The sequence below is a fragment of the Ricinus communis genome, chromosome 3, assembly GCF_019578655.1.
Source record: "Ricinus communis isolate WT05 ecotype wild-type chromosome 3, ASM1957865v1, whole genome shotgun sequence".
NCBI classification, from domain to species: Eukaryota; Viridiplantae; Streptophyta; class Magnoliopsida; order Malpighiales; family Euphorbiaceae; genus Ricinus; species Ricinus communis.
Window position 1 is genome coordinate 4,851,676 of NC_063258.1, and position 72,089 is coordinate 4,923,764.

The 72,089-nt window shown below is 28.9% G+C and overlaps 4 protein-coding genes across 11 annotated transcripts in view; 2 read left to right on the forward strand and 2 right to left on the reverse strand.

Annotated features, from left to right (window-relative positions):
• Positions 1–3,711, forward strand: part of LOC8289104 — a 14,259-nt gene extending 10,548 nt beyond the window's left edge. For 2 of the 4 annotated variants that reach the window (XM_015724477.3, XM_015724479.3), the window contains exons 10-11: positions 3,016–3,162; positions 3,375–3,711. In XM_015724477.3, coding sequence (XP_015579963.1) covers positions 3,016–3,057 — 42 coding nt within the window. In that variant the 3' untranslated portion in view covers positions 3,058–3,162; positions 3,375–3,711. The remainder of the gene's footprint in view (positions 1–3,015; positions 3,163–3,374) is intronic. The other 2 variants (XM_015724478.3, XM_002527639.4) reach the window with 1 other exon arrangement.
• Positions 3,712–8,067: 4,356 nt separating this feature from the next.
• LOC8289101 (Werner Syndrome-like exonuclease) lies at positions 8,068–8,970 on the reverse strand. Its single transcript, XM_002527636.4, has one exon. The coding sequence runs from the start codon at positions 8,835–8,837 to the stop codon at positions 8,202–8,204; it is 636 nt and encodes a 211-aa protein (XP_002527682.1). The 5' UTR covers positions 8,838–8,970; the 3' UTR covers positions 8,068–8,201.
• A 9,869-nt stretch (positions 8,971–18,839) lies between these two features.
• On the forward strand, positions 18,840–34,014 carry LOC8289100 (nuclear exosome regulator NRDE2). Of its 4 annotated transcripts, none has more exons than XM_048371768.1 (11): positions 18,853–19,736; positions 19,984–20,743; positions 21,226–21,853; positions 21,970–22,162; positions 23,882–24,194; positions 29,905–30,015; positions 30,689–31,040; positions 31,968–32,193; positions 32,315–32,536; positions 33,312–33,533; positions 33,630–34,014. In XM_048371768.1, the coding sequence occupies exons 1-10, from the start codon at positions 19,252–19,254 to the stop codon at positions 33,460–33,462; spliced, it is 3,441 nt and encodes a 1,146-aa protein (XP_048227725.1). In that variant the 5' UTR covers positions 18,853–19,251; the 3' UTR covers positions 33,463–33,533; positions 33,630–34,014. The 4 variants fall into 4 exon arrangements, with proteins under 4 accessions (XP_048227726.1, XP_048227725.1, XP_048227724.1 ...); XM_048371767.1 differs by having other exon boundaries at positions 18,854–19,736; positions 33,312–33,537; XM_015724491.3 differs by having other exon boundaries at positions 18,858–19,736; positions 21,991–22,162; positions 33,312–33,537.
• Positions 34,015–35,451: 1,437 nt separating this feature from the next.
• Positions 35,452–43,437, reverse strand: LOC8289124 (glutamate decarboxylase 5). Of its 2 annotated transcripts, XM_002527634.4 has the most exons (6): positions 43,158–43,437; positions 41,246–41,450; positions 38,046–38,246; positions 37,154–37,622; positions 36,826–36,878; positions 35,452–36,138 (listed from the first exon to the last, which is right to left on the reverse strand). In XM_002527634.4, exons 1-6 carry the CDS (start codon positions 43,358–43,360, stop codon positions 35,653–35,655), a joined length of 1,617 nt encoding a protein of 538 aa, XP_002527680.2. In that variant the 5' UTR covers positions 43,361–43,437; the 3' UTR covers positions 35,452–35,652. The 2 variants fall into 2 exon arrangements, with proteins under 2 accessions (XP_002527680.2, XP_048228048.1); XM_048372091.1 differs by lacking the exon at positions 38,046–38,246 and having other exon boundaries at positions 43,158–43,432.
• Positions 43,438–72,089: the final 28,652 nt, after the last annotated feature.

Consider the following 72,089-nt stretch of genomic DNA (forward strand, 5'->3'; position numbering starts at 1 on the left):
CTCCTTACTAAACTCTTATAGATTGTTTATTTAGACCAGTCATTAAAGTCATTTTCTAATTGACTATTAAATTGAAGTAATTAATTAGTTAAAATATGATTCAATTGGAATACGGAAAGATTGATTTGATTAGAATAAGAAAAGAGTGATAATTTAAAATAGTTAATTATTTAAAGTACAATTTAATTTCAAGAAGAAAATAAAGTTAATTAGAAAAAATAAGAAATAAAATAAATTAATAGAGTTTTTAGGTAATTTCACTGGGAAATTAATTAAAAAGAACAAAAGTATTTAACTTTTTTATGTTCCTAATGCAAGTTTATACCCTCAATGATTGGTAAAAGAAGAAAAGTGTATAACACTTTTATGTGCCTAATAATATGTTTATATACTTACTGCAAACCTCCATTTCTTTGCCCTACTATAATAGAGAAATATCATCAACGTTATCTAACTTAACCTGGGGTATAGCAAGTTAAAATTTAATTTAAGAATTTTAATACCTAAAATTTGTGTTATGATATTAAGCAACTCATGATTGGAACAATTAGAGATGTATTTTGCTTAAAATTCCTACAACTTGGTGGATTTTTATTTGCCAAATCCAATTAAAATGACCAGATGAAGCTTTATTTAGTAATTTATTACTAAGAAGCATGTATTAAATTCTTGATAATTGTTTTCAAATTTTATGTCAATTTGGGCATTTACATTTTAATAATTTTATATTATTCTTTAAATTAATTCTTAATAAATTAACTTCTCATTATTGATTTGAGGCTTTATTTAATTAATGGCCACTTAACACTACTTCTAATTCTAATAAGATATTTATACTGGTTAGAGGGTAAAACTAATAAAACCCGCAAACTGCTTTTTCATGTTTGGGAGGGTTACATTTTTATTCCACTAATTGGGAATTGTATTATAATTAGGAATTGCAGCATCCTTTACAATTCCTTAAATTAATATTAATTTTCATATATGATTTAATGATAGCCTAATTAGTTTGGGTTTAGAATAGGCGCTGCTACTTGAGAAGATTGAGTTAAAATAAAATTCTGTAAACTAAAGGCTTTCATGATTGCTTATACAATAATGATACTACTGAAGTGTAAGAAACAATTAGAGGTGTATTTTGCTTATAATACCTAAAGTTATGTGCTTTTTTCTTTTTTTTTAATATGTTTTTGAAAGAAAAGCTTCATTCACTGAATAAATTAAAACACAGGCATATCAGTCCTTACAAATGGTGATAAACTTGGTGAGTGACAATCCAACCAAGTAGTTTCATAACCCTGATACAAAGAATCCTTAGCTAAACGATGTGCCAGCCTATTTTTATTTCTCTGGGGATATACATGAACTGAACCTCTTGAACAGAAGAGGTTTCTTGATGAATGTCAACACAAATTCCACCTAGAGTAGTCAAATTTGCTTGATTTACATTAAGCACATCAATAACACACTTAGAATCTGAACCAGAAAAGCATTAACCAGAAAAGCACCCTCCAAGAGATCCATTGCCTCTGCTTCAGTTGGAGACCATCTTGCATTAACCACTCTGCTCTAATGACCAATTACTGCCCCTGTTTCAGTCCTAACCACACAAGTCAAACCAGTCAAACTTTGACAATCATTAAGTGCAGCATCTGTTTGTCACTAAGAATTTGTTACTCAAAATATTAGGCGAAGGAGGATCCTTCCATTTTGTACAGAAGGAAAAATCTGGACACCTCAGAAGTCCATCCATAGAAACATTGACATAGAGTATAGTGGGAAAAGGATCATCACATGAACAAATCTTAAAAGAAAAACAAGAACAAGTTTCAAACAGGAAACTTGAATTCTCAAGTCTGAGAAAATCATAACGGCTTTATAATACTAAAATTGATGGGAAGTTAATATCCAAACCCTACAAACAAGTATTTATAGATTTCTAGCAAATAATGGCAAAAGAGTAAAATAGGATAAAATCAATCATTTAGTTCATGATTTAACGGTCATGACTAGCATCATAAGTTAATTCCTGCAAAGTAACATAATAACTTACGATTTGTGTTCACACCCGTGAGATACTGTGCCATGCTTGTGATGAAACCTCTCCTTATCGACCCTCGCTTGGCAGAAGGCTCCATGGGTTGCTGTCACGCCCATGCCATTCGTCACGGCTTGAACTCTGAACTTTGCGCCTGCGGCTGCTGGAAGATGCCTCATCAAACATCCCTTGGCCAAAGTCAATAGATCTGAAAGATATGAAGCTTGATTGAGAGGAATTAAATAAAAGAAGTTAAACAAAATCCAACGTTCCCTATCTACCTTGCGGAACATCTCTGTTTTATTTCCAATATTAACCACTCTTCCTCCTCCTGTTGGTTCCCTAGTAATGCTAGGTGTTGATGGTCTGAGTGGAGGGCGGGAGCGCGGTTGGAGACTTTGCTTCCAAGGTCTCTCATTTTTTATAAAATATAGCTGTTTTGATGATTTACATGTAGGCAGTTGCGTAATGGGTAATTATCTGTTCAGTATTGATGTTGGGATGGTGAATTTGAGGGCCAGGGTCTGACATTTTTCTTCTTTTATTTTTCTTTCAATTTTGTCTTATATTCCAGTCAGAAAATAAATTTCAAGGAAACCTCTGATACTGGTCAGAGCCCAGCTTAAGTTCATTTTCTATCATCTTTATCATATCAACTAGGTTGTTAGCTAAGCCACATGGTTACGATTGGAGAACTGCTTTTAAATTTTGTAGTCTTGATTATTAGCAGTTTTTGCTTTTGTTTGGTCAGATGAGACTACCTGAATAATGTAATAATTTATTACTTTTTTTGCTTGCTGTATTCGTTGCGCTTTTTTCTCCTCTGCAAAATTTTATGGCACATGAAACCAATCTTGGTGTCCAATCGATTACAGAAATTAAACATGTTCTGCATTTCTACTGAATGCCTTTCTAGTGAACATTAACATTGTAGTTGGTTTCTTTGTTTACCACTAAGCTTGCTGTGTTTGCCTCAGATTCGCATCACCCGTACGTATAGGCTATCTGACATTGATTGAAGTCAAAGACTGCATCAGTGTTTTGCAAGCTACATTGAAGCTCCAATTGGTTCGTTTCTCCACCAGACCAGATGTAGATTAAAATTAGGTGACAATCCCACTTCTGTGAGTATTTTGCTTCTGATTTGCTGTTTGCTAGTGTTCCTGTATATATAATGTTCTAGATTTGAGCTGCAGCCTGCAATCTATTCTTATTGATTTTAGAAAATGAGTAGCAGCAATTTGGAAATTGAACAACTTCTAACTTCTGCTTCTCTGAAAAGTAACTTTTGCTTCTTATTGTCCAAGAATTAACGGTTTTTACCTTTGGTTTTCAGAATTGCAAGAGACAAGAAAGCAAAAAATGCAAGCTAACTCGGTTTTCCTATTAGCTTGAGAGTGATGCAAAAAGAATGTTGGCTCTTGCATTGTATATCAACCAATTTTTCTTTTTCCTTTTTTTCTTTTTCTCTCATCAATCTTTAAATCATGCTGCACCTAGGCTTGGTTTTTGTAGTGCTGTATATTTTGATATTTTGTTGCCTATGTCTCTGGTTAATGAGCTACTTTTTGTTTTTGTTTTTTCAGAGAACTCTTCAAATTGTGTCACGTTTTTTGTACAGAAACTGTTTGTCAAATTTATAAGTGAAATCATATAGATCTCTTGATAATAAATTGGATTTCCTCAAGAATCTTAGAAAGCTTAGACTAGGGATTTCCTCTACCCAAACTTTGTTGAAAATCTAACCTAGCAGCAGCAGCAGCAGATGGGCTGCTCTGTTCCCTCCCCCAAGGAGGTGACTCCACAGCAGTCTGTAAGACAATTTCGAAGTTTATTTAAACAGGTTTCTTGTTTTCAAGAAGTGAAATAACATGTAGACAATCACTCTGTACAGTAACATTTGGAAAAGAAGCATCAGCCTCGTATCTAATGCAAAGAAAATATCATGAGATTCAGCAATATCTACCTGCCAGGGATTCTGAACAGATATATCTGCAAGCAGCATGGTTTCCCTTTATCATTCCTTTTGATTAGACCCGGCAGAAGTTTGACCAGCATCAGTGATTGATCCAACGTGTGCATGGTGGGTGATTCTATGCTGTTGTACTCCTTTACTGTTTTCTGGTATTAACTCCTTGGAGAAAACCTTGTTCGCCATGCCTATGATCTGTTAAGGTTCGACCACACAGTTATCCCAAATTGCTCCTCATTTTTGCTGCAGAATCAAAGGTCAAAAGGAAGCTGAAAGAAGCAAAAATAATAGGTTAACAACTGATTTTATTTGGTACGGGTTAAAGAATAAGATTAAAATAAAAATGACATAGTTAAATGTTAAATAGCTTCCAAATATATATTCATTTAAAAATTGGAATAATTGGTGCATCAAACTAATTATTTCTGAGCTCATTTGTTTAGCAATGATATTTTTCTTATGTTCTAATCATGGAGATGGACATTGAATTGGATTGATGACACAAAATGCATATGTAAGGTGAACCTCTATATATATATATATACTAAATATTTTTATTACATAAAGTTTGAAAAAGCTGAACCTTTTTATAAAGAGAAAAATAAAAAAAAATTTAAAAAGTTTCAAAATGACAATATTTTTTTTCTTTTAAATAAGAAAGATAATTGAAATGAAAGAGATGAGAGAAATAAAGAAAAGAAATGTTGAGATGTAAAGAAAAAGAATACTTCAAGGAAAAAATTGAACATACTTCTTAGATCCAAAAATCTCAAGTTCTTTTAAATCAAATCGAAAAACTGTTTTAAAAAATATCAGAATTGAAATAATTGAAATTAAAAGAATAGCATTGATCATAAAATGACTTAATAGTTAATAGTATCATGAATAATAAAATTAAATTTAATATTCATTAACAATTAATTCTAGTTATTTATAATTATCTTTTTTTTTTTGTCACAACACACAAAAATACCACTCTTTTCTTTTCTCGTAAGAAACAATGCTACTCTTTGTTGCAACTCTCTTCTTCAGGTGAGTTTTCTATATAATTGCAAACTTTTTTTTTTGTCTGTTCATAGTTATGCAACTGTTTTTATTGTTGGTTTTAAAAGTGAAAGTAACTATATAATGTGATTCTTAGTGTTCTTCTTTTGTGCTGATTAATTTATAACTTCTTATTGCTTTTGTTAGTTCTTCACTTTTAAATTTTTATTTTGCATCATTATTTATAGGACATTATAAAAATGTATGGTTAATCTTGTATTAACTAATTAAGGTCATAAAAGCACAAGATTACATGTATAATTATGTTTAGAAGTATTAATGTGTAAGTATCAAAATAACATTAACTAGTCGACTTGTATCGTATTGAAAAAAAAGATTAGTTCAATACAATCCAATGCTATTTATATTTGGTGTGATTTCGATCTCTTCCATTTTAAAAGAACTGAAATTTGGTACGGTACTGGTTCTTTAGTGATAACCGTACTGACCTGATATTTGCTCAGCTCTAATAATCACCGATGTCCATCATAAAAATCTAATACTTTTTATTATGAAATTATCAATTATATATGGATGAAATTCTTAATTTGTCAAATATATAAAAGAATTAGTTTCATTCACTAACAATGAAATATTTTAGTATATGAAAACTTTTTAAAAATTATATTATATTAATTTCAATAAATAATTTATTTTGTCATTTATTAAAAGTATATGAAGTTTTAATTTACTGGAGTATATGACTAATTGAAAAATAAAAAAATGGGTTAACAATTATATTAATTTTTAAATTTTATTTATCTATAATATAAATATATAATTCATTAGTATAATAGAGAATCTCTTCCTCCAGTCCAAGATTCTTACTTAACACATGAACTTGACCTAAGTCAGGAACCATCTCCCCACCAAATGAGACAGCATAGATAAAGGACTGGTATCATCTTGTGTAGAGACAGATGAATAGGACACATAGATATGGGCAGCTCTTCTTGTATCGGCCTCCAATCCTACGTCTTTTAGCAGCTCTTAGAATGAGAGGACTTTCCATACTTTCAGTAACAATCGTATCCATTCCACCTTCAGGCGATCTCAAAACTTCATTTTTGCTGCTTACTACGGATCCAGTCCTACTATCCATAAATACGCTTGAACATGGAACATCTACTCTTATTCCCATAGAGTCGAACTTAACCCGTTCCCAACCAGTTTTCACAAGATTCAAAAAAACTGCTTTCACCCTTCTATTATTATATATAATACAACTCCACCCGGAGGTTTTGGATAACCGGGGACTTCACATACTCACGAATTGAATTCGAACCAATCAAGCGACTTGCCCTTATACTAGTGGGTTGTTTCTTTTTCTCTCTCTATCTCTTTGCTTTATCATTTTTCTTGTATGGATAAATCACCGATTCAAGGTTGGAGGCACCAATTACTCCTCATATTGTTGTATTTAGTAAGGCATCACTTGTGCCGACAGTTCCTCTTTCTCTTCTACAGTAATTATGTTTGAGCTTTCAAATTAAAGATTGGGAGACATTCTTGGAAGAGAGAAACAGAAGAAGAAAAAAGATAGAACAAAGAGAGTATTGGAAAGAGAAAGGGCGGGATTCTACATTTTATTTATTTATCTAATAAATAATTTAATTACTAAAAGAATCTAAATGTTACATTTGTTATTAAATCTAGCACATAATTTATAAATTTTTGTGCTATATTTTAACATTGATTTTAATTTTAATATTCAGTAAAATTATCTGCCAAATTTACTAACATAGCGTGAACTCAGCGATAAAAAAATTGAATCGATATTAGAATTATTGACTCGTTCCATCATTAATACATTACTATTTAAGTACAGAAAATTAATATATTCTTTTGTTAACTTTTCATGCAACACTTTGATAATGAAAGTGTTGATTCAATTCTTTTTTTTTTATTGTCGCTATAATTTATGACACATCAATAATTTTGATTGATAATTTTACTGAAAATTAAAATTTAAATCAATGTTCAAATTTGATACAAACATTGAAAAAATTTAAAAAGTATATGCTAGATTTAACAACAAATACAAAATACAGGAGGTTTTTTTTTGCAATTAAGCTTTTAATAATAATAATAGTTTTATTTTATTTTTGTTTTGTAGTTAAATTTTTCTTTTTAATGACATATCCTCAAGCAATAAGACAAGGAGAAAGACCTTTTAAAAAAAATAAAAAATGAAATATTTTATTTAATAAATATAACATCACTATGTGATGCAAACTAGTAAAAATGGGATTATTTGAGGCAAAAACAAAAAGTCCTATGCTAAATTAGTCTTAAAAGCTAAAAATAGTCACATTGAGTCTCAATAATAAGTATGGTCACCAAAATGAACTTTATTTCTTGAGTTTCTATGTTAAATGTTAACTGAGGAGCTTGGATTACAAATTTTAGAAACTTGGACTGCTTATTTACATAAAAAATAGTTTAAGAACAAAAATCCACATTTCCCCTACATCAATCAATGCCTGGCTTTAGCCAATTCTGGCATCATAAATACACAAGTTCAAAGACCAATGCCTGAAGTCTTTAGCATATGGGCACACAGGGCAAAAGATAGACGAGCCAAAGGCCTATGCCTAACACTTGAGCAACAGATCCCCAAACTGGAGATACAGAAGTTGCCTTATTAGACTACAAATAAACTTCAAAATAAAAAGGCAATGCATGAAATCCTTCCCTTTCCCTTTAGAAATCTCAGTTACCAACTTACAATTTAACCCAATTAGTTTCAGACCATATTTTCACTTTCTTTGCAAGATAAAGGAATAACTTCTCTATTCCATCAATCAAATAGGCATTAGAGAAAGGCATATGCTAAGTGAAATACTAATTACCAGGCTGAATTTGGATCCGGATTAGCCCACAGTGGATGGATTAACAGAAAATATCTAAGAAAAAAAGTGAAAACTTTTTCTAAGGAAGAAAAGGGATGTTTTAAAATCTTATTTCAGTATTCAATACCATATTATTCAGCGATGATAAAGTAATAATGAGGAATTTCTAAATAAAACCTTCTTAGATTAAGACATACATGGAGGAGTTCCATACCAATAACCACACAATGGTGGGTAAATAAGACATCTCTAAATTCCAAAAAGAAAAAAGAGACATTACCCTTCATTAGAAAATTCAAGGTCCAGATTGAGTCAATATCCTGCCAATTTCAGAACACACAAAAGCATCAAGACATGCATACTGAACTTGATCATGAGATAACCACATACTATCCCACCTGCTCATTGTAACCCTTTTAGGCTTCTGAATCTCCTTCCCCAAAACTTGCTTCACCAGCTCCTTCAACCCAGCATTCTTCAACTCCTTAACCCCTAAACTCTCAGCTGCCACACGCCTCAATTCCATCACATTCCCTACACTCAACCCATAATCCTCCACCAGCTTCTCAACATCACTCTCAATCCCAACCCCAGCAAAGACATAACTTGAGTTCTTAAGAAAGTCGAAAAGAGATTGCGGGATTCTCGGGGAATGTATTAGCTGATAGATAAGGCATCTGCTTCCGATGCACAGTTGCAGAGTGGCTACTGGATTCTCAATATGACGGCTGAAATTGGGACGCCACTCCACGTCTAGGCCAACGATGGTGGGCTGAGTTTGGTTGTTTTGGCCTTGGGTCTCTATCAGCCATTGTTCTACGAGAGAAGGAGAGTGGGTTACAAGGGTGTGGATCTGGTCGGTGAAGAACGTGATGTCGTATAGATTGTGGGTGTCGTTGATCAGTTCGTAGTCTCTGATACCTAATGTCATTTTGTTGTGGTAAACAAGATTTCACAGCGGCTACGCAGATCTGGTATTAGGGTGGAATCCAATTTTCAAATTTCTAGGGATGGAAGGTTACAGAGGCCTTCCATACATATCATTCCATAATTAATGTACAACTCCAATTCTACCTCTATTATAATTTCAATAATTTAAAAAATCTATTGAAACTTTAGATAAATATTAAACAAAATAAATTTAATAACAATTAAAATATACACCATAATCATATAAAAATGCTATAATTAATTTTTATTTAAATATTTTTAATTTAACTTTAATAAAATATAAGATTAATATTAATTTAAATAATTCTATGTTTATAATATCATATAAACTAATTAAATTACTATATATTGAGTAAATAATACTTAATTAATTGTAAATTGATTTTTCTAACTTACAAAAGTAATATAAAATCTAAATCTAGCATTGACTTGATTCTTTTAGTAAAAACGGGAGCCAAGGCTCTACTCTCTTATAGGATAAAAGTCCTCAAAATAAATTATAACTTGAAGAATATATTTTTTTAATATTTAAAATGTTTATAATAAATTTTTATATTAATTAAATCTTATATAAATCAATTTATTTTTAAAAAATAAAATTTAGATCAATATTATAGTTGAAGGATTATACTAAATTTTTTTATAATGTTAAATTTTAACAATAATTATATTTTATTTTCTCAGAGATAATGAATTTCATTCATTAACTTAGTAAAGTAAAATTTCAGTTATATAGAAAAATTAGAAATATATTTATTATCTTTTGCTGGATCTTAAATCAAAATAAAATATAATACTATACTAGAATTAAGCTACTAAAATAATATATTAATGAGTTTAATTATTATTTATATATTTTTATTATTTTCTTTTACCTTTTACTTTATGAAACGTGTATACTTTTTTTATTTTTTATTCTCTTTTTCCTAAAAATCACTTTTCACTTTTCACTTTTCTAAAGTCACCTTTTATTTTGCCACTAATATCTCTATGTTGACTTTGTCATAATTCTTACCTTCTTTACCTCCTTCTTTCATACACCTTTATTATAGGCTTGTAGAACTTTAATCTTCTTTTTTTAATTATTAATTTTATATTAAATATATAGAAATAATCTTGTAATTACTAAATAAGTAGGTTATATCTACTCATCATTTGGTATATATTAATACCCTTTTTTTTTATTTCTTTATACCAATTCGTGAGATGGTATTAAAGATTCTTGTTTAGTTGAATTATCATTTTAGTTAAAGATTGCTAAAGTTTATTTTTTTTATTTCTTATCTATATATATATTAGAATGTTGATCCTTTAAAAAGTTGGGCAAATGGCTAATTAAGTTGACAAAGTTCGACATTAAATAGGTGATTAAGAAGATAGTAAAAGGGCGAGCCACAATTGAGCTCTTAGCATAGAATTCAATATCTTATAACTAGTTATATAATTTTCACTTTCCGGATGGAGGATTAGCTACAATTTCAGTAAAATGTTAGAGATTATACTTTGATGGAGCATTTAGTTGGAAGGGCATAGGAATTGAGATAGTATTGACAACTTCGACAGAAGAAGTAATTCCTCTGACAAAGAAATTGAACATTAAATACGAATAATATGGTAGAGTGCGAGGCTTGTGTTTTTGGGCTGAATAAACACTCTTAGCTATAGGAATTTAAGAAGTTGAGATTCTTGGAGATTCCATGCTTGTGGTATCACATGTGATAGGTGAATACAATTTGAAAGAAGAGAAGCTAAGACCTTACCACGACCACGTCTAAGAAATAGCTTAATAGTTCAAAATATGTCAATTTGTACACATAAGAAGAGATAAGAATCAAATGGCGGACGCCTTATTGTGGGAAGATCCAAAGAAATCCAAATTAAAGCAACAAATTATTACGCAGTCATATGAGTTATATTACAAAGAAATGAGGAGTGGGTAAAAACAATGACCAATGATGGGAACCCTGGTTTTATGATATTCAAAGATACCTAGAAGAGAGGGTGTATTTGGAAGAAGTTGAAAGTAAAGATAATGTGGTTATACAAAAGTTGTCATTGCACTTCATATGTCGTCAGGGCATGCTTATAAAAGAGGGCTGAATGGAATTCATTTGGAATTTGTGGATAAAAAGTAGCCCAAAAATCATGGATGAGATTCACTCAGGGATTGTGACACTTATAAGAGTGGCCCATATTTAGCTAAGAAGATCCTAAGGCATGGGTTTTTTTTGTTGATAATGGAAGGGAACTGCATTTAGTTCATTAAGAAGTCCATCAGTGCGATACATGCAAATCAGATCCATCTACCTCCATATGAGCTATATATAATGGAGAAATAAGGCCAACAGCTAGAAGGAGCACAAATATATAATGGTCATTATTGATTACTTCTCTAAATGGATTAAAGCTGAGTCTTTTATGAAAATTAGGGCTAAGCAAATGGCAAAATTTATGAAGAAGAGTATAATCTGCAGATGCATGATTTCTTCATCATATTGTCTCTAATAATGTTGTTCATTTTTAAGGCGAGTTCAAGATTATGATAGAAAAATATAGAATTTAGCATCATAAGTCTTCACCATATAGACTACAGGCTAATGTACAATAGAAGCAGCCGTGAGAATATAAAGAAGATATTAGCTAAAATTGCTCGAACTTATAAGGATTGGGCAGAAAAGTTGCCCTATGCACTATAGGTTTATCAAACAACAATTTGAATTTTGACAGAAGTAACTCCTTATTCGTTGGTCTACGGTTCTGAAGTTGTTTTGCTAGTTGAAGGTGAGATGAAGTTCATGAGAGTTATGAGATCTTTGAAGCAGGCTTTAATTAGAAAAAATGGATGAAGGCCATTTTCTATATGTAATTATATCATAAGAGAATTGCTAAGGTATTCAACAAAAGAGTAAAGGAGCAATCTTTGAAAGAAGACAACCCAGTTCTAAAAAATGCAAAGACAACTAATTATGATGCAAGAGGAAAATTTAGGTCAAATTGAGAAGGTCCTTATATTGTTACAAATTTATTTTTTAGAGAAGCGGTACAGATTATGGATTTAGAAGGCCACAAGTTTATTCAACTTATAAATTAAGATGGGCTAAAGCTCTAACATTATTTTTTGAATTAATTAAATTAGTAAAAGGCCAAATCAATTAATCTTAACAAAACTAATAATAAGACCTTTTTAGTAAATTTATATATTTTTTTTTCATTTTCCACTTTTATATATGTTATAATAATAATAAGACATAAGCACAAAAGAGTATCATATCATTTTATTGTTTTACAACTCTTAATATGCAATTTGTTTTCAGACAAGAGAGGTATATGTCTATAAATTGTGATAAAATAGATATCTTATAGTAAAGAAGTCTCAATTCACAAAGACTCGAGCACTTTCACTCTGATCAGCCATCATTATCATGTTGCCCGTGTTTGACGATGTGAATTAGAGCTTAACAACTCATAATTCTATCATTTGACCGTTAAATTACGGTTTAAGAAGATACTTATTCGATAAGATCGATTTGATACTCAAATAATGATGTTTTGAGTTGTCAAGTTCTAAACCCATATTATCAAATACGAAAATATGATAATAATAGTTGATTAGATTAGAGAGAATATGACTTTTATACTTTTTAACGGTGAGATACTTCTTTTGTCACGATTTTTAACCACTCTTTTTGTCCAAAAAAATCATATATTAAAAATTGTCAAACAGTAAAACCACATGGTATTTTTTGTACTTATTTTCTAATAATTTATTAATATATTGGAAATAATCACCTTTAGTTGAAATATTTTTTCATCTCTTAATAATAATTATAAGGTATTTTAAATTAAACTCTTTAGATAACATTTTAAAGAAAAGTCACAATTAGACATGTTAAGTAAAAGAAAAATCTAGTCAAATGGTTTAATAAGCAAAAGAAAAATCTAATTAATATATTATATATACAACAAATATAAGCGTATCATTCGACGTAAAGATAAATACTGAGTTTTATAATTAATAAATAAAATACAATAAGGAATATCTTGGCATCTTATGAGTCTGCATTGGGCCAGACAGTTAACTTGCAAAAGTTTGGCATCTTTTTCAATAATAATGTGGAATCGCCTATGCAGGATCATATGAAGTAAATACTTGGCGTTCATAATTCTTTGAACATTGGTCGGTATCTCAAGTTACCTTCTTTAATTGGGAGAAAGAAGAAAGTTATCTTTGTGTTTCTTAGAGATCGTCTTTGGAACAAGCTTTTTGTCTGGCATAACAAGCTTTTATCTCAAGTTGATAAAGAGGTTCTTATTAAGTTTGTTGCTTAGGCTATTCCTTCTTATTGTGTTGCTTGTATCTTTATGCGATGACCTCTAGAAAATGATGAACTCATTCTGGTGGGGCTTGAAAAGGGGTGGTAGGAAAAGAATTCATTGGGCATCTTGGGAGACTTTATGTTTGAGGAAAGAGTTAAAAGGAATGGGTTCTTGTTCTTTACATTCCTTTATTGTAGCCTTACTTAGAAAACAAGCTTGGAATTTGGTTATATAACCACATGCTCTAGCTAGTAGAATTATCAAAGCTAGATATTTAACAATTGGAAATTTTTGGTTGGCTCAGCTGGGTTCTAACCCAAGCTTAGTTTGTAGGAGCATTTGGAATGCTAAACCAGTCCTTATGGATGGGTGTAAGTGGTAGGTTGGGAATGGTTCTAATATTAATGTGTGGAGTGATGCTTATATACCTAATGATAATAATATTATACCGGTAACTCCTAAGATCAATAAGCTAGATGATTTACGAGTGCATAATTTGTTTCTTTCGGATACCTAATGATTTTTATTGCTAGGGATGTTGATAATATTTTTCTTTGCCGGCAGGGTGTGAGGATAGTGTAGATAGCCTTATGTGGCATTTTGATAAGATGAGTGTATTTATTTTGAGGTCACCTTATAGGTTAGCGTTTAATTGATGTATGAGACATGTTGCTGATGAGGTTAACCTTCCTTGGACTCAGTTGTGGGGCTTGAATATCCATCCCAAGGTTAAGCTTTTCATTTGTTGCAATTATCTTCTAACGAAAGGGAGATTGCTCCTTTGAGGTGTTCCAATTAAAAATAAGTGTGTGGTTTGTGGTGAGCTTGGTGATCATAATATGCATATCTTCTTGGATTGTCCTTTTGCTTTCATTGTTGGGATGAGGCAAATATTTCGTTGGTTGCTTTAAATGATGGAGAGATTGTCAAAGTTTTCTTTTTTCTTACATTGAAAAGTTGTTTTCTTACAATGTTTTCTATATTTTATATACAAAAAAAAATATCTCACTAGCTTTACACGTGTCTAGCTCCTATTGGTGTCAATATTCTATTAGCCCCCCCTCAAGTTGGAGCATACAGATTCTGGATGCCCAACTTGGAGATGGAAGCTTAGAACAGAGTTGTAGGAAGGGGCTTTGTAAAAGAATCAACCAATTATTTTGATGAAGGGACTGTCATAAGATTGATGACTCGATGTTGAATTTTCTCTCGGATGAGACGGCAATCAATTTCTATATGCTTGGTCCTCGCATGGTATACGGGATTCTTGACAATTCTGATGGCAGATAAGTTGTCACAATAAAGATTTACTGGAGAAAAGGGGAGCTGCAAATCCTAAAGGAGAAAGTGAAGCCATTGTATCTCACATGTCATTACAGCTATAGCTCTATACTCTGCTTCACTTGAAGAGTGTGAGACTGTTTGTTGTTTCTTAGACTTCCATGAGATCAATGCTGAACCTAGAAAAACACAGAACCTAGTAATGGAGTTTCTGGAATCAGGGCATGAAGCCCAATCAGAATCACTAAAAGCTTTAAGCCGGAGATCATTTGTTGTTGGGAAAAACAAGCCCTATCCCGGAGTCCCTTTCAAATATCGGAGAACTCTATGAGCTAAGGTCAAATGAACATCTGTAGGGGCTTGAAGAAGCTGAGATAACTGTTGTACTGCATATGCTATGTCAGGCCTAGTGTGGGTTAGGTACAACAGCTTGCCAACTAGACTTCTGTATGCTGTAATGTCTTGAAGAACCTGCCCCCCTGTTCTAGACAATTTCTTAGTAGATGCTATCGATGTCAGTACTGGTTTAGCTTGGAGAAAACCAGTTTCTTGTAAAAGGTCTAAAGTGTATTTTCTCTGGCATAGGTTAATACCAGTTTTGGACCTGGAAACCTCTAATCCAAGAAAAAATTTGAGTTCTCCAAGATCCTTAATATGGAAAGTATCATGAAGGAATCTTTTTACCTTTACAATTTCTGTCATGTCTGAACTTGCTAAGACAATGTCATTCGCATAAATAGCTAAAGCAATAAAGATCCAGTAACTTTGGTAAAGAGGGAGGAGTCTGAAGCAACTTGTTTAAACTTCTAAGTATGCATTGCAACAGTTAGCTTTGCATTCTATTGTCTATTTGTTTGTTTCAATCCATACAAGCTCTTCTTTAATTTGCAAACCTTATTGATCTGTTTAGGTTGAGAACCAAAGGGCAAATCCATGTAAATCTCCTCTTGTAAATCACCATGCAAAAAAACATTGTTGATATCAAGCCGACAAACCGTATTGTGGTGATCTTTGCTATAGGACTAAAAGTATCAAGAAAGTCAATGCCAGACCTTTGAGTATATCCCTTAGCCACGAGCCTTGCTTTGTATCTTTCTAGAGTCCCATCAGCTTTAAGCTTTATTTTATACACCAATTTACAACCAATAGTCTGCTTGCCCTTGGGTAAAGGAACTAATTCCCAGGTATTACTTTCTTCTAAAGCAGCTATTTCTTCAGCCATTGCTTGTTTCCAACAAGTATATGAAATTGCCTGATTATAATATTTTGGTTTAGGTAATATTGCTGTATTACATATATAGGACTTGTAATGAGGTGAGATTTTGTCATAAGATAGAACTTAAGAAATATGATGTGGTGTGGTTCTAAGTTTGGACAGAGAAACTTCAAAATCATGAAATTTTGATGGCAGGTGAATATTTCTAGTAGGTCTGGGAGAGGGTTGAGAAACAGTACCTGAATTAATTGGAGGAGACTGTATTTCAGCAGTAGATGAATGGAGTGGATTGACTATTTGTGAATCTTCAAGTGAACTTTCATTTTGATAAACAGGGATAAGAACATCATTGGACGGTATTGTAGCAAAATTCTCTTTAAATGGGAACCTGTTTTCTGTAAATGTTACATCTCTAGAAACAAAATGCTTTTATTCTCTAAATTGTATACTCTGTAACCTTTAGTGTATTTAGAAAAACCAATGAAAATACACTTGATTGCTCTAGGATGCATTTTTGTCTTAGGATGAGGTAAAACATAAGCAAATGCTAAACAACCAAAGACTTTGAGCTGATCATAAGAAGGTTTGACCTTGAAAAGGATCTCAAAGGGAGTTGACTGGTTTAAAACTGGTGTTGGGGTCCTGTTAATTAAAAAAGTAGCATGCAGAACACAATTAATCCAAAAACAAAGAGGGAGATTGGCTTGAATCCTTAAACTCCGTGCAATAGAGAGAATATGTTGGTGTTTTCTCTCGACAATACTATTTTGTTGAGGTGTATAGGTGCAACTTTGATGAACAATCCCTTTTGATTTGTAAAAATCGGTCATTTCAAATTCTTTGCCATTATGAGTTCTAAAGCATTTAATCTTCACTGAAAACTGAGTTTCAACAAGATGGTAAAAATTAATGATCAAATGTCTAGCTTCTGACTTAAGCTTCATAGGATAGATCCATAGGAATCTGCTATTGTCATCAACTATGGTTAAAAAATATGAATGGCCATATATGCTTTTGGCAGGAAATGGTCCCCAAATATCTAAATAAATAAGATCAAAAATTGAAGTAGAAAAAGAATTGCTAACAGGGAAAATAAGCCTTTTTTGTTTAGCCAAATAACAAACTTCACATTCAGAGCAATTATCATTAATCACAGCATTATGAAACTGATCAAGAGATTTCATTACTTGTTTAGAAGGGTGGCCTAGTCTGTTATACCACAAAGTAAAAGCAACGACATTACAACTAACAAAAAATGAATTTGAAAACTTCTCAGTATTTTCTTGTTGTAAAAGCTAATATAATCCATTTATTTGCTTAGCTATACTAGTCATCGTCCAAAATTTCATATCCTGAATATAACAAAAGTTAGAGGAAAAAATGAGAGAGTAAAGGTTGTTTTTGGTTAACTGCGAAGTGGAGATGAGATTAAAGATAAAATTTGGTATGTAGAAAACCCTATAAAGAATCAAAGAGGGTGATAATTCAACAGTGCCCATAGGTGTAACCTGAACTAATTCATTATTAGGCAACTTCACATATTTATCAGAAACTTTGTAATGTCTTTTGAAAAAACTGAGAGAATTAGTAATGTGATCAGTAGCTCATGAATCTACAATCCATTTGCTATTGTGGAATTGCTTATAACAACATAAAACAATATCTTTTTCAGCAATAGGATCGAAGGCAGAAGATAGAGCATTGATATGAGAGGTGGCTGCATTCTGAGAGTCAATTGCCTTTTCTTAAATCATAGACATCAGACTATTATACTAATCTCTTCTTAAAGTAATAGAACCATCATCACCAGATCTGTTAAAAGAGTTATCATTATCATAATTCAATTGATATGCCATCTGTTCAGTAGTTGAAAAATTATGATTGTCAGAAGGAAAAGATGCAACCTGGTTTGTAGAACTCGAAATAATAGAATATTGACACCAATATGAGCTAGACACGTGTAAAGCTAGTGAAATATGTATTTTTTTAAATATTGTCAAAGTTTTCTTTTTTCTTACATTGAAAAATTGTTTTCTTATAATGTTTTCTATGTTTCATATACACAAAAAATATCTCACTGGCTTTACACGTGTCCAGAGATGAAAGCTTGGTTGGGTCATATGTTTGAGAAGTGTGATGAACCTTTGAAGGAGAGGGTGCTTTAGGAAATTTGGCAACAACGAAATAACTGGTTGTGGAACTCGCCCATTATATCTCCTTTATCGGTGTATTCCAATTTGTTTAGTATTTGTGGATCAGTTTCATGCAACTAATAGGGTTGCCTGTAGTGTATGAAGCATATTAATGATTTTTATATATCAAGCATCTTAATTTATATGAATATGCTTGATATTAGTGGTATGCTGTGACATTGCTTTTTCAATATCAATAAAAACCCACTTCCATTTTAGTATGTATAAGCTTTACAAATTTGCAGTTTGCAGGGTGTTGTATTTTCCTTCCATTACTGCATATCTCATGCTACATATTTTTCTTTGTCCACTTTTATATGCATCGTATAACATAAATCTTGTTGCAGTTAACTGTAATGATTTGTATGGGTAAAAAAAAACATTGAGAGAATAACTATTTGAGAAGTTCAAAGTTCTTGAACACAAGCACATAGAGAAATTGTAAGTAACTTGATATGCATTCCTGCAAAATCCAGGCAAATGCAACAGACTTTTGTTGTTTACAGTTACATTTAGGACTTATTAGTTTGCATTTTGCTCCTAGTTTCAGTTTCACCTCTTATTTTACACTCAAAATGCTGACATTCATTCATCACACTTAAATTCATGAATGGACACTCTCAAATTACTACCAAGAAGCAACATTTTCATCAGAGGAAGAAAGTGCAGGACACACTTTAACAACAGAGCTTCTTTTTGCTATTACATTGCAAGATCACACTACCTATTACAAGCAAACAACAAATTAAGCCCATTCAAAATACTAATCTAATCATTTGGAATTGTTGTTCAATAATTTATTAATTATCCTTTTTGCTCTTTCATTACACTGAACCTCTGCCCCATTAAAATGTTCTATTATACACAAAATCAAACACAACCTATAAGGATTGCCTTTTATCTAAGAAGTCCTTATGATGCACTTTTGTTCACATGAATAATTAAAATCTTTCTTTCTTTTTTCACCAACTTTCTTCTTCTTTCTTTTAAGGATTGTAATTTGATTTCTTAAATGTTTCCTACACCAACAGGCCTCTTATTTGTGTGAAAGAAGCCGAAGGTATTTTGGTAATGCAATTCATAATAAAAAAGTCCATATAATGGGAAAGGATCAGTAAGCAATGTCGAAGTCAGCACTAAATCAGTTGATAAACTTGATTGCAAAAAAGAAAACACTCAAATAGCAAAAATAGAAAAACATTGAGACACCATATATATGTAATATTCCAATTAATTTCTATCTTAAAAAAGAAAAATAAAAATCCGAACCCGACTGCACCGGTGAATTTGCCGTCTCTGTTTAAAAGCTGGCGGCCCCTCCATCACTTAAAAGGGTTTTGCGCACTCAATAGAAATTGCATAAGAGTATTCAGGTTTTCCGATTGCATATGGAGAAAGCTGAGGAAGAAGGAGAAAAAGAATCAAACACTTCACTCTTTCCCATATTTGGTGTCTCGGCCACAAATGCTCACAAACCCGAATGGCTTTGCAACAGCAGCTTTACCACCAACATCTCCGTCATCAATGACGCGGTTTCGTCTCTCCCGCAAGATAAATCTCCGATAGAATTAGACCAAGAACAAGAAGACGAAGATTCAAAACTTCAACTGAAGCAGCCATCAAACTATCAATTAATAGAAGAAGAAGAAGAAGAAGCAGCAGCAGCAGCTGATGAAGACGAAGATTCTGATGTTGACAGTGGCAGTGGGAGAAACAAGAAGAAAAAGAAAAGGGTAAAACGGGAAAAGATAGATAAAAAGAGAAAGAGGAGTTCAAGAGATGATGCTAGGGTATCACATTCAAAACATTCTAAGGAATATTACTTTGATTCCCATGGAGACGCAGATAATTTGGTCTATGCCTCTCTTTACAGGTTATTACTTTGTTTTCTTTCTCTGTATTTGGAACAGGTGTTTGTACCCCCTGTACTCCAAGCTGATAAAACAAATCTGTTAGTATTAAATAATTGAGTACCCATTAATGGTTCAATATCATGGTGTATACTGTCATACACTTTGTATGCACACTTACCTTTGTGCTTGTATGTGTAAATGATGAAGTTATTATCAGGCTAATTAGTAAATAATGATTTACAATCTTTCTTAAATTATTCATTGCAGAATGGATGTGCCCCGCTACAAACCTTTTAATTCTACAAAATTGTCTGCCCATGGTCTGTATCGATCCAATACAAGGAGCTTTACTCTTGATAGAGATGAAGATATTGATGCATTGGACATTAAAGTTAAATCAAATGGTCGATATTGGTCTGCAAAATATGTAGCTCTCGAACACCATAAGAAATTAAAGCGTCTTCGGCTTCTTGCACCTGCATCCAAGCAGCCTGTACTCATTGATTCTGATGATTTTATTCCATTTTCGGAAACTGAAGCAACTGGAAAAGGTTTAGTCTCAAGGTGTTCTTCTTCACTTGTTGAAGAGTCTTGGGAAGATGAAGTACTACACAAGACACGAGAGTTCAACATATTGACTAGAGAGCATCCTCATGATGAAAAATTATGGTTAGATTTTGCGGAATTTCAAGACAGGGTTGCAAAAATGCAACCGCAAAAGGGTGCTCGCTTGCAGATACTTGAGAAAAAGATTAGTATATTGGAAAAGGCCGTTGAGCTTAATTCTGATAATGAGGAATTATTGCTTGCTCTATTGAAGGCTTATCAGAGCAGGGACAATACTGATGTATTAATGGACAGATGGGAAAAAGTACTTTTGGGTCATTCAGGCAGCTCAAAGTTGTGGAGAGAGTACTTGCATGTTTTTCAGGGGGAGTTTTCCAGATTCAAGGCTTCTAAGATGAGAAAGATGTATGCGCATGCTATCCAAGCTCTATCTACTGCATGCAACAAGCAGTCTAGGCAGGTTTTAATTCGATTTTCTTCTTGAATCATCTTGTTTCTGCTGACTTTTGCATTGCAGATTGTTTGAATACCATACTTTCGATTTCTTGGCATGCAGCAACATTCATATATAATATGCCTGAACATCTTTAAAATCAAAGTTTTTGCCTTTTGGGTGCCTTTTGAATTTTATGACTCCTTGACGGCTCTAATTGTTTATTCTCTTGCACTGTTTGAGACACCCTGGGAAACTGCTAAATGGTAATGTTTTCCTAGTCAAAAGAACAATAGGCCATTTTCAAGGAAAATGACATCCTCCTCGTGATAGTTTTCATGAAAATACGATGATTCATGAAAGACCAATAAATTATTGCCTTTTTGCTATTTCATATTTCTGTCAGTAGAATTTAACAATTGCTCCATTTTTCTGAATCAGGTTTCAATTTGACCCCATGATTCCAGTAACTTTGTGATATTTTTTCTTAATTAATTTGTTTGATGCAGGTTAATCAAAATGCAAATCCTTCTGCTCTGGATTCTGGTATAGTTCAGCTAGAACTAGGAGTGGTTGATGTATTTGTTAGTCTTTGTCGGTTTGAATGGCAGGCTGGTTACCAGGAGTTGGCCACTGCTTTGTTTCAAGCTGAAATTGAATTTAGTCTATTTTCTCCTTCTTTACTTTTAAGCGAGCACAATAAATTGAGGTTGTTTGAGCACTTTTGGAATGGAGATGGCCCAAGAGTTGGAGAAGAAGGGGCCACTGGTTGGTCCTTGTGGCTGGAGAAAGAGGAGGAAAATAGGCAAAGGATTATAAAAGAGGAGACTTCACATGATGATGAGAGAGGTGGTTGGACTGGCTGGTCAGAACCACAATCTAAATGCATGGAGACTGATAAAAGCCAAACAACTGTTAGCAGTCATGATGTAGCCTCTGAGGATTTCCAAGAGGAACTTGAGAATGAAAACAACAAGCAAGAAGATGACACGGAAGCATTGCTAAAACAGCTGGGCATCGATGTGGATGCTGGTCCTAGCAGTGAGGTTAAAGACACTTCAATTTGGATTAGATGGTCTGAAGAAGAGTCATCACGGGATTGTAAACAATGGATGCCTGTACATGGAAATTCGGATGGTTTGTATCTGTCTCTGTCTGTTTTTGTATATACCGAAGCATTACTTTTTTGAGATGTAATTGCACTCCAAGTTGTGAATGTGTAATTGTATTTACCATTAGTGGCACTCATGTAGCTAACGAGATTGACAAAACAGACAGGACCTCTCAGAGTATTGGGACGCCAGATAGAGAAGCTGATGAACAATTTTTGAGAGTCGTATTATTTGAAGATGTCAGTGAATATCTGTTTTCATTAAGTACAGAGGAGGCCCGCTTATCTCTATTATCTCAGTTTATCGATTTTTTTGGTGGTGATATGTCCCACAAGTAAGCCTTTCTTTTTCCTTTTCTGTCAATAATTGTCTACACAGATCATCTTTTTGTGGAGCAGCTGTCTTATTTTAGTTCTTATTAACAACCAAAAGATTATGCTCATTAATAGGAAATTACTGATACGTGAAAGAATTTCTTATTCACTAGGTCCCTTATGTATTCTTTATTTTAAGTTTATGGATTTGGATTGTTGGCTTGATTATTGCAATCAGTGTAATGCAACATGAAATGTTGATTTAGGTGGCTGGTTAGCCACTGTTCTCTAGGATATCCTTGGTTCTTGGAGGCCGCTACAATTGGCTAGGAAATGCAGTTCAACTAACCTTAATTTGTTTCTGATTTGGGTTTAGCAGCGTTTCTTGAATCATATGAATGAGGTTACACTCTTATACCTGTCAGTCTTAACGATAATTATTAGCAATCAAGCTGATGCAGTTAAAGAATGGAAATTGTTTATATTAAATGATTAATAATGAATTTCATGTTTTTCAAAATTTTCTATTTAGGATTTTATTATTTATATGTTGTTTATGAATTCTACTTTCACTGTGAATATACAGAATAAGTTTTTTATTTATTCCTAGCGTATTTATCACTGTTTTAGAATTTTCCCAGTTAGCATTGGTTTAGAACTATCCTGATTTAGAATTCCTAATCAAGGTGGTGGGTAAAATTAAATTTTATCCATAAGTAAAAGTAAAACTTAGTGATTTAAGAACTATTTGTGATTTGGATTGTTAAAAATTAAATCAAAGTTTAGAATTTTATGCCCACCCCCCCTTTTTGTAAGCTCTTTATCCCCCTTTTCTGCCTTTGTTTGACATTTATGTTTCTACATCACAAGCATTGTTTTGTAGCTTATAAATAATAAATATTCAATTTGTTGTTCTTCTTAATCAAATACTTTATGTGTCTAGAGTCCAAATATATGGAAAAAATATTCGCAATAGTTTTTCGTTGCTTTCAGAATTATATTCAATTAAATGGGATGATTTAGAAAGTTTTGGCTTGCTATACATGGAGTGGGAATCAGTAAGGAGAGCCTATACGGTGCCTTACTGCATAGATGTCAACCATGTCTATTTTAGGACATGTGGTGCCTTCTTATTTGTTACTAACAAAGTTGCATTTGGAATCTGCATCGCTAAATTATAACTGTCTTCTTTTCAATTACAGAAATTCTTTAGACTAGTCTTCTAGATTTTTGGCTCCTTTCTTTGACATTGGTTGCTGTCTCTCTCTCTCTCTTAGATAATATTACTTTGTCAATGCTTGTTGATTGCCCACTTCCTACTACGGGTTTCATTGGTTATTAGCTGTCTCAATGGTTTCATTTAACAGCTGGTTGCTGGTGTTGAATTCTGATTTTTCTTTTAGCAATATATGTCATATGTATCACGGGAAGTTGGGCAGAAAACAATTGCATGTGTAACAGCTGTTATTATGCCATTAGCGACACAATAACAGCCATACAAGTATAATGTTTAGTGGGTATGTTGTAACATCTATCATTCTGTGCTATCAGGTTCTAGTCAATTATTAGTTGATATGAAATTTTTTTTATCTTGATAAGGGAAAGAGAGCATTATGATGTGCTTTATTATATGGTAAACACTCATTTGCGTGTTTGTGTTCTCTTTATAATTGCTTTAGCTTATAATCTGGTTTCAATTTATCTAGTAGATGATAATTGTAATCTTATGTTATTTATAGGATTTGCACAAACAGTTCAAGTTGGAGTGACAAAATCCTTAGCCTAGAGGTGTTGCCAGATTCTATGATACAGAGTTTGGCTTTAACTGGTAATGCTTTGGTCTTCCTTTTGGGCAACTCAAATGAAGAGTCCAAGCGAAGGGATATCATGAAATTTCTTCGTAATGCTATCCTGCTATGTTTAACTGCTTTTCCGCGTAATTACATATTGGAAGAAGCTGCTCTTATTGCTGAAGAGTTATCTGCTACAAGAATGGACTCTTCTACCCCATGTCGATCTCTGGCCAAGTCCTTGTTAAAAAGTGATAGACAGGTACATCAAAATCTGCAACTTTTTTTACTGTGTTCTCAGGCACCAATAGGTAATTAAAATAAGTAAATTTTGTGTTTCAATGAAGCTACATAATATGATGCCAAATTATTTTTACATGATTTTACTGGGTTTCACTTTTAAGTGGAAATCTTAAGAGTTTGTGAATACTTACATGATAGTAGGATTGCATGTTAAAGTCGAATCTAAAATAGGTAGTTGTGATTGTGCTGTTTTTATGAAATAGTTATGTGTTAGTTGATAGGGAAATTATTTTGACAGTTGGCCTATAGGTTATTTTTGTCATACTTTCTACTCTTTTTTGACCTATCTTGATAGCACAAAAAGAAATAATGCTTGTTAAGAGCACCTGGATACCTTCAGTTGAAGAAATGCAAAGCTAACTAAAAGTCTACTTAGTATTTCATTAGCCAACTTTCACTTAAATTGATGTAGGACATATTTAAATATCCTGTTTTACGTTGATTTTTGCGGAAAATAAAGGTTTTAAAATTGAATTTCAGATTTGATTTTACATAAAGCATTTTGATTCCTTTAGGAGTTGGGATTCCCTTGCTCCCTTGATGTGTGTCGTGAGCACCAAGTCCAGGTCGAACCCTAGAGAGTAATTCTCTACCAAAACTATAGTAGAGGCAAGTCCAGGTCGAACCCTAGAGAGTAATTCTTTACTAATATTATTAGAGTAATTATAATTTGAAAACTAAAATAGAAAGGAGTTTTATTGAATATGATTGAAAAGCAAATTGAAATAAAAAACTGAAAACAAAATAATAAACAACTTCAATCCAAGGGAAATTGATTCGATTGGTTTTTCACATTAATCATTGACACCTAGAATTTCTATTCTATTATTAACTACTTAGCCAGAAATCTACCTCAAGCAAGAATAAATCCTAATCTTCCTTGCACAAGTTAATTCAAACCTAGCATCCAAATTAATCCTTATTCCTAGTTTACTTAGTGGTAAGCAATCTTCTTATAATTAGAAATAACATTAATCTAGGAGATGACTAAGTCAATTAATAACCTATCAAGTGATGATTAATTAAATCGTTCCTAGTTTTTTTTAGATTAGCACATAATCTAGTTGCTTCTAAGTTAAAGTTCACAACAATTACGGATTATGATTTCAACAAAGCATTCAATCACTATAGATTTTTAACTAATTGACCACTTAGTTATATATCTAAGCAATCATAAACAATTATAACAAAGAAACAAAAGATAATTAAAATAAGAATAGAGTTTAGAAGAAGAACCATGTTACACAATGATCAAATCAATACGAAGATGTTCCCTTGAATTGAAATAAAGAAATTAGCCTCACATAGTAACTAGAAAATAACGAAAAGATGAAAAGAAAATAGTTTAGCTACTTTTCTAAATGTAAAAGTTGCTGCCAAAGATACCAAACCCTAAGTTATAATGATCTATTTATAGGGCAACACAAGAGAAACCTAAAAGATAACTCATTCACGTGTCTCTTTCCGTTATTTACTTTGCGGGCTGTTTTATAACCTCGTAGAAATTGAATTTGGACTTGTGTTCTTCATCAAAGTTGTAGCTCTTGAAGAGTAGTAGTTCATTTTAGGCTTTTGAATCATCTTAATTGGACCTCTGTAACTCTAGATAAAGCCCAAACACTGAGACTGATCTAACCAGAAACGAACTACACAACATCTGACTTCGACACAAGTTCTCTCATTTAGCAACTTGATATGGAGTTGAGTCTTTCATAAGAATTGTAGCGCCTGAAGTCCTTTACAAAGTGACCTTCAATTCTGGATCTTTAAGATCACGAAAAATCTCACTAAAGCTCATGCAATCAAATCTGCATAATGCTGAAATTCACCATTTTCTTCCAATTAAGCACTAGCTCCTTTAAATCATTCCTACGTACATAAAACAACCTAATAAGCTCTTTTAAACTTAAAATCAATATCAAAAGCTAAACATAAAGAGAGTAAATATATTGACTATTATGTTCTGATGTCTGTTTCCCATCCAATCCTAAGAACTGTCAATTCCTCTTTATGAATCCCCCATTATAGCTCCTGTTACTACAATACTCCTAAATTCAGGGATCTATTCCACTTGTTTGTCCTCATGTCATTTCTTTTGGTAGATGTGAACTTCCTCTTTGAATTATTACTAACTCCATAGTCATTTAAACTTTCAGCAACCAGAATAAGTCATCCTAACACTTTTAGAAGTCTGCAATTTTTTTTAGCTATTAATGAGTTCTAAATCCTTGTTGTATTAGGATAAAGTGTTTATTTAGATAATCCTTTAAGGATTAATAGTCTAAATGTCTTTAGGTTTAAGATTAGTTACTCCTATAATATCTAGGCTTGCAAAAATTATTATTCAGTTTCTTTTTAGATTCAATAGATGATTTTGTGCAAGTTGCTGTTCTAGAATTGTGTGTTTCAATTCTTTTTAGGTGCGACTCCTAAACCTTTTAAGCAATTCATCCATCATAGCATTCAAATGATCAAATCCTGAACTTATCTTATCATCCAATTGATTGAAATTCAATTCACGCACTTGATGAAAAGATTTCTGCTTTTCAAATTGGTACAAGTAACTAAGCATTGGCATGCAACTATATGTTGAACTGTACACCTTTGCACCAATTCTTGGGCGATAATATGGTGGCAAATTTTTTTTCTTGAAGCTCTGTTTTCATCTCTTGCTATGCATCAACTTGCGGTTGCCTCTGTATTTGTATATCATACTCAACACAGTACCACCACAATTTTGCAGATCCAATCAAATTACACTTTTGCAAATCTTACCTTACACAATTCCTCATAGTTGCTGCGATCAAAATTAATTTCAAGAGAATCAATTTAGTCACAAATTTGTAGGATCACCTCCTTCAAAACACAATCGTATATTCCCGTTGTTGCTGAAGATCAAAAACATCACTATAAGGATCTTGAAGTTCTGTTACCAAAATTGATGCAGGACAGATTTAGATAACCTGTCCTACATTATTTTTGCAGAAAATAAAGGTTTTAAAATTGAATTTCAGGTCTGATTTGATAGATCTGAAATAGAGGAAAAAGAAAGATAGAATAAGAAAACTTCAAAGAGTCAACACTTGGAAGGTATAGGAGTCACAACTAAAGAGAATTGAAACACACGATTCTAAAGGAGCAACTTGCAGGAAATCTTTGTTTATTGAATCTGGGAAAAAACTGAATAATAATTGTTACAAGCCTAGATATTTATAAGAGTAAGTAATGCGAGCTTAAAGACTTTTACACCCATCATCCTTAAAAAAGTTCTCTAAATAAATACTTTATTAATCCAACAAGGATTTAGAGCAAGACTCAACAATAATTAATTAGGAAAATAAAGTGGAACATAAGATAACTACCCTAAACAAGCTGCTGCCTTATTCTACCCCAGACTTGGAACAGCATAGATATTCTTGAGTGCATGCATAGTGTTACTCTCCCTTGCAAAGTTAGTACAAGTAATAGCCATCATTTGCAACTTCTTCTACTGCTTCTTCCTTAAATGGATCATCATCAATTCCTGTCTCACACTGATGTCCAGGAAGATATATGTGTCACACTTATAACACAGTATTTGGCCCTTTGCTTGTCCATCTTACTCGATTGAGTTGCTTCAGAAATGGATACTTTGAAGAACTAGCATCTGCATTATCAAGGGGCCATTTCTTCATGATGTTAGATATTAATGAAGTAGTTGGGCAGTTTCTTTATCATGTTAAGTAGTTATTAAGTCCAAGTTTTTCTGTCTTTGGCTGTATTTATGATAGGACACTTTAGCTACATGTTTACAAACTATGTGCCAAACATGGTTCAAATTCTAAGCACTTTTTTGGAAATGGGGGATGATGGGGAGGCTGATTGGAAAGTTTTTTTCTAAGAAATATGATTTCTGGTTGTTGCTGAGAAGTTTATTTCGAGAAAAATGTGATTTCAACTTTTCCTGCTGTTTCCTCTTTTAAGCTACTAATAGAGATCTCTACTTGTTCATGGATTGAAGTGCTTGGTGCCACTGCCAGTTGCGCGTAGAGTCTCTGGTAGTCTGCCACAGTCTCTCTCTCTCTCTCTCTCTCTCTCTCTCTTTGCTGTTTAAAGGTATGAAATCCCCATTGCTGCTTTGTCACTGCCCTGTGTTCATGATATTGTTATGGATGGGTTGTTCAATGGAAAAACTGACACTGACCCTGCTGGTTATTTTTCTTAGTCTTTCTACCTTTTTTAACCTGAGCATAAAAAGTGGTCGAGCTCATTAAGTGAGAAATCTGAATCTCTTAAATCTAAGGAACTCGAACCTGAAATTCTACATAGTACCTCATTTACTAACAAGCAAACACAGAAGAACTAGAACTTGATGACTACTCAGCATGACAAAGAATAATGCATCACTACTTTATAACTATCTAGCATAAAAAAATTATTTGTAACTAAACATGGAACATTAAAACTGAACATAGATTAAAAGCTTTCCTCAACAACCTGCTCCCAGATTCTGCACTTGACTTGGAATAGCTTTGATGTCTTTGATTGAGTGCATGAGTACATTCATCTTTGGAATAGTGTATTTCACCATGCAACTATTTTTTACTGTGACAATAGCAATTCCCTCTAAAATATTGTCTGGGTGTAAGCTTTTCTGTTACCATTGCATTTAACTGTTATTGATTCCTCTTATGATTGTAGTTATTATTTTCATTGAACTGGTATTGATTCCTCTTATTATTGGTGGTTATGCAACCATTTAATTCCATCAGGCCACCAGGAGCACTTCGACCTTTTTCTTTTCCTGGAAAAGAAGAAAAAGAAAGAAAAGAAAGGGTGAACTAGCTGAGTGTAGCATAGTTCGTCTATATGTCTATTTCAACATAACTACAACAATAAAAAGCCCACAATTTCATTTTGCTAATCCCGTATCTATAACAACCTAAATTGAGCAATAAGAACATGTTTTATGGTTTACCACTGGAAAATGGAAAGCAGAAATGAAAAAAGAAAAATGGTAATGGAAAAGAACCCGATTTCTGCAACTAATTTGGTAGACCTAAGGTGCTGGAAACTATGGGCATGACTTAAAAAATTAAAATGTCATTGTTTTAAAAGCAGATTTTGAATATTCAATTCTGGCCCTGCCTACTGTCTGGTCATTGGTTGTACCATAATCTCAAGCTGATAACTGAATTGACTATAAATCATTCAACCGAATCTAGGTGACCGTGTTGGTTCTTCTCACTAACTGAACTTATTGAAGTATGTGACTTGATTTCTCTACATTCCACCCCCACTTTGTTCCAGGCACCATTATAAATGTTTTGATATCTAGAACTTGTTCTTGCCATTGTATTATCTAATAAAAGAAAAAAAAAGGGATGTAAGTGGAGGAGTAGGATTTAACTGAATGCAGATTTTCTGTTAGACGCAAAGGCACATCCCTCACTCTTCATGACATCTGTGACTATTATGGAGAAAGTACGCATGAGATTACTTTCTATTTGTGCAGACATCAGATATAGATTGGCATATTATACTCTAAGCACTGTATCATGTTTTGAAGAGAATCTATGATTCTTTCTTGTGTTGGGAAAGAATATTGGATGTTCTTAGATATTCGTATTCAAGGAAGAGAGGAAACTAAAACCCTTCGATATTTTTGATGTAATTTGTTCTTGTCACAGGATGTCTTGCTTTGTGGTGTTTATGCACAACGAGAAGCTGCTTCTGGTAATATAGATCATGCAAGAAAAGTTTTTGACATGGCATTATCATTGATTGAAGGGCTTCCGTCGGTAAAAATCTCAATATTCTATTGAACCGTTATTTTAAGCATTGAACTTTGATGGCATTATTGGGGTGTATTTTAAACTTATTTTAAGTTTTTCTTATTTTTATTTATCTTTCAGATATAATATATGTAGTTTGTTTTTCAACCCACAAGCATAGTTCAATTGTAAGTCCTAATCTTAGCATATCATGGAATTAGACCTATTTATGGGCATGGGGGCCCATCTTAACAGCCCAATCCAATTGGGTCGGGCTTGGATAGAGGCTGTTATGCCAGGGCCTGGCCCAGCCTGGCCGAAATATGTATTTTTAAGTATTTTTAACATATTGAGGACATTTTTATGTGATTATATATTTGTGAATATAAACAACATAGAGTTTATATTTTAATAAAACATTTATTGTTTTAATAGGGATGAGTCGTGCTTGGGTGGGTACTCTAGAAGGTTCTGTGGTGTTGGGCCCCAAATCTGGCCGGGGCCCATCCAGTGAACAAGTCTACTTGGAAAGAAGGGCTTTTTAGTTATTATTTTCTTATAGCGGTAGGATACTTAAAAAAACTAACATTATAATTTATTAGAATATTTTAGAATCCTATTAAGTTGTGTGGCGTCAGGACATCTTCCTAACATGTGGCATCAAGATATCATATTAACTTGCTTCTATTTTATTTTGCAGCATATACAATCCAATGCCGCTCTTTTATATTTCTGGTATGCTGAAGTAGAACATGCTAGTGTTTGTGGCGATACTCGAGAATCATGCTCTCGAGCATTGCATATTTTGTCTTGCTTAGGAAGCGGAGCAAAGTACAGCCCATATAATTATAAACCATCAAGCCTGCAGTTGTTGAGGGCACATCAAGGATTTAAAGAAAAACTGAAAATAGTAAAATCAGCATGGTTACGTGGTGCTGTAAATGATCAATCTATTGCACTAGTTTGTTGTGCAGCGTTATTTGAAGAGTTGACAACTGGGTGGGCTGCAGGTGTTGAAGTTCTAGATGAAGCTTTGACAATGGTGCTTCCAGGTTAGTAACTGTATCCATGATTTTTCTTTGTATTTTGTTCTGCAATACCTTTCCTTTTGGAGTGCATGAAATGTTTCATCTGATGTCAAAATATAATAGTATGTTAAGACTCCATTTGTTTGAATTGCAAAATGGGTTAATATGGGTTCTGAAAATCAGGCAAATCTGATGACTGGAGCAAGGACAATTTTTGTTAAATGCAATAATGTATACATTAATCACATTTGAAAAAGATGCATGAGGACTGGCTTGTTTGTTTCTTGTGATTGCTTATATATCTACCACATATAATTTTAACTATTTTGTTGAATAGCATTGATTATGGTTCTATTAGGTGCGTGTGGGTTTAGGAACGGACATTCAGCTGTCATGCAATGTAGCAAAGGAAAAAAATGAAACAAACACAATAGAAACAAAATGCAAGCTCTCAACTCTAGTTTAGCTTAACAATCATCCAAATAATCACCTCTCATAAAATAACCAACATTATAGGTATTTATGGACAAAAATTATATCCATCTCTATGAGGATCAAGAAAATCCTTAAATGAGTGCTAACTTGGAAATTTCAGAAAAATACTTCATCGGATAGAAAGAAATTTAACTTTCAAATATGGTTAATGACAATAAATTCCTAATTAATGCTAAACCCTGAATACTTATCAAATAAGAAATACACCAAAATTAAAATAAATTCTGAATATAGTCTTTCCTTACTGTATCGTCACACTTATCTCTTTTGTTTATTTAATTTTCCAGTTCAAAATTGAAACGCATTCATTATTGCCATGGATGTTTGTGATTTTTTCAATTGAATGTCTATATATGAAAAGAGTGGATTGTGGACAGCGATGGAGAGGCTTTTACATTTATTTTGATTCATGTTGATTCCTTTATTGCAACTTATTTCATTGTTTTTAACCTGCAGAAAGAAGAAGACACAGTTACCAGCTTGAGTTTTTGTTCAATTATCATATAAGAATGCTTCTTAGACATCATAAGCAATCAAGCTTGTCAAAATTATGGGATTCCATCTTGCAGGGGCTACAAATATATCCTTGCAGCTCTGAACTTTTTAAGGTGTTGATTGAGATTGGGCATCTTTATACAACACCAAATAAATTGCGGTGGATGTTTGATGATTACTGCCACAGGTAAGGTGGATTGTTGCCTGTTCTTAGTTTTACTTTCAGTAAATTATGTAACACATGCCTTCTTTGTTATAAGCTTTTTTTATGCTTGATCGTTAGGTTACAGTTCGTTTGTTATTTGCAGGAAACCTTCAGTAATTGTTTGGACTTTTGCATTGTCTTTCGAGATGAGCAGAGGAGGCTCCCAGCACAGAATCCATGGTTTGTTTGAAAGAGCATTAGCAAATGAGAGCTTGCGTAAATCAGTCATATTATGGCGTATGTACATTGCTTATGAAATTGACATAGCGCAGAATCCTTCTGCTGCCAGGCGTATTTTCTTCCGAGCTATTCATGCCTGTCCCTGGTAAGAGCTTGTTTATGATTTTAATGTGGATATTTTCTAGCTTTCACTACTTCTATTGATTTATCAAAAAGCCAGCCAATATTTTTAATTTGTTTTATTTTGATTTTTTCAAATTTCAAATTGTATTGTACTGAAATAATTATCAAATTTCCTAAGAAATTATGAAATAGAATACTAAGAGAGCTCAAAACACTAACTTACTGATAGCGCCGAACATGAATGAAGCCTCTTGTGAGCTACTTAGAGCTCGGCTCATTTGAACCTCATTTAATAAGGATCATATAATACATGAGTTGGCTTGTTAACTAGCTAGTAAGATAGTGTTAATAACTTGTAATCTTTTTTAGTTATCATAGATATACAAATTTCTATTTAAACTTTTTGTTAGTTAAAAATCATACATTTTGATTAAGATATTGTACAACAAAAATCTTTTTCTTTTAATGAAATGATGGACAATTTACGCTATAATTATATTTATTGAACTCATTAGGCCCGTTGAAGCTTGTTTAAGTTCGGTCAGCTCGGGCTCGGTCTGGTAATAAATGATTCAAGCTCAAGCTAGTTAAAATTTGACTCGGCATGGCTCAATTAAAGCCCTACATACTGGCTTCCATTGGCTGTTATATTTTATCTGAATGATTCACACTCATTTGAAAGTAGGAATTTATTGGATAAACCACCTGGTACTTGAGGACTTTTTCGTTTTACCTTATGGGTGCTGGTGGTCTTTTGGTTGCTAGCTTGACCTCATTTTCTTCAATTATTTTTCCAGGTCCAAAAAACTCTGGCTTGATGGTTTCTTAAAATTGAATTCCATCTTGTCTGCAAAAGAGTTGTCTGATCTCCAGGAAGTAATGCGGGATAAGGAGCTGAACCTGAGGACAGATATTTATGAAATCCTGTTGCAAGATGAGCTTGTGTGATTATAATTGCCGTTACGTTTAGCAGAATTCTATCAGATTGTGCTTGTCGGGCATCAAACAAAATTGCCGGTGTAGGTATGGTTTTCGTTCTATTTTATTTATTTATCCTTGGAGATGCAAAAATAGAATTAAATAACATTTATTTGGCGGAGCCCTTTGCTTGCTAGAAATGAGAGACGTCTCAATTGGCAAAGCTCATAAACTCCGGAGGAGTTTTACCACCTGATCATTATTTGGCAAAAAGCTGCACTCCTGCTACATCGCCTGTTCCTGGCCATCTCTGCCTTCCTGGTTCGGCTTGGTGAAGCTTTTCATTTCCAAATGATGTTTGTTATCCCAACTTCTGTTGAAGATGGTAAACTTGAGCTAGTCACAAGCCTTTCCTGGGTCATGCAACTGTTTCCCTGAAAAAAGTTGGCCTGTAAAGTCGTTCAGTTTTAACAAATTCTCTTGTTCAGAGAATTACCAAAAAAAAGAAAACAAAACACCTAATCTGTGCTTGTGCCTTAAAATGAGTTTATTAATGTAAATTTCTTGCCATTTCATTTGCAATATTAATTGGATTTTTCTTTCAGAAATAACCTAGAAATGCTAAAAATATAATTCTTACTCTTGATTTTTTTTAAAAAGATATTGTAAAATATTTTTTTTTATAAAAAATACGGTGATATATTTTTATATAAAAAATACTATTAGCAATTTAGTATATATTTTTATAATTTTTGGTACGAATTTAGTAATGTTTTAATATTCAAAAATTATATCAAAAATTATTTTTTAGTATTTTTTTTCTTTAGTATACATTTGGTATATGAAATTAATTTTTAATATCTATTTTATACTTTTAATATCCATTTTATAAATTCTTGTATCTAGTTAGTATATATAATATATCTGGTTTGGCATCTACTATTTGTTATATATACTAGTATCTAAAATTGACAATTGACATCTAAAACTATTGTGTGGCATTTGTTTTATATATATTTAGTATACAGTTTAGTATTTAAAATGAATATTTGATTTTTTCAAAAAAAAATTAATTTTTAATATTTATTTTATAATTTTAGCATTCATTTCATATTTTTTACTATTTAATTAATATATATTTAGTATATATTTAATATATACAATAACATTTAGTATAGAACCGATGTAAAATATTTTAGACTCTAGTAGCAAAAGATTTAGACTATATTGCCTAACTATATTATACATTTATAGAAAAAGAAACATTATGAAATAAGAAAGAAAATAGTAAGTAGAAGACATATCTTAAGGATTAAAGATATATAGTAAGAATACAAATCCCTGGAATGACAGCTTCCAAGGCCCCAGACATCTTGAGTGAAGTTGATAAGTTGAGGAAGCTCTTGGCAAGAGGAACAGAAAGGGTGTGCTTACGTTTATTTGCCGAGAAGGGACGAGGATCATGAGATTTAGTAATAGCATGACATGCCTTCACAGGCAGCTCGATCGAAGAAGAAGCCAATCTTTTTTTTGCCTTAGTGGCCTTGGACTACTTTAACAACTTCAAATCAATCACTGCATTAATAGAGGGAGAAGACACATCAAACAAGTAGAGCAAAAGTCCCTTTTTCAGAGATGTCTAGCTCGCCTAAATGCTATGATAAAAGAGGAGACATTAAAACAGGCCATTTCTTTTAAAAATGTAGTAGTTTTCTCCCTATCCATAAGGTTTTCTCTCAATATGAGTTTAAAAAGGTTTCTTAAGAGCAGTCCTTAGCAGATCACTAAACTTGTTGGGATAGGTGAATCATGCCAATTGTAAATGAAAGAGACAATACCATGAAGAACTTTATGACCAGCCCGAGCTTGAAGAAACACGAAAGAATGCTCGACAATCTAACTATTACCCGTTTATCAGGAAAAAAAGTTCAAACAATTTCCAGTCATCGTCCTTACGGATGATATCATCTATATAATATACAAAAAAAAACTTTATATATTATATTTTTCTTATTTGAATGAGATTTTAATTCCAACAAAGATTTTATTAGATATCTTACAACTAGAATCCTTCTTTTTTCCTATAGCATAACTAAGCGTATGATAGATAGAGAGGAGATCCTTTGTACAGAACATAATCCCACAAGTCTTTAACAAAGTACTACTAGCTTGCATTACTATTACAAGCAAGCTGAAGACTGACTTTCAATAGTCGTATGCCTAGCAAACTCCAACCCTCTTGCCATCTACAAGCGACCTCCAATGTCGAGTAATATGTTCCTCTTTCTCCCTCTCACTTTTTTCAGTGACTTGCTTTCCTTTAGTGCTCTCTGTTGGTTGTTGCTTAACAGCAGTAGCTTTGGTGGAAACATAGCCATGAAGTGACTCCATTTCCTCCAAAACTTGCTCAATGTGTTTGACAAGTCTCTCTGCCAAGCCTCGGCTGAAATCCTCCCTGACCACTACACGAAGTACAGCAATGTGCTGGGCATCCGCAGGCATGGTGTAAGCTGGGATTATCCAGCCAAACCTTCTCAAACTCTCTGATAGCTGAAAGACATTGTATTTACTACTGTCTTTCAGAGAGAAGGCCACAAGGGGCACCCCAACATCTTTGGAGACAATGTCAAACCGGCCTGTCTTCTGTAGTCCTTGTTTCAGCGCCCTTGCATTGTCCATGCAGTTCTCAATAATTTCCTTGTAACCCTAGTACACGTCGACATAAGATTAGAAAATAAGACAAAGCACCCCAACTGGCTAACTAGCAAATATTATTGCATATAAAGCAGTTTTCTCCAACAATTCTATAAGGAGATGAAAGCATGAATTTCCCAAGTGTTTGATTTAAGGATATGTACTTAATGTATCCCATTATTATATAAATTCTTCATTTCATGCAGAGCCCATACCTTTAACCACATACTTTCTCTTCCCAATCTATTACTTCTGGTTATAAGGGTTAAAACTAACATCTTAAGGTTGGGACCAAACTTACAACTTTATTGCTGCATATATGCTATTTTTGGCATGGATAAGTAGGAAACTGGGAGGTATTAAACATCCAATGTATCAACAAAGATGGTCCTTTCGTTTTGTTTGTCCCAAATAATAGTAAGAAGATAGTCTTTCCTTTGTCTGTCCGAAATTATAGTCCACTTTCTTCCTTAGTTGTTAGTTTAGCAAGTATTTTTACAATTTTCTTTATTAATTAACATAAATATTTTCACATGCAAATGATTAAAAACTAATAACATTAACTAACAGAATATATATTTCTTAATCCATGTAAATTGAGAGTAAACTATCTTTTCAGAGTATTAAAATGTTAAAGATAGAAAAAGTTTACTATGTTCGCAATCACTTTCCAAGATAATAGACTGCTGGAAACCTTACCTCAAAGCCAAGCCTTATAAACTGATAATATTGAGCAATTATTTGACTAGAGCCTGCCAAATAGGGAAAGAGAAATGGTGTTAGTGAAATGAAAATGCTACCAGAAGAATAGAAGATAATATGCTTTATAGACAGCGAACTTTAAAATATCTAATTAAATAAAAATACAGAGCTAGAAGGTCTCATAAAAGAATTCATCTAAATTTAATGGAGTGCTGCTTGAATGCTTTCATGGTTCAGGAATATATATAAACCAACTTAATCCAAAGACAGGAGCACAAACGAGGTAGCCCATGTTTTTCTTTTTCTTTTTCTTTCTTCTCCTCACCTTTTGAGAAGTTGAGAGTGAAAGTTGGTTGATCAGATCCAAGGTAGTTAATGTGAAAGATAAGCTCCTCTGGTAAGTCTTCCTTAGTCCTCCACACAACCCAACCAACACCGGCATAAACAAGACCATACTTGTGACCACTAACATTAATGCTCTTCACCAAAGGCAAACGGAAATCCCACTCAAGATCTGGGTAAACGAAAGGAGCAATAAACCCTCCGCTGGCAGCATCAACATGAATTGGGGTGTTCCAACCAGTCTCCTCATTCCTTTTGGTGAGGAGTTCAGAAAGAAGCTTCACATCTTCAAACTCTCCAGTCAGGGTTGATCCTAAAATGGCTGCAATGCAGATTGTGTTCTCATCCACCATTTCAACTGCTTTCACAGGGTCCATCACATAATAGCCCTCTTTTAACTTCACCTCCTTCAGTTCAACTTCAAAGTATCTTGCAAACTTCTCCCAACAGACCTGTGTAACATAATAAAAATGGGAGAATTCAACGTTAATGCAATAAATGACTGGAATTGCTGTAGAAAAAGTAAGCTACGATACTCGCATTGGTATAAAGGTTCAAGCTAACACCTTCTCTACCCTTTTAAGAAAAGAAAAAAGAAAAAGAACAGTAACAACAACAACAACAACTAGAAACATAAAAGAACCCCTTTGTAAATTACAGAAGAGGTATTGACTCACTATTATCACATAATAAAATATTTTCAAAAATTGAAATTAAAATAATAATTATAATATTATGCATGCGAAAGAGATTTACCCTTTGTTAGTAAATAAAATATTTAAACTTAGGAAAGAAAAAAAATGTTATGAACAGAATGCATCTTCTAAGATCAAGCATCATCACAAATGAGAAGAAAAAGACAATTTAACACTGGCCTGCACATTAGCTCCTGTCACTATGTTGGGCTTATCAGAAGGTTTGCCCTCTGCTATTCGCTTGTGCTGCCACTTCCTTTTAAAAGCTAATCCAGCCAGCATTATAGCTTCTGACGATCCCACAGTTCCGACCCCGACTGCAGTTTCATCATCTCCAACAGGTGCATGGAACATGTGAGCTATCATATTAACACAGCGATCCTGCCAATACCAGGATTACAACCATTTCTTATGCATTAATTTCTGTTAAAGATTCACATAATTAATGAGAACTCAACAGTAGAGAGGTATTGACCAGGGTTTGACTCTTAAGAGAAGTGGCATAATCTTTATCCTACATAGAAAAATTCATACAAAATAGAACTTCCAAATATGTTCAAGAATTATTAAACCCAAAAAAGTAGGTTACTGTTTTTTTCTTTTTTTTAGAGAAATACAAAAGTATATCTTACTTTACATTTGAAGATTGTAATTTCATTTTTTGTGATAAAAACTATATTATGTTTTATTTTCTTGTATTTTAATATCCTACTACTTGATATCAATATTATTTTACAATATAAAACTAATAAAATATTGATTTTCAGTAATAAAATCATATTATAAGCAATTTACCATAAAACCAACTATTAAGATATTTCTAAAAATATTATATAATTAAAATAATTTTATTTAATGTAAATTCAATGTATTTAATTGTACGTTAAATTACTTAATAAGTAATTTTATTATTGAAAATGAGTATAATATTAATGCTAAATTATATAAAATTTAAATATATTAATTTATTAGCAATAATGTAAAAAACATTAAACTACAAAAATATTTCTTCGACAAAAAATTCAGTCCTTTAAATGTAAAAGTTGTTGTATAAATAAAATATTTTAAAAATTATTTTATTCCACATCCCTAAAATGATCCTTTGAATGCAGAAGTTATGGTATAAATTAAAGCATTTCAAAAATTTATTTATTCCATATCCCGAAAATGAAAAACTTTACTTTGATTTATAAATAAGTTTTACTCATTGGGTAAACAAAAACCTTAGAGAGGTATTGCGCTTATGCCTAACGATATGAAATCTCAAGATGTTGTTGTAAGACTAAAACTAACACTTATATATATATTTTCCATTTTGTCCTCAAATAATCTTATCTTTGAATAGTGATGGATTAACAATGGATATGTCGTTGTTAAATATTGCCTATTCCTTGTCCAAATAATGAAGGAATTTTTTGTCGCCAATATAGCAACGGATTCATCGGCAAATAAATTTTATTGCTAGAGTCAACGACGAATGATCCATTACTAATCTTGTCATTTTAGACTGATGACATATTTTGTTGCTCAACATTTAGTGACAGACTACCGTCGCTATCTTTAGTAACGGACTACGTTAGTTATTTATGTTTTTATGAGAAGCATTTGGACTACATTTATCGTTTATGTTTTTACGAGAAGCATTTTAGCGATGAATTTTTCCCCTGCTGATTCTAAATAGTCATGGATTTACTCTGTTTAAGGATAGAACAATCTGTTGCTAAACAACCAGATTGTAGTGCTTAAATCTTCTTATTCTTTCTTATTTTTATTTTTAATTAAATTTATTAGTATTTTTATTAAAATTGAATTAGACTAAATAATTAAATATATTCACTACTTAATCGAGTTAGTAAAACATTATATTGCTCTATCTAAGTAAATACTTTATAAGAGTTTACTCAATCTTGTGTTTGATTTTTAATCTAACTAGAAATCCATTTAATTTATAAGTGAATTTTCAATAATATCTATTTGTAAATGAATTATGTTTCATATGCTATATAATAATCATAAAGTTCATTCCACATGGAGTGAATTTTATGTTTAGTTTATGTGTGAAACTCAATTTAAAATAGTTTAAATAAAATGGCTCGTAATATAAAAAATAGTTAAATAAGTGAAAGATAGAGAAAGTGACGAGGGAAGAGAGAGAAAAAAAATTAGAGAAAAATTTTGAATCAAAGGGTATTTTTATCATAATAAAAGGTCCGAAATTATATTTTTAACAATTTTATATTATTATTTTAAAATTTTAAAATAATACTTATGCTTTTAATCTATTTTTGAAAATATTTTTCAAAGAAGATTTTTGAAATTTTACTATAAAAAAATAACGTAGCAAGTTGAATATGCTTACTCAATAAATAATAATTATGGATAAAAAAAAAAAACTTATCCTACCCTAAACAATAAAGGTCTCGGACATATGTGTCCTTTCACATGTGTTATATCTAAACACTATAAACTTTTTATTATTAACTCACTAATATTTCTTTTAGCCAGCAGAATTAGTTTGCCATGTCACTTTTTTCATTTGCAAAATTTCAAAATATTTAGATAAAATTATTAGAAAGTATAAAATTCAAAATTTAAATAGTAATTAACCTAATAAAAAACTCATAAGTCTAAAATTCATTTTATCAAATCGAGTATCAATTAATGTAGTTATAATTAATTGTATGAATTCATTGAAATAGAATTTCAAATGACTTTTCATTTATACTAAACACACTAAATCTGACTTAAGAAGAAGAATTGCACAAAAACTTTATATCAAGCACAATGTAAATAATGGAAAAATGCATATTTAAAAGCCTAAATTTTGGTAATTTAATTATTTTAACATCTTAACTTTCAATTCAACCTAATGAATCCTAATGGATCCCTAAATTATATTTTGTAACCATTTAAATACCTTTAATTTTCTACAAAATTTTATTTTTTATAATACATACATACCCAAATATAATACACTTGAATGTGTTGAATATGCCACATAAAAAATGTTTAAATATCATAAAAGAAATAAATTGAAATCTTTATTAAATTAAAATATTAAATGACCAAATGATTAAAATTCAGATGTCCAAATTTGATGCTCTTTACTTATTTGAATCCCTTGAACACAAAAAAGTTTGAAATTCGAACTCATCTTATGGTGGCTTTTTCCATATTTATCTGTAATAGTTAAATTAGTCAGACTGTAATAATTAAAAAACTTTCTTTCACATACAGATAATAAAAATGCATTTTTTTCTTCATCAATATATTGTTTTACAATATCATAGGTTAAATTAAAGTTGAAAAATAAAAAAATATTAGATCAATTTTCTTAAGAAAACAATAATGCACAAAGGTAAAATTGAAACTATATATACCTGGAGCTCAGTGGTGACAGGGTACTCATCCATGTCAACATAATTCTTGTTAATGGAAGCCATGATGAGATTGTTACACTCAGGCTCCATCCATGTTGTAACAAAGGAAGCCAAGTTCAGCCTGGGATTCCCATCCAGCATTAGCTCATCATTAATCACTTGATATGCTGCTTCCTTCGGCATTGACTTCTCTGGCATTTTAAACCTATCCATCACAACATCTTTTATATCTTTACTCAATTTTAATAAGTTATACATAAGATAGAAATATCATGCACTATGGTTGGTAACATTATTACTTTTTAAGAGACAAAAATATAAAGTCATAATATTTTAGGGTTTTTTTTATAGATCTATGGGAAAATGCAAGTGAAAATCTATTTTTACGGTCTCTATTTATAATTTTTTTAAAAAAAAAAAAACTTTTACATGGTTTTTTTATATTTCATTTGTTCTTTTTGTTTGCAAAATTTGATAAAAAAATAAAAAGAAAAACTATCAATTTGGTACTTAAATTTATTATTTATGTCGAATTCGTTAAATATTAAAGTTTTATCAAATAAAGGGTAATGATTAAAAGATTATAACATTAAAAGCACTACGTAATAATTTAGCCAAAAAAAAAAAAAATTATTTTAACCCCTAATTCTCTCTTCCTTTCACCAGTCAACCTCCATTCACCATCAATAGTGTGGCAAAACTAACTAGATTTGAGGTACCTATTGTTCTTGACCTCTTCTTGCCATTAATGACATGAGACTCAATTGATCTTTGTCAAATAAGAGTTTGAAGAGAGAAAGTTGTTGTCATTCGTCAAAATCATCTTTTCTTATTTCCAAGAGTGGTTACTGAAAAAATCAGGCTTGCCGCTGTGAAGGTCTTCATTGGAGGTTATTGGCATCCAAGCTTTTTAGCCTCGGCATGATTTAGGCATACAACTTGACTCATTTTCTCAAGACCTTCATGTCAATGGCTGTTTGACGACTTTGATTATTTTTAACCACTGGGCTAAACAAAGCTAGACAAGTGTGAAAGACTCTAACAACTTCGAAATGTTATTTTGAGTCTTGCACTAAAACATTTCGACTTCTGGTTTGGCTCGAAAAGAAAATTTAGAAATAAGATATAGCTTTCTTTTTGATAGGACCAACATGACACAAATTCCATAATAAGAGATAATCATCCAAAAACAAAAATTCACCGAATTCGGAAAATAGAATTCGAACTCAGTGACTTTTCACTAGTAAATCCTCTTATCACTCAAATTAGACCTCAAGTGTAAATAAAATATAGCTTTCGATTAAATTTTATAAACTAAAATATTCAACTTTATCATATAAATTTGAAGTTTCAATGTTACTTAAAAGTTTATGATTAAACTATGTCATTATTATTATTATTATTAAGCTTTTCCAATTCTTTTAATTTTGATAATTTATTAAAAAAAATGTTAATGTTTTGGCATTTTTGCTATTGACAACCGCAGCCAAAATTAAATAACGTGTGATTGTGATATGAAGAACACACTACTATTACATTCCTAATTTATTTGCAAGAAATAATTAAAAAAACTGAATATAATAGTGAAAATGCCAAAAGATTTAAGTTATTATTATAAACCATTTATTTTTCCCTAACAAAAAATTAAATGATAAGAAATTAAAGCAATTAAGATATATTAATTTAATTTTTATAAAGAATTAAAATTAAAATTTAATTTTACTGAAAAATAAATAAAATTTTAGATATCAAAGAATTGAACTGAAATCTTTTTATTGATGAAATTGTGTAAGGTGTTAAGAAAGATTATAGATACAGAAGCCACTTACGAGATACATAATTCAGACTATTCATATAAATTAAGGAAAAATAAATAAGAAAGAAAAAGGTAGAGAAAATGGAAGAAACAAACCTGGGAACCGGAGTGCGAACATATCTGGAAGCAAAAGTGGAGTGCAAAACCTCATCAGAGTCAGTAATGGTAGTTGAAATCACCATCGGAGTCAGTTTCGGAGTGCAAAAATCTTCTTGTTTGGGTGAGAATTTTAAGCAGAGCAAACTGAGAGAACTCAATGGCAGAGACGATGAATTTGCTGTTAATGGTAACGTGCGCATGGACACGCGGCGAGATCAGGATTACCCAACTGCTTCAATCGCTTTGCACAGAGCGGCAGCTGTGCGTTATTAAGACTATGCTGCTTGAACTTTTTACTAAAATATTTAAAATACAAAATTGATTAATGATATTTAAAATCTATATAGACATTACTTTATAATTTAATCTAATAGAATATTTAATATATTAAAATTATTTACTATATTTTCAAAATTTATAATTTATAATCAATAATTATAAATTGAGTTTTAAATTGATATGAAAAATTGATTATTAAAAAATATAAGATCTATTAGTATAATTTGAAGAAGTTAAGAATGTTAAAATAATTAACTCTATTTTCTGTTATTTGATGTACGTACGTGGCGAAGTAATATTGTTTGGCTGTGTTGTACGTACGTACGTACGTACATAAGCAATTAAAATAAAAAAATTTATTATTTAAAATTATCAAGATTAATATTATAATTTAAGAAAAATTAATAAAAAATTTTAAATTAAATACTCTAATTATTTAGTGTAAAATAAATTGGTTTATTTTAATTGCTTAATATCAAATTTAATTTCTTAATTAATTTTATTTTTATTTTATACTATTTTTCATTTTTAGTTGTAGAAATGAATAATTTGGTGTTTAAAACTTTTCTATAAAATAGTTTATTAAAATAAATATATTAAAATATTTATAAAATTTGGTTTATTTATATCTATAAATATTTACTAAAGATATATGATAATAAATATTAATTCTAAATTCTTTTGATTTTATTTTTATTTAAACTATATAAATAATGTTTTTGAAAATATATTTCAATAAAAAGTAAAAATAGTGAAAGTATTCATTAAATATGCTCAATCCATTGGTAAAGAAAAATAACTAACTAAATTTGTTAAACAAATTATTTTTAAATATAACTATAGATAAATAAGTCATAATTATTATAATATGAAAATAATTTTATAATGTCAAATAAAAAGTGATAATAACTGAGAATTTGATTAAACATAAGTATTGTGCTAAAACAATATTATAAGAATGTTGGACTAATCTAATTATGAATAGTAGAATGGGAGTGTAATAAAAGAAATATATTATAATCAAACTTTAATTTTAAAATATATTGTACTAAAAAATAAATCAATAATAATATAAAATTCAAATATTACATTGGAAGAAAAATAATCAAATGAAAAATAAATAGTAGTATTATTTAAAAATAAAGAAATATCGCATTTATAAGAATAATTATACTCGAATAATGAAACTCTATTAAATATATTTTTGTTTGTGAAATAAAAATTTTATATTTAAATAAAATTATATAATTACATAAAAATGGTTGAGGTACTATAAAAATAAAAAATTCAATAATTATGACTTATTTATCTATAGTTAACTCAACAATTTTTATATAATTATATAAACTTATTTAAAGAAATTAAAATTAAATACACGCAAGAAAAATTAGTATATATAAAAGCATAAAAAGGAAAAGGAAAATTTTGAACTGACTAAAATACCATTAAAATTTTAATCAGTAATTACTAATTTTATTCTAATTCTATATATAACTAACTTAATTTCTTAATTCTAATAGAATTGATTAGTAATTAATCTAACTAGTCGTCTATCCGTGGTTGCACGACTGTTATTATTTTTATTATAAAATCAAGTTTATAGATACAAGTTAATCAATTGTTAAATATTTAATATTGATTTATAATAATTTTAAAAATAATAGCAAACTAATTATTTTTAAATATTTTTAATATTTTTATAAATTTTATTTATATTATTAAATTAATAAAATATTTATTTATTAATATTATCTTTAAATTAATATTATCAATAAATTATTTTTAAGATATTAATTTATTAATTCTAATATTAAATAAATTAATACCATCAATATGATTGATACTACTATTTTCTAAAAATTAAGAATTATTGTATAGGTAGAAGTTAATTTATTAATAAATATTAATATTTAAAAATATTTTTTTATAATTAGAATCTTTATCTAATAAGAAAATTAATTTATTAGTTAATATAATTAATATGCTATCTTTTAGAATAAGTATTATGTAATTAGAAAACTAATTTATTAGTGATATGTTATTTCTTAGGATTAGAATGAGCGTTTAATTAGGAGTGTAACTTATTAATAAATAAATTAATAAAAATTATAAATTATATAATATATATATATATATATATATATATTAATTTCTAAGACCTAATTTTTTTTAGCATGCGTGTTTAATTTTTGACACATAGGTTTTTTATTTTGACATGTGTGTTTATTTATTTACACATATGTATTTACTTTTGACACATATAATTCAAGATGATGTGTGATTTTATAGTTTTTATTAATAAGTTATATTTTTTATTAAATCGACTCTAATCCTAAAAAATAGGATGATATTAATTATATTTTGATATTATACTAATTAATAAATAATTTTCTATTGAGATAATGATACTAATTCTTTTATAAGAAATAATATATTAATTATATTTTAATATTGTATTAACTAATAAATTAGTTTTCTAATTGGATAATAATGCTAATTCTAGGAAATAAAATCTAAAATTATATTTTTAATATTATATTCAATAATAAATTAACTTTTTTATTATATAATAAATCTTTAATCTAAAAAATAATAATATGAATTATATTAATATTATTAATTTATATAATACTAGAACTAATTAATAAGTACTTTTTGAATATTTTATTGCACTAATAAAATTTTAAAATTTTAAAAATATTGAAAAGGACATTTAAAAATAATTAGTTTGCAATTATTTTTATAATATTATTAATTAATATTAAGTACTGTAATTTTTATTAAATTGTATCTATCAACTTGACTTTTTATAATCGAAATAATAATAACGCTCATACAGTGCACCAGTAAATGACTAGTTATATATAAACTTGAATCCTATATGTCAAAAATAGTATACATGTCAAAACAAAAATTTTACGTATAAAAAATTTAAGCACAAATGTCAAAAACATTTTAGGTCTCCGAAATTAATAAATATATATCCTATTAAAATGGTTTCAAATAACTCAATACAATTTCTTGGATAAAATAAAAAATAATATGATATTTTTAGTTTTGTTTGATTAATATATTGATTCATTTGTTCATTATTATTATAATGCTTCATTAGTAGGATTGTTATAAGTGAATTACTTTATATGGTTAATATATATTTTACATGCGTAACTATTTATCCATTAAAGTTTACATATATATAGATTACACTAGAAAATAAATAAACAACGGATGCAACAAACGATAAGAATGAGATAAAAATTAAATTTTAGCCTCTAAGTGGCTATTCCTTTTAAAAAATTAACCAAAAGTAAGAAAAGGTAAAAAGAAGAAACAATTTCTAGCCGTAGGACACTCTTTAACCCCTCACTATTTTTCTCATTGATGTGTATAGTACAAGGAGTTCTATTTTCAATTGAGTACTTAGACATGAGCTTCCCATTATGGGCTTCTAGTTGACCAATTTTCTGCAACATAAGACTTGAACTTCCTAAATTATGGGCTTCTACTCCTCAAATTTAACACACACCCATTTCCTAAAGAAAAAAATAAAAAATTTATGACATTTACCACTTTTGACAAGTTCCCATAATTTGACACATTCTCTCTTTACTATACTACAATTTATTATATAGTCATAATCTATCTATCACGCTATTAAAAGACTCGTTCAATAAAATAATAATATTTAATTCTACTTTTACACGTCAGTCTTATCTTTAAAATTTACAAGATAGATGAAAAGTCAACAAAACAGTTAAATTTTTAGAGATAAAGATGATATTAAAAAATAAACTATTAAATAAATTTTTTCATGATATATGGTAAATTAAATTTGTACAATAATTTTTCCATGCAGTTTCTTTTTCTAAAACCTCATTTCTACGTCCATTTTTATATTTACATATATTAACTATCTATTAGAACTATTCATAAGGTTGTTATTTGTTCGATAATTTTTGAATTAAAAACATAAGGTAGAACCTGAAAAAAGAAAACATATTTTAAACAAATCTGAAAATATCATTTCTTTAAAATTTGTTAGAAAAAAAGTTACCAGTAAAAAATAATGTTTTTTTTTTATTACAATAATGGGACTTAGTCGCACAGAACCTTGAGAAACACAAGCCCAGCTGGAACTTAGCACAGAACCTTCCTGAGCATTTTGCACATTATCTGGTTGTCCATTGCTCACCTCCCTTCCCCATTGCTCGTTTCTCTATTCATATTACTAGTCCAATTTTCCTATTTCAATATAAATATAGATTTGAGATTTTTTATCTTCTTTCTTTTTTAACATAAATTTTCTATATTGATATATACTTATTTTTATACATATAATATTATAATTTTTTATTAATTTTTTAACTAATAAATTATATTTCTAATTAAACATTAATTCTAATTCTGAAAAATAACATATTAATAATAATTTAGTTTTTTAATTAAAAAATAATTAATTTTAATTAAATAATAATTATTTTAAACATTAGCATATTAATCATATTTTAATATTATATTAATTAATAACTTTTTATTTAATTAGATAATAATTTTAATTATAAAAATATATTAAATATTATATACTATTAATAAATTAACTTTTAACTATATATAATTTTTAATTTTAAAAAATAGTAATATCAGTTATATTGATAGTATTAATTTTTATAGTACTAGAATTAATTAATAAATATTTTTAGATCATTTTATGTTAATATATTAATAAAATCTTAAAATATTAAAAAAAATAAAAAAATAAAAAAATTTAATTTACTGTTATTTTTAAAATATGATAAATAAATATTAAAAATTATATTAAATTATAAATTATAAATTTAATTTATAAATATATAATAATAACGGTCGTGCAATTTATGAATAAACGAATAGTTAGACTAAAGATAATATGAGTTACCTTACTGCTTAAAGAACCATATGTTGCATCTACCACTAAAATGAGTGTTGGCAGTGATTCAATTGATAAGTTAACTAATTAGATTGGTATTGCAAAGTGGCCAAGTTTAAAAAGTTTTGGATTTATAACTAACTAATTAAATTAGTATTGCAGAGAGGTCAAGTCTATTTTATTTGTGTATCACGTAAATAATATAAAATCTATTTCACTTATTCCAATGTCTTCAGTTGATGAGAAACTATATCTTGTTAGTAAATTTATAAAAAAAATAATATATCATGTCTTGTACAATTAGCAAAATACATTAATACTTAAATAGTACTAAGATATGGTATTTATGGATTACGTATTTCTTCACATCTTTTCAAGGACGAAAATGGTCATTTTTCACATTTAGGTATCTAACAATCACGGAAGAATTCATTAGATGAGATTTATCCATATTAAAACATTTTAATATCTTTTTAATATAAGTTAACTAATGAATAAAAATCTCTCCAAATAAATGTTCGATCTGTATGTCGAGATAAAATTTTATTCGTCTCAAATATTTCATTTCAAATTATTTTTTTAAATAAATTATTATTTTTGTCAACTCTTCAGGAGTTTTAATGATGTTTAAATAATCAATATAAACTGCAATCATAGCAAAACTAGAATTTATTTTCTTAATAAAATTATATGGACAAATTGAATTGTTAGTATATCATTCCTTTTAAAGATATTTACTTAGGCGGTTATACCATATTCGTCCAAATTGTTTTTAATCCATACAATGATTTTTGTAGCTTAATTAAATACGTTTCTTGTGATTTTGAGCTACATGCTTCTAGTGCTTTTAGTTCTTTAATAACTTTCATATAAATATGATTATCATGTAATCCATATAAATAAGTTGTAATAACATCCATAAGATGCATATGAAGTTCTTCTAAACTTGTCACGCTAATTAAAAAACTAAACATGATTGTATCCACAACCGGAGAATAAGTTTCTTCATAATCAATGCTAGTTTTTTGCGAGAACCCTTGTGCTACAAGTCGTGCATTGTATCTCATAATTTTATTTTCTCTACGTATAAAAATCCATCTATGTCCTAGTCGCTTAATATCTTTAAGTGTTAAAACAATTGCCCCAAAGACTTAGTATTTTTATAATGAGTTTAATTCTGCCTAGATTGTATCTTTCTATTTAGGCAAATCATTTCTTTGTCGACAATCAATGACAGACTTAGGTTCAATGTCCTCACTTTCTTTTGCAATATCAATTGTTACTGCATATGTAAATACATTGTCAACAACAATTTCACTTTAGCTCCATCTCTTACCGAAAGCGACATAGTTAATTGATAACTCATTGCTTTAATTATCTTCAAGCACTTGAACCTCTTTCGGAGTTATCTGTTCATCTATGTCTTTTGTTATAGGCTCTTTAGGGACATCAATTTTGAGATTATCACTTGGTTTATTTTGTTTCTTTTTCTTTTCTGGATTTTTATCCTTGGAACTAGGAGGCCTACCATGCTTATGGCGTGCATGGATTCATATACTATAATGGTTGTCCTATTGAGATATCCATGCTAATTGGAGCATTTTTAGCTAGTATAAGAGATTTAATAACTCTGTTTGGAACACAAAATGCATCTCGCAATTGGTTTTATATACTTTGCAAATGAATAATCTTTTGAACTTTTAGTTCACATTGTTTTGAATAAGAATCAATATGATTTAATGATGGCTCATTCCAAATAATTTATTTTTCTAATTACTTTTTCTCTCCACCCAACTTAGAAAATAAGCCTCATTAAAATGACAATCATCAAATATTGCAATAAAGACATTCCCATTTATGGCTTAAGATATTTAATTATAGATAGAGATTCATATTCAATATATATTATCGATATCTTTTGAAGTCTCATTTTGGTGCGATGTTGAGGGGTCAATCGAGACCATAAACAACACATCCAAAAGTTCTCAAATGAGAAATATTTGGTTTCTAGCTAGAAACCAACTATAATAGTAAAAATTTATGATAACTAGTTGGCTTGATACGAATAATAGTTGTTACATGTAAAATTGCATGTTCCCAAGCAATTATTGAGAGGTTTATTTTTATAAGCAATGGTCTAGCTATATATTGGAGACGTTTAATAAAAGATTCTACTATAGACCATTTTGAGTATGAATATGAGCTAATGAATGTTTAACAATTATTTAGATTGACATGCAATAATTGTTAAAAGGCCTTATATGTAAATTCACCAGCATTATCAAGACGAATTATTTTAATAACATATTTTGAAAACTGTGCTCTTAATCGAATTATTTGAGTAAGTAATCTAGCAAATGCCAAATTTCGAGTTGATAATAAACATACATGTGACCATCTTATTGATGCATCTATTAACACCATAAAATATTTAAATGATCCATATGGTGAGTGAATTGGTCCACAAGTATCACCTTGTGCACATTCTAGAAATCTAGGTGATTCATTTTGAATTTTATTTGGTGACGACCTAATAATTAGCTTTCTTTGAAAGCAAACCAAGCATGAAAATTCATTAGATTGACGAATCTTTTGGTTCTTTAATAAATGACCATAAAGAGCTTTCAATAATATTTTGCATTATTATTGATTCAGGATGACCTAATCAATCATGCTAAATAAGAAAAATATTTAGGTTAGTAAATTTCTGGTTTACTATTACATTTGTTTCAATAGTACATATATATGTGTAATATAAGCTAGAGAAGAAAGCATTTAATTTCTCTAATAACATTTTCTCTTTTATTTGTGAAGGTTGTAATATAGAGATATTCAATATTTTCCATATTTATAGTTTTAATATAATATCTGTTTCGATGAATATCTTTAAAACTTAATAGATTTCTACGAGATTTTTGGAGAGAATAATACATTTTTAATAAAGAAATATGTACCTCAATGTAGTAATATATTTGTTCTTCCAGAGCCTTCAATTATTCTTTTACTACCAGATATTGTATTACATAAGTTTCTCCCATTGTTATGTGAAAAAAAATATCTCTTATATTTTAATATGGTGTACGTGGCAGCACTGTCTGCAAGACATAAGTCTGTATCATTTGTTCTTAAACCTACTAATGATTGAGTAGGATCTTTAATATTTTACCTTTCTATATTAAAAAATAAATATAATATCTTAAAGACTAATATATTTAGTTTTTCAGGAATATGAAAATATTAATTTTTAATAAATTGAGATACTAGGTTTCAAGTTACTTAGTTCTTCACGAACTTAGAGTCAAAATTCTTCAAGAATTTATACTTTAGTTATTTATTTAATTAGTTCTTCAAAAACTAAAGCTAATACTAGTTATTTGAAAACTAAAATTTATAATACAGTTCTTCAAGAATTACATATAACACTAATTCTTCAAGAACTAGAAATTAATTAATATTAACTAATATCAAATAATATATATATAATAAATAACTAAATAAAATAAGATAGAAATAAAATAGAACTGTTATCCTATGAAGTATTCAGATAAAATTATAATTGCAACATAAACTAGTACTTGACTAAAATAAAGGAATTTAATAGAAATTCAAAAGCCACAAAACCAAAACAAATAAGAAAAATAGATGTTATATATTCATTAAAATTACCAAAATAGATTTTTCAGGATTCAATAAAGATAAAGTATAGACTCATCCAATTTTTTTTTAAAAATTAACTTTACCTTGAATCTTGTTTAAGCAATCATGCTAATAGTGTGTTGTAGAATAAAGAACAAGAATAGAAAATGTTGTAAAATAAAGAACAAAAATAATAAAAATAAAAAGGAGAAGAGAGAATAATTTTTCCGTATATATATGTATATATATGTATATTTCATTGATTATAACACTTATTGATAGATGTAAAGGGTTACAAAGATAAAGTTTTATTTACATATTTATCTATAGACATAATAATAGACATCCAAGATAATTCAAATACTTTAATATTATCGAGATAATATATAAATGGTCACTGAATTTTGTGTTTAGTTTCATTTTGGTCTTAAAATTTTAATTTGTTTCATTTCAATTATTCAACTTTAATTTTAGTTGCAATTTAGTTACCTCGCCAATAAGAAATTGAAATGTCACATTTTTATTTTTTTATTACTTTTTTCTTATTAGTTATTTTTATCACGTGTTAATTTTTTATTTGCAAAGTCACTAAATTAAAACAAAATAAATTAAAATTTAAAAACTAAAATAAAATTAAATATAAAATTCACTAACTATCTATATCATTATCCCAATATTATCATAACATGTTTATACTATTTTCTTTGTTAACTTTTTTAATCTATGAAAGACCATAGGCAATAGTCTTTCTCTGCTTCAAGATTATATGTAATGGTGTATATAATTTTAACCTTCACACCATTTTATTTGCTTTATCATTAAAATAATACTAAAAATTATATGTAAAAGATATGAACAAAATATTATTTATCTTTTAAAATAATATAGTAATATTAAACTAGCTAACCAAGATAAATTTATCATTTTACTTACGAACAGTTCTTTAATTATAAAATAATTAAAAGAAAATATTAATGTCCCTAAAAAGTTCCATTTATAGGGAAATGTTTTTGAAGAAACCAAAATGAATCGAACCAACAATTCAGCTCAAATTTAACTTCTGATAAATTCAATTTATTCTAATTATATATTTAGAAATAAAACTTATTCTAGTTTGATTCAGCTTTAGATCAAAAGTTCAATTTAAAGGAATAAACTGAATTAATAAAAATCTAATTTCTTATTAGTAAAAATATAAATATTATTATAAAATTTAAAATCTATTAAAGTGAAATTATCTTTTTAGTTTATTTGGTTTGATTTATTAGTTGGCCTCTTATTTAGTTGGATTCATTTTATACTTTTACAGACTAAAATTATCTCGGTTTGGTTTAAATTTAGTTTGATTCAATTCACATTTATATAAAATTTAATTTATTTAATAAATATATTTTAGTTCGCTTTTAAACTGAACTAACCGAATGCTTATTTCTATTTATATTAAACGTATTTTATATTTTTATAGAATTAAATTAATTCAGGTGGAATGTTCTACTGTTTTTACTATAAAAACGGTTCACATACAAATACTAATTTAGACACATTAATATTAAATATAGTAAAAATTTTATTTAATAAATGCGATTTAAAAATTTAGTGGCCAGATAACATTTTTATTAATATGGAAATACATTCATATTGATGTATAAATATGGTAAAAGTAGCACTATAGGTCAAATATGGGAATAATAAATAAAAAAACACATGTATTTATCATGAGAGAAAGGTCCAAATATATGGTAGCTCCATGGTTTGTTTTAAACTGCATAAATTACATATGAAATGAAAAGCCTCAATGTATTTTTGTGCATTGGTTTCTTTCCAGAAAGGAAAGGCTTTTATGATCTTTAGGATTTGATGCTTTGACTTTTGGACTTTCACAGGCAAACTTCTCTTTTTGGATTTAAAGATGAGTCTTCCCTCTCACATGGTTTGTTTCTTGAGCCATCACTATTCATCTTTCAACTTTGGGGGAAGTTTCTAACCCTTTTGTGGATGAAAAGATGCTTTACTTAAAAAAGGGCCCCAACATATGAATTGATGATTAGGGTTTGTTGGCCCAACTTTTATCTCATTAATAATACATTCTCTTTCTAATTCCAAAAGAGAAAATCAAAAAAATAAAATAAAATAAAAGATGAAGAGAAGAGAAAGAGATCACAAATCCCAGATCTTTAGATCATTCCTGCAAAGCATATGTCAATTCCAAGATGCTTTTCCATTTTTCTTTTTATAATAAATATAATTATATAATTCTAATAAAATATTTATTTTTTTATCTCGAATTTGATAGAGAATTTTATTTAAATTCATAAAAATAAAACTGAATTTCTTTTCTCCACCTACCGTAAATTTTTGTTATTAATTTTCAGATATTGATAATAATAATATATATTAAATATATATACTAAATGGTTAAAAATATATAAATTATAATTTTAATATTAATAAATTATAAATAAATTACGGATAAATGGTAAAAAATTACCATGCAATTTGATGCTTTTGCAGCTGGAGATTAAATATTTTTATATCAAAAGAGTAACATGTATTTTTTTAAAATATTTTAAATATTTTTTTATTTTTTAATTATAAATTTAATAACATAATTATTTTTATATAATTTAACTTCCGATTAGATATTTTGTAATTATAATAAATTGTTAAAATATAAATTTTTTAATTTTAATTAAATTTAAGAAATATTTTTTAAATAAAATTTTATTATATTTATAAATTCTATGATATTTTGTTAGATCATATGTTGCTTATAAAATTATAATTTAGTATTAGCTCATATTAAATACAAACAAAAATATATAAAATATAATAAAAATATAGATATGAATCTAAAAATATTAAAAAAATAAAGCTCATGGTACTTCTTTAATATAAAAAATATCTTCATTCCTCAAGTAAAAACACACTAAACTATAATAATAAATTTTTAAATTTTATTTTATCTCAATCGTTTATAAGATGGGATAAAAATCTCAAAACTCACCCTGCCCTTGCCTTTTCCATAGAAGTAATACTTCTACTTTTAATTGGATTTGCAAAAAAAAGAATATAAAATTAAATAGTAACTAATGTCTCAAACTTAGTATTCGCAAGTGTACGAGCCGAATAATAGTACTGCACGATGTCGATCTCATAAGGAATTGTAAAATATATATTATAAAGTCCAACTATCACACAAAATACTAAAAATAAGTCTAAACTCTTTAAGCCAATGTTTTGAGAATGATTTTAAGGTTTATGAAAGAAATTAAATAACTAGAAATAAATATGCAATTGGAATAATTAATGTAAACTATATGATAAAATAGCATTTAGTCCAGCTTATACTTAGGAATCCCCTTATTTCAAATCTAATGAATGAGATAGCGATGTGCCTTTTCTCTAAGTCATTCAAACTAACGATGCAACCTAAGCTTCTCATACCAACATAGATTAAAGTAAAGATAATGTTTCTAATACTTTTAACCTAAAGATTTTCATAATAAATATTACTATTAAATTAATATGATGATCAACCAATAATAATAGATGAAACTAATACATGTATGAAGGTAAAGAAATCATTCATTAAACTCATAATATATAAGGTTTATATGTAAATAAAAAGCCAAACTAAATACTTATGGAACTTAGCATGCATATTTAATCCAATGGTCATTGTAATTAAATATAAAGACATAAGATATATAAAATTAAAAATTAAAACTCCCTCAAAATTCAAAATTTTTTCAAAAAAAGAAGAAGATTGATTCTAACTCTCCACATTCTGAAAAGCTACTTTGATTTTTGAAAGAACAATGCAAAAACTAACTAAATGTTGTAGAAGACGAACTGTAGAAAATTTGCAGAGAAAAGAATAATAGATCCTCTATCTTATTTAATTGACCTCTATTTCTTATAGAGATTCTTTTCTCAAAGTCCTTCTCTCAGCATAACACTACTATAGTTATCATCTTAACTGTTCTAAACAAAATAAATAACTTAAAAGATAATTATCCTTAATTATATCATAACTAATTAATTCTCCTTTCGTAGGCCTTGATAAATTTGGTCAGGTCTATAATTTTGGTAATCCGTGTATCTTTATTTCAAGTCTTTTACTGTTGTAGTCTAATTAAAGCACATTCATGTATTTTTTTAGCTTTATATTCTCCATTTTTAGTTATTATTACATGAAATTAGACAAAAAAAGCTAAAATAAAATAAAAATTACATATGTATATAAAACATAATATCAACCTATCAGCAACTTTAATATCTTTATTCTTTTTGGATTGTGACATGTTACCACTTATAACTTCCTTTTGGTCACTTTTTGTTTGTTTTACTTTCAAGAGGGATTCATAACCAACCTCACACACAGGTTCTATATATTCTTTTTTTCTTTTTTTCTTGAGAATGTAACTCATAATCTTAAGTATTAAAGAAATAAAAACAGATTAATTACTGCTGAGGCCTGGCAAAATTTACAAGTTCAATTTTACATTTTAAAAAATCAAGAAATACTTTTTAAACACTTGATTTTATTAATTAGTGCCTCTTTAGTTTGTAATTCTTATTAATTAATTTAATTATAGGAATTAATTAATAAAAAATTGAATTTAATTTTTAAAGTGATTATCAAATATTAAACTCATATAGAATTAAGGTTTTATCCACAAATTAGAGTAAAATTAATTTTGTCTTTAGCAAAATTTAATTTAAATTTTTAACAAAAACCATTGACAATTTCATAAATTAAAAAAAAAAAAAAAGAGAAAATATAAAAAAAATGGATCTGATGTTTAGCCCAAAAGTCATACTTTTTTAACCTCCTCGTTCAAATGACTCTCTCATATTTTGCAATTGACCTATTATTACCACTTCAACTTTCACCTCTCTTCTGCCACCATACAACCACCGGCGACACCACCACAACCATCGGCGCCACCGCCGTATATGTGGATGGTGCCGATAATGTTAATAGGATACACTTTCAATTGACAAGTTCAATAGCAAAAATGTGAAAATTTACAAGTTATGTTTGTTTTTCTTTTCTTTACAATATTTTCTCTTTTATTCATAAAGCTTAATGGAGAATGTGATGGAGCTTTGGAATTGAAAAGTCTAACAAAAAAACAGAAAAAAGAAAAAAGAAAATGAAATACAAGAAAGTAAAGAAAAATAATCCGAGAAACTAACTTGAACTTTAATGCCTAACCATAATTTAGACATTGTTTGTATTAAATAATTTTAGGCAGGTAACAAATAATAAAAAAATCAAATGTTTATAATTTTATTATAAATAGTTTGATTATATAATTATTTATAATTTTCCCCACCAAAAAATTTTAGTCAAACCTATATAAAATGAATTTAATTCGATTTATTTATGTCATATATCATTTTATATATCTATCACGTAATTTAATTAAAAATTACAATTAATTTATACTTAAGAGTTAAAAGTTTCGAGACTCTTTTCTGTATTAGGTGAGCTTTTGTTTTTATGGCAAGTGTAAGAAAAATACTTACGCTCGAGCCATTTTAAAGATTGATTCAAATTGTTAAAAGTTTTACATTTCAAGCTATTTTTATCAAAATAGAAAAGTTATCTAAAACAGTTAATATTCATCTAAATTTATATATTTTAAATAATTAAAAAAATCTGTAAATTAATTAATGGTAACCGGTAACAAACAGTTGATAAATGATTTATATAAATGGTTAGTAAATAATTCTGAATTATTGTTAATGTATAAAATAATCAACATAAGTTCTGAAAAAAATATTCTATACATATAATAAAATAATAACATCATAAATAATAAAAGAGTTTAGTATCAATAAATAAATAATTTTTACCAAAAATAATTATAATACCTCTGTTTTATCTTTTGAATAAATTTTTATTATTAAATATAATTAGCTAAAAGCTTCGATAAAGAGCTAACCGCATTAGTTTTTGTTTGAATTAACTATTATTAGCTAATATTAAAGTTTTACCGGATATTATCAAAAATTAGGATATAATATAATATTTGTTAAACATATTTAACTATTTTATGAATATAATAGAAATAATTTATTATAGAAACTCATTTATTATCTTATATATATCTATAAATTTAATAGATAATTAGACTTTAAATAAATTTATATAAAATTATAAAATATTGAAAATTCTGTTTTTATCTTAATTTAATGATCCATTATTAATACTAAGCTTTGTATGTTATTTTATCTAATTATACTTTTTATTAGAATTAGTATTTATGAGAAATAATTTAGTTTAAAACGATAATTAATAAAAATCTCCATGTTGATAAAGAAATAAATTCAATATCTTAGTTTTAAGAAATTTTATTAAATAATTTAATACTTTTAATAGTAATATAATTACAATTAAATAAAAATAGAATTTTTATTTTTCAAAGAAAAAGTAGTAAGGAAAAAAGAATATGAAAATAGATGAATTAAACTTTTATGATAAAAAGGAGAAAAAAATTAAAATAAAATATTAAAGAGTATTTAAATATTAAAAACTTAATTTTTTCTTCTATATCGCTTGATATATAGCATTAGATTCACTAATAATAAAGTAAGAATGAGTTATTTGAATTCAAAATATCTCAAGATTATAATAAGATATAATAATAAAACTCAGTGTCACACATATATTAACCCTTTGATAGATAATTAGTTTAGTATATAAAAATAAATTAATCACATCAAATAATTCACTTATGATAACTCTAATAATGGACATATGGATTGATATATCAATAAAGTAAAATTAAAAGTGTCATATCTTTTTTTATTTTAACTTCTTATTTTTAATTTTTACCAAAAATTTGTATTGAGTTATATAAACTTAATCACGAGTATATAAACAGTATGATATAATAATTCATTATTTTCTTATAGGATTATGAATTTTAATACTAGTTTTTTTTTTTATCCATGTGCTTTACATATAAATATTAATAATTGGATTCATTATATTTACATAATAAAAGAATTTATTAAATTTTATTAATTAAAAGAAAAAGCATACGATAAAATGTAAGAATTAAAATTAAATTTTCATACATGATCTAGCCCTCTTTGAAATTATTTATAATAGAGCCGAGCATGGATCGATTAGGTATAGTTATCACTAAAGAACTAATACTATACCAAATTATGGTCTTTTTAAAATGGAAGGAACCATAACTGTACCAAATATAAATGACACCGAACTGTATTGAGCCAATATTATTTAGTAAAGTACGAGTTGATTATTCAGTGCCATTTTAGTACTTGTACATTACTACATATAAATATAATTATATATTTAATCTTACATTTTTTTATAATCTTAATTAGTTAGTACGACATTAATAAAAAAATTTTATAACATAAAATAAAATAAAATTTTTAAAATAAAAGAACTAGCAAAATCAATCAGGATTTATAAAATAATAAGCACAAAAAGATTAAAAATTACAATACTTTCACTTCTAAAACCAACAATCAAAAAATTTGTATAGCTATAAAAAGATGAAAAGAAAAAAATAAAGCTGCAACTATAAAGAAAACTTATTTAGAGAAGAGAGTTACCAAGAAAAGCAGCGTTATGTATTATCGGAGAAGAAAAGAGTGGTGTTGTGTGTTGTAATAAGAAAATGAAAAATAAATAGGATTAATAGTCAATGCGTATTAAATTTTAATTTTATTATTCATCAATATGATTAACTGTTAAGTTATAGTAAAAAAAGTAAATAATTGTATTATCTTATTTTATTATTTTATTTTGAATGTTAGTTTAATAAATTAGTTTATTATATGTGCATATTTTTTTTAGAAAATAGGTTTTTTGATATATGTTGAAAATTTTGTTATATATATACATATATAATTAGTTTTGGATCGGTACAATATGTTCGGTTTTGGTACAGTTTTGGTTCGGTTATCACTAAAAAACCACTATCGTATTATAATAATAAAATAATTTTATTTTGTACAGTTTAGTGCAAATTCTTTTGATTTTTTCAATTCTAATATTATTTTGAAATTTTTTTCGGCTCAATTCAGAAAAATTGAACTCCATGCTCAACCTTAATTTATAATATATTATTAAAAATCAATTTTATTAAATTTATATTATATTAGTTAGTTGCTCTTTTGATATATAGAAATTAATTGTAGTTCTAATTAAGATAAAATTTCTAATCACAATTAATTATAAGAAAATTTAACTTTCATCCTAATTTATATGCAACTACGTTATTTTCAGCAACTCTTTTAGTTTTTATTTTTTATTTTTTGATTTATTACTAATTTTTAATTTGGTAGTCAATTAAAAAATTAATAAAATTATTTTAATAAATCTATTTAATCTCTTTTTTTGTACTTTTATATTTATTATAATATAAATAGAGAAAAATTTAAAAAGTAATTCAGTAATTTGATATTCTTACACTCAAGGGACATTTATATTTTTCGTATCAAATGAGTAACATGTGTTTTAATTTTTTAATATTTTTAGATATATTTAATATTTTTTTATTTTTTAGATTATTAAATATTCTTAATTAATTTATTATCAAATTAAATATTTTATAATTATAAAAAACTATCAAAATACTTTTTAATTTTAATTAAATCTAAAAAATAATTTCTTAAAATAAAATATTAATATATTAATATATTGTCACGTTACTTATAAAATCATAATTTAATAATAGTTAATATTAAATACATATAAAAATAATAAATATATAAATATATTTAAATAATATTAAAAAATAAAACATACAGTATTCATTTAATAAAAAAAATATTTTCATCCTTCAAATAAAGTAAAAAATTCAAGCACGTGAGATTTTTTAAAACTTTTTGCTCTTATAAATAAATAAATAAATAAAAGAATACATAAGTACGTAGTTGATGAGGAGAATTCCATGCACAAGTGGGTAAGAATATCATCCTTAGCGTTTTATTTGGTAAAGATCCGCTGATGGGGGCACATGGAAACCAAATGGTGTCATCCTCTTACAAAAGTATATCTATGTTTAACATTACAGCCAAAAAGTTTTAATAATAAACAAAATAAAAAAAAATAAAAAAAATAAAAAATAGTAAATAGAAAGGGGAAACAATCCACGCTCCCTGTCTCTGCAGAATGCCATATATAATTGCACTTTCTTTCTATTTTCCAATTTATTAAAGTTTTTCTTTTTTCAAGTACTAATAAAGAAGAGATAGAAACTAGTGATATTGTTAATCATAGCATTCAATAAAATACTTCTTTTGATACTATTTAAATATTACAAGAGGAGTAAGTTGTCCATTAAATTATTATATTAAAAATTAAAAAAATAAAATGACCAAATAAGTAAAATTTAAATATTTAATATATAATTTTTAATATTTTTAATTATTATTTTATTTTATAATACTTCTCAAACTTCTATTCTTGACCTCCTTTATCTCTCAATTATTGTTTTTAAATTTTCAAAATAATTAAAAACTAAAGAAATGGGTTTTTAAATTAACACTTTTTGGTATGTGATTTTATTTAACACGCTAAAACATAATTTAAATTAATGTTATTAAAATACAGAATTTAAGTATCTAATATTTAAAAATATTTAAATATTAGAAAGAAAGAAACTAGAATCTCAAAATCCATTAGACTAAACCGAAATGTACTATTTGATGAAAATTTAAAGCATAAATATGTAAATTTTTTCAATAATTATAAAGTAAGGAATAAATAAAAAGTTTTAAGGGATATAAATATTATATTATTTTATTAAATGATGCTTTTTACATTCATTTTTAATTAATGGAGGATAGCTGATTATATATGTTGGAGACAAAACTCAACATCTCACACCTGCTTCCATCATCCCTGTCAAGAGACAAGAGCAGTTCTAATGTAGTGTGGTAAACAAGTTGTGTTTGTCTTGTGCACTAACCTGTTTAAGGGTACAGTCCTGTTGTCAATAATTATATATTTGGATGGATTTAGAGATATCTCTTTGTATTTGTCTATGGGCTCTAATGCATTTTGGGTGAGAACAAAAGAATGCAAGAAATCAATTTTATCAACATAATGGCATCAGAGACATTTAGCTTCAATCAATGCATCCATCCAAGTGAAAAAACAATTATATCATACATTCACAAGAATTTAATAATTTATGACAACACTAACCTAAGAATATTATGTTCCCAAAAATGTCACTCTCACCCAAATTTTGGTCTTTTCTTTAAATATAAAATATATGGATGCAATTTTTCTAATTTTAAATATATCAGTACGTGCTTTAAATCATCACTGAAAAACAGTATTAGTAATTTTAACTTAATCGTAAGATTCTAAAACCGTATCCGACTATTATAAATTTAGTTTTGTTCGAAAGCTAGCAAAAAAAAAAATGAAATCAATAGCATTATTAAAAATTATATTTTGTCTTTCCTCCGTCAATCGCCATTTCCGACCAAATCAGTTGGAGCACATATTGTTATTTTATCTTTTTTTTATAATAGAATTAATAGATTGCAAACTATATAATATGGGGCAGCCATTTTTAAAGGCGAGAAGTTGAAACTACAAACTTCTATCTTTCAAGAATAAAAGCTCTTACCACTTAATTTAGGTCTTAGAATGATTTTTGGCTTTTTTGTTTTACAAGAAATGAGTTTGGAAGGCTAATATAAGGTTAGAGGCAGATTGAAATAATATGATACATAATAGTCATTTTATGGAGGCAGGTGCAACATACAGTTTTCTTTCAGGTTTTTGTTGCTACTATAGCGAGCTCTGTGTCTAATGGAGTAGCTGGATGGTATATTAGCAGCCTCCTAGTGCCAGAGTTTTCTCAAGTTAAAGGATGTATGAGGGTCTTTGCACGGCAGTTAGGGCCATGAGGGTTCCTAATACATCTTCGGTCCTTCTGGCTGAGTTGTTAGCTATCAGGGAAGGTGTTTTGTATTGCTCTTGATTGTGGTTTTGGTGCATAGAGTGGCTTCTCTTTCTTCTTCCATTAGTTTTGGTGCTGCCAAGAGAATATGAATCCTATTGCTTATTGTATAGCAAATTCTTGGACTGGGTTATATATTGAACAGACTTTTGGACTCGGCACCTTATTTTGGCATATATTTCTTAATTGTATTGCTTGTTCTGACCTTATTTTCAGAGATATTTTTCTCTTAATTGTATTCATTTTAATTTTCAAAGCATTATGCCAAAAATTGAATTTAGGTCAAATTCAATTAATTCGCAAACCTAATTTAAAAATTCGATATTTTTGTTAAAACATAGCATAATTCAATTACCTTTAAACAAATTGTCAATATATGTAGAAGAATTTCAAAGCATATGATTTATGAATTTTACTATTTAGAATGCAAATTGTTTATGCCTGAAAATGACTTAATCCAAGTTTAGTTAATTTGCAAAGTCTAATTCAAAAGTTTTTTCATTTATCAAAATTCATAAAGTCCATAATCTAAAGAGGAAATTACACAATATATTAAAATTTTGAATTATTTCTTTTTTACTATACTTTTTTATTTAAAGTATATATCTTTTATACTATACCAAAAAATTTCTATTACTTTTATGCGGTATAGGCTATATCTAAGACTAAGTGCCTAAAATCTATGTTTATTTGAGTATTTAAGTGTCCCTTTCCTTAATTCAATCAAAAGAAGACAAGAAAGCAAAATTTACATGATTCTAAGGGTTAAAACAAAGTCTCAAGCAACCTTCTGTAAGAAAGATTATCACTTAGCTATTTTACACAACAACCAAAATTCCACTTTGTTTCCACTATTTTCTACATTTTTGTTCACGATCAAGTGCATGCAATTAGTTTCTTGAATCAAATTTTGTTAAATTTATTAATTTGGAAGAGATTTTGTAATTATTTTTAGGTAAGTTGATGAGCAAAGGAAGGTTTGATAGCCTTCATACATCAATAGTTTCAGAAGTTAAGACATTGTTAAAAAATCTCGAACTAATAAATTTTCTATCGAAAGAAAGTTTTACATTGTCATTCAGAAGTTGTGTGATATCTCTGATCTGGCTGTTTGGTCTAGGAGTTTTAGAAAGTTTTTTCTTTCTTGGATTCTACTACTCCTTTTAAGATCCACTTATTTGGAAGGGTTATATCTCTTTATTCTATAGATTTGAGGATTACAGCATTAGACTTTGTAAAATCTGTTTGCAAAAGAAAAGTTTTTTTTTAAAACTGATTCTTGAGGTTGAGATCATCACCTCATAATGAGTTTTATAGATTAAGGCTACTGGAATTTATCCTTCTAATATTTTATAATTATGAATTTTAACCTACAATATCAAGGATTACAAGAAATTTTTATTATTTAAAGAGATTGTTTTGTTCGGATAACATTCAAATGATACGGGTCCACTATTAAAACTGGACTCTACTAATCTAAGTAAAGAGTCTTAGAAATTTATGAATCTATTATCCCTAATAACTGGTAAGATGGATATATTTAAACCCTTTTTTGTTAAAGGTTTATTCCCAACTTGAACTAATCCTGTATGCATATATTTAAAGTTTTTATCTCTGTGTGTTTTTAAAGATTTTGCAGAGAGAAGTTTTATCATTTTAAAAAGTTTTGAAAACTGGATATATCTTTATTTTATTTTAATAGTAGAATCAATTTTAAAAAGATTAAATCTTGAATTTTATAAATTTGTTCTATATTGACTTTCTGGATTTTCCAATTATCGATTTGTTTTTCATAGTTTTCAATTGTATATTCTTCAGAATTTACAATTTTATTTTCAAACTAGTAGAAAAGTTTGAAAAAGAAGTAGATCTACAAGATAATTGATCCATGATTTTAAACAATGACTGTTTTTATGACTAAAATATTGGGTTACAAAGAGATTACACTGACTGAGATCGTCTTCCTTCTAATCCTAGAAATAGTTACAGTTTAAATTTTAAACCAATTATTTCTATAACCTACCCCTTCCCCAGGCTCTGATGCTAGAAAGGAGGGGAAGAGGTAGAGTATAGAGATAGTGCCTTTTTTACTATAGTATTTTGCATAAAAATACTTATAAAGTGATATCTTGTAGTTTTGATTTTGAAGTACTTATAGAGGATTTTACTTGTTTCATTTTTATTTTTGAGGGTTTTATATAATAAGGTCCATTTATAGTTTGTCTCCCACTAGAATAGTATTTTGATTTTTTATAGCTTTTATAAGATTTTTACTCTTTACACTACAATTTTCAAAATATTTACTATTGGTTGTTTTAACATTGATATCAAATTGTTAGCAAAAAGACTCAAGTTCTTTTTAGGTCTTCTTCATTTTCCATCTTAAATATTTTTATAATTTTAAATCTTGGCATATTTTAAGACCTTCCTTTTAGGTAAAACTTACTGATTTTCCATATGTTAAGTTGTTATAGTCAATTTTGTGTGTTTCAAATGTTTCTTTGATTCTATTCCTAATATTTTCTTCTCAAAGGGTCAGGAGACCTGTTAGGAAGTTTTTATTCTAAAAAAGGTTGGTTTGAATCCTCTTTAAGCATTGATCTATTAAGGAAAGTAGTTTTATACCATTGAAAATCACTTAGTATTTTACATCTTAGGTTGGATAATAATTTTGCATTTTTATTCTTAAGATGTGAAGAGTCACCAATGAAGTGGAAAGAGATGGTGTGTACCAAGGTGTTTACGAAATTCTGGATGACTTGTCTAAGTTCATCTAGGATTGGATTGCCTGATTCATCTACTTAGACTGCATTTAAAATGTCTAGGTGTTCTCTAGTGGTTAGGTAGTAATCCCACCATCTCTCGAGTTATCATGAAAATTCTGAAATGACAAGTTCAATAATAAGTCTATCATCAGCTTTATTTTAGGTCCTATAGGCATTTGCTGCCATGTTCATCTATTGAAGGAATCCTAAAATTTGGTATTTTGACATCCTATCTAGGCTTCATTCATACATAGTTATTGCATTATATTTAGTTTGATACAAGGCACATCATTTATTATTTAATCCTATATATGGTTATATTTGATTATTTTGCTAGGTAATTTTATTTATCAAAGGTTCGTCCATTTTGAAAGCCTCTTCTTCAAAATCATGAGAAGTAGAATCTATTCCTTTTAAGATATTAATTCTACTTTAGTTGGTATGCTATGGTGTATCAAGAACATTCGGGCCAGTAGAATGCGATTTTATCTTTTCTAATTGATCCCTAATGGCTTTAATGAAATATCAAGATTTTTAAATTTTTTATTTGTTTGTCCACTTATAGAAGGAGTTGAACCTTGTACAGATTATTCTACTATGTTGAGTTGTTCTCCTATGATATATAATTGAACATTTGTGAAACTTCTATAGTCTAGCATAAATTAGGTATTTTTATTTGCCTAATAGGAGGATGAATATATTCTATTTTTCGTGTGTTTCCTAATCCGTAGTTTTAGATTTTGTAAAAGGGCTCAAGGTTTTAAAAGGGTGCCATTTTGTGAAGCATACATTTCAAACCAGTTATAGAATAAAATATGTGCTTTATTTTGTGGAACAAAGTCAAAAAACTTTTTGAATTTCAAACCTTCTGTTTACAAAATACTTAATGAACCACAATCCTTTCTTTTATGTTTTCTTTAGAATAGAAATCATTATGTAAATATTTTTATCTATAACAAATCCCTTTTCTAACACATAGATTTCATTTTGAATATTTTCATTTAAGTTTTCAGTTATAACAAAGGTTGTGGGTGAGGTAGGAGAGTTTTCATCTGTATTGACATATATAAGCCTTGGGACTATAAATCCGTAATTTACATTTTGAAGATTGATGTTAGATATTTCTGAAGTAGAGTAGCTAGGCTGATCCCTAAATGGTAAGTGTATCACCGGTAGTAGATCTGGTTTTATATTTGAATCTCACGTTCTATATGGCAAGTTGATGATTAAAGGAAGGTTTGATAGCCTTCCTACTTCAATAGTTTAAGAAGTTAGAAAATCTAGAACTAATAGACTTCCTAGTGAAAGAAAGTCTTACACTTTCATCCAAATGTTGTGTAATATTTCTAGCATGGTTGTTTGGCTTGGGAGGTTCATAAGGTTTTTATTCCTTGGGTTCTATTGTTCCTTATAAGATCTAGTCATATAGAAGGTTATATCTCTCTATTTTATAGATTTGGGGAATATAATGTTAGACTTTATAAAGTCTGTTTGTAAAAGAAGAGTTTTCTCTTTTTAGACTGAACTTTGTGTTTAGTTGCAAAGGCTGAAACTATTGCCTTATAATGGGTTTTATATATTAAGGCTACTGAAATTGATCCTTCTAACATTTTATAATTATAGTTTTTAATATGTAATATTAAGGACTGCAAGATACTTTTATCATTTAAGAGGTTGTTATGTTGGAATAACATCCAAATGGTCATGATCCAAATCCAAGGTTGGACCAACGCTAAGCCACGAGAGATTCATGTGGCTACCGGTGTCCGTAGTAAGCTTAAAATCATACATTCTAAGTCGAATTCTCATATCACTTATCACAACTTGACTAAACCCCTAGAGTCTAGGAGACAACAAAATCCAATTAATTCAATCAATGCCAAATTGTCTATTATCCAAGTCATTATACCCAAAATATTAATTCACTTAATTTATTTTTCACATTATAATTATTCATTAACAATTTCATAAATTTGTATTATACAAATTTAGCATCATCTATTATAAAATTATAGTACACCACAAAATTAGTATGGTGGAATCTAAGATATTCTAAAATAATAAATTAACTTGATAGCAAATGCAACGAGGAAGGATTTTAGCATCACTTCACTTCCAACTATTGTTTAACTTGTAAGAATAATTGAAGGGAGTCAGACCTCACTGAATGAATGTTAGAGTATGCCCTAAAGATAATGAGTTGTCAATTATTCTATATTAATTTATACATCATAATTAATGGCATATAATTATACTAAAGTCATTGTTCGACTTTTAGTGTTATGAGTAGTCATAGTATTATCAAGGAATAATCCAGACTATTAGAGATGAACACTATGAAATGTAAACACAATATAAGAGAAATTATAAAGTGAGTTTATAATGATGAGATTCTTATTACATACGTTCCTAAACTTTGTTCATAGTCGATATTTGATCAAGAGTTAGATATTGATCGTTGGATATTGAACAAACGCTTGATGCTAGCATAATGTAATAAAACTTACATAAAAGTAAGCAATCTGTCTCATAAGATTGAGAAATAGAGATTTTGAGATAAATATATAGGTGCTTATTACAACCCTACTGAGTAGTTCATATGAAATTTACTCCAAGTGTCAATAAATAATATTCTTCTAACAATTATATAAGACGTGATCCTAAGACTTGAGATAACAATATATTATCTTATATGAGGATCGCTATTCTTTGATACTATCTTATGTTCTATTATCTATGAAGTGCTTAAGGGATAGTCATTGGATATAGTAAGAGACATATAAACATAATAAGTTATCAATAAAGAATTCATTGTCAAGGTAATATGTCATGGGATCTTATCCTGATGATTCTTGATTTGCTTTAATATGGAATTCCTTAGACAAAGTTATATGAATGAAGATTATAAATAATGTTCCATAGATCTTATTCAAAATGTTATATAGCAATTATCAAGAACAAATATGATTGATTCAATTCTAGAGTTGACACTTGCATCCATACTCTATGAATCAATTAGGATAAATATACGATGAAAGGATTGAATTATATTGTAAAATTATTCATTGCAAAGATTTATTAAAGCACTTTAATGATTCCTATACATTTTGGTGGTCATGATGCATTGCTAGATGCCAATCTTGATCCGTGAATATGGATTAAGTTAATTAGAGAATTAACATTGAATTAAAAGAGTTTAATTATGAATCCATATTCATTGCCCATATGTTAGAAATATTTTGGGTCACACAAAAATATGCTTTAAGTGAGGATTAAAATAAGGCTTTAAGCATTAGGCTTAAGCTCATATATATTGGGCCTAATTAAAATTTAATTAATTAAGAGCTAATGAGCCTGCAGTATTTGGCCTAGATGGGTTTATTATCCATGGATTAGATCTTACTTAATCAAAGTTCAATTAGAAAAACAAAAGCCTAACTTAATGTAAGCTAGAAATTTATAGAAATTCCAAACCTATTAAGGATATTTGATTAAAAAGGCCATATATATAGAAAGAGAGGAAAAGGGTCGGTAAAGGATTAATGATCTTGATGACAAAAATGCTGCCTTGAGAAGAATACCCTAGGTGAATCAATCAATAAGATTAATTGATTCATCTCCCTTGCTTGGAACTAGAATTCAATCTCCTACATCTATTCTCAATCTCTTAAAAGTAATAATTAACAAAGTAACAAGCACTCCTTAGATTGGCCAAAAACTCCCTTTGTAAGCCTTCACAATCTTTTGCTTATTTTGTGTGTTATGACTACTTTACATCAATGAGATTCTTGATGGGAATCGAAAATTGTGCATTTCCTTATGTTTATATACCAATTCCCAAGAGTGAATAATATAACATATATACCCTATCATACCTCAACTATAAAAGATAAATTGCTTACTTCATAAATAATTGATAACACATTATATTATTCTCGAGCATTTGATTAATATCCAACAATCAATATCTAATTCTTGATCAAACATTGACTATGAACAAAGTTTAGGAACATATATAATGAACCTCATCATTATAAACTCACTTTATAATTTCTCATACTTTAAGTTTACATTCCATGGTGTTTATCTCTAATAATCTGGATTATTTCTTAATAATACTAGGACTACTCAAACCATTAAGAGTTAAAAAATGCATTTAGTATAATTATATGTCAACAATATGATGTATAAATTAACATAATTACAACTCCTTGTCTTTAGGGCATACTCTGACAACTATATGAGCTATGTTGGTGCAACATGAGTTGAACTCCTAAAAGGAGCATGCTATTATTTAAGTAAGAAAATTTTGAAATATGAATTGAAGGACAATCAAATTAAGAAAGTTTGCTTAGCCTTGATTTGGGTTTGTCATAAACTGTAATATTACTTAAGCACTTGTGAGACTCAAGTGTTATGAACCCGTTGAAATTTCTCATGGAAAGGTCGGTTCTTACCGGAAGAACGGCTCGATGGATGCTAGTGTTAACCAAATATGATTTAAAGTATATCACCCGAATAGCTATTAAAGGGAATGTTGGGTCAGATTGTGGGCGGTGGTTTCAAGTGCACACCTAAGTGTCCTTAGTAACTATGCCACTGCAAGGCTTTTCAATCCAATTGGAAACACACTAAGCAGTCACAAAGACAAGTATGGAGAAATAAAATTGCCACTTAGATAAATCATGAGGACACTTTTATTTCTTATGTGGTAAAACTAAATTCCTTAAGGAAGCATGACCTCATTAAAAGATGGATCCAAAAACCAACTTTCTTAATTGTGTACTTCTACTTTTAATTTTATTATTGAGTAATCTATTCCTTATAAAAGCAACATGATATCTCTATATATAATCAATACAGAATGGCAGGGGTCCAACTAGTTCTAGCCCAATTTTATTTAAGCCTGGCCCAGCCCTTACCTATTACTTACCCTAATTAGCTAGGCATATTTTAATTTTCTAAGTTTAAATGAGCCAGTTTATTAATTAGACATGACAAAGCGCATCTAAGTTTAATTAGATTTTATAATTAGGCCCAATTGCTATCTTATTAATCTAATGGACTGCAAGTTTCATGCAAATGTCTAATTTTAAGCCTACTGTTTATGTGGGTTGATTTTAATTAGCAATCACATCACCAATTAGATATTTTCCCATTAATTATTACAGAGTATAATAAAAAAAAGCAAAAGGCGAGAAAATAATAAAATTACATCCCTCTTACAACTACTTCACTTAAAGTAAACGAAAATTAGCAAAAACGGTAAAAACGAGCGATCTAGGGGCTGAACAACCGATCGATTGTATGGCATTTCAAGCGGTAGATTTTAGCATTTTTTCAATTTCTAATGTTTTTATTCTCTAGAACACCTAAAAATCTAAATATGCATAAAAACATGAAGAAACAATTAGTAAAATGTCAAAATCAAATAAACAAAGTAAGAAACAATCAAAATAGAAGGATTAAACCCTAACATGCGAGAACAAAGAATAACAAGGCAAAAAGACTGCAATTTTAGCCAAATTGAAACAAAGATGAAGCTAATCATTTATCATGCCAAATCAATTAATACTCATAATAATAATAATAATAAGGAAACTAATAAATCTTAAATATATTGATAATTAAAAGAACATCTTAGCTAAAATAGACAAACTTATTAGAAAATAAATGCAAATAAGAAAACTTTCCTGAAAGATAATAAAATGACAGTTTTATTAAAAAAAAAAAGCAGATAAGAATATCAATAGATCTCAATAATGGAAAAACCCAATTAAAAATCCTAAACATGCCAATCTAATTAATTCTCATAAAAACTAACAGATTTAAACCCTAATCATGCGACTCAAGTAGAGAATATGTTAAATGTATGTCCTAAAAGCCGATTGGAGTTTTGCTTTTTGGTTAATACATTGTGATATTATTAGGTAAGGAATATCTTCTATTAGTGACAGTTATCTTTTATTCATTTTTGTAGTAATTTAATTATTGAACGAGTCTAATAATATTTATTAAAAACTCCATTCTCAAGAGGAGTGATGAATGATATTTGCAATAAATATTATAAAATAATTTTTGGTCGTAGGATTAAATATTAGATATCTTTAATTTGGAAGACCAACGTAATATGTTTAACCCTACGATTAATATGAGATACTAATACATATAGGATGATAGGTCTCATGCTAATTAGTATGAGTTACTAAGTTAATCATTATGGGTCACTTGTGAGATAGGTGGACTGAACATGACTGAAAGAAATAATGAATCAGATGGATAATTTACTTAAGTAATTGATTTATTATTAAGTTATAATGATATAACTGATCCTTAGACCTGAGATGAGAGAGTTATCTCATGTATATGT

Coding starts and splice junctions, on each gene's coding strand:
- LOC8289101 (XM_002527636.4), bottom strand. CDS start 8,837: ATGACATTAGGTATCAGAGACTACGAACTGATCAACGACACCCACAAT.
- LOC8289100 (XM_048371768.1), top strand. CDS start 19,252: ATGGAGAAAGCTGAGGAAGAAGGAGAAAAAGAATCAAACACTTCACTC. Junction 21,854..21,969: donor TGTACATGGAAATTCGGATG/GTTTGTATCTGT, acceptor GCACTCATGTAG/CTAACGAGATTGACAAAACA. Junction 22,163..23,881: donor GGTGGTGATATGTCCCACAA/GTAAGCCTTTCT, acceptor TGTTATTTATAG/GATTTGCACAAACAGTTCAA.
- LOC8289124 (XM_002527634.4), bottom strand. CDS start 43,360: ATGCGCACGTTACCATTAACAGCAAATTCATCGTCTCTGCCATTGAGT. Junction 41,451..43,157: donor GTTCGCACTCCGGTTCCCAG/GTTTGTTTCTTC, acceptor TGTGATGGATAG/GTTTAAAATGCCAGAGAAGT. Junction 36,139..36,825: donor TTATAAGGCTTGGCTTTGAG/GTAAGGTTTCCA, acceptor GACGTGTACTAG/GGTTACAAGGAAATTATTGA.